The 72,089-nt window shown below is 41.4% G+C and overlaps 5 gene segments (V, D, J or C); 2 read left to right on the top strand and 3 right to left on the bottom strand.

Annotated features, from left to right (window-relative positions):
- The first annotated feature begins 22,727 nt into the window (after positions 1-22,727).
- LOC130682675 (immunoglobulin kappa variable 4-1-like) lies at positions 22,728-23,502 on the top strand. The segment is given in 2 exon segments: positions 22,728-22,882; positions 23,063-23,502. Coding segments are annotated over 2 exon segments (489 nt in total).
- A 3,896-nt stretch (positions 23,503-27,398) lies between these two features.
- On the bottom strand, positions 27,399-33,085 carry LOC118933242 (immunoglobulin kappa variable 2-30-like). The segment is given in 2 exon segments: positions 27,399-27,730; positions 33,034-33,085. Coding segments are annotated over 2 exon segments (381 nt in total).
- Positions 33,086-46,262: 13,177 nt separating this feature from the next.
- Positions 46,263-47,124, bottom strand: LOC118933241 (immunoglobulin kappa variable 2-29-like). The segment is given in 2 exon segments: positions 46,263-46,623; positions 46,999-47,124. Coding segments are annotated over 2 exon segments (381 nt in total).
- An 11,219-nt stretch (positions 47,125-58,343) lies between these two features.
- LOC130682558 (immunoglobulin kappa variable 4-1-like) lies at positions 58,344-59,740 on the top strand. The segment is given in 1 exon segment: positions 58,344-59,740. A coding segment is annotated over 1 exon segment (417 nt).
- Positions 59,741-62,458: 2,718 nt separating this feature from the next.
- Positions 62,459-63,476, bottom strand: LOC130682559 (immunoglobulin kappa variable 2-30-like). The segment is given in 2 exon segments: positions 62,459-62,950; positions 63,336-63,476. Coding segments are annotated over 2 exon segments (381 nt in total).
- Positions 63,477-72,089: the final 8,613 nt, after the last annotated feature.

The following is a 72,089-nucleotide window of genomic DNA, read 5'->3' as shown; positions in this document are numbered from 1 at the left end:
AAATAGACAGATGTGAAGTTACTCAGCATCATTACTCATCAGGGAAATGTAAATTTTTACCACAACACCACTTCAATATCTACCAGTACAAACAAAATGGAAAGTCTGACAATCCCAAGCAGTGCTAAGGATTTGCAGTAACTGGAATTTGTACCCTTGGTTGGTAGAGTGTAACGTCTTGATGGTGTTTGTTAAAGCTAAATCTAAGCCACCCCTATGACTCAACACTTCCATTCCTTGGAATATGCTCAAGAGAAGTGAGAGCCTAAGTCCACAAGAGACATTGCAGGAATCTTTCTAAAATCTTTGTTAATAGCAGCTGCAAATTTAAAACAGCTCATTGATTGAAGAAGGAATAAGTTAATTGTGATATATGCATAGAATAATGAAATATTCTGCAACAGAAAGGAACAATTTATGGTCACAACAACAACATAGATGAAGTTCAAAGAACAAACTGATCAAAACAAGCAGGACATCAAAAAGTGCAAACCATATGATTCCATTTATATGAAGTTCAAGAACAGAGAATAATCAGATCAATATGGATAGAAAATGGAACAGTGGTGGCCTCTGGTGGTGGATGGGGCACCGAATTGATAGGCAAGAAGCATGAGAGAGAATTTGGGATTCCAGAGACACAGATCTAGGTAGTAGTTAGAGGGGTCATGTATGTGTCTACATTCATCCAAGTGTACACTTGAAATGACCTTTATATATAGTAAATGCAGTTTACTGTGCTTACTCATACTATTTTTAAATGAATGAATTAACTAATGAGTAATAATTACAGAGTCAAAAAACCAGACTATTTTTCCATCTTCTTCTTTTACAAGTATTGGTACCTTGAGTAACTCAGGCTCCAAGTACCTCTGATACCTCATTTTTTGTAGAGTATTATGAGATTATTCAATAAGCGAATAAGCCCTTAGTACAGTAGTCAACATGCAGTAAGTCTTCAAGACCTCATCAAATGGTAATTGGCCATGTTGTTGGTCTTATTAGTGTAGCAGGAGCATTACTATTAGCAGTAGCTTTAATTGTCATATTTCCTTGGATAAAGGCTCCTTTTATTTGCCTATTTCCTTGTCTTTGAAACCACTGTTCAGAGAAGAGTTTCTCAGAGAAGGGATTCGAAGATCATGCTATGGGTGAATTCTTTTGGAGGCCTGAACTCATCATTACAATTAATGGGGGTTTGGGAGTTTTTTGTTTTCAAGAAAGGAATATTCTGAAGGACTACAGTTCCTTGCACATCATTACCCATGAGCCTTCGCAAACCCTTCCCCAAAGCTGACCCTGCACCTCTGAACAGACCACAGGGCAGATGACAGCTGCCAGAACCACCCACCGTGCCAGGCAGGGAGGAGGGTTTTTGTTCAGGGCTGTAATGCTGTGCACAGTGATGAAGGCCGGAGACTGGGTCAACACAGAGCTCCCGCTGGAAGCTGAGAAGGAAGCAAGCAGAGCCACCATTATTAACTAGATCCCGCTTCATTTTACTCCAGAAGATCCTAGCTGCCCTGATCCCTAAGCTGAGAGCCCTTGTGTCCCTAAGGCAATGGGAGTCATTGCTTCAGAGAGCCTGGGGAGACCCCACGGTTAGGAGGGAAGAACCCCTGTTATCTCGTGGATAGTCCCTGCATCTCCCTCCTCACCTGGGAGCCAGAGCAGCAGAAGGCAGAAGAGTTGAGTCAGGACACCCATGTTCAATCCAGGCTCTGCCCAAGACTTTTTGCCTAGAATCACTCAGCAGCCTATTCAAGAAGACTCTGAAGAGTAGAAATGGGCTCTGGTGGAAACATGCAAATCAGCGAGGAGGTGAGTACTTGGCAGAATTGCTTGCTTACAGCTGCACAGCCAGGGCCCCTGTGGGCTCAGTGCCTCCTAGGCACTACATCAGATGCAGGCTTCACATTCTGCTCCAGAGAGATTTGCCCCAGGGTTTATATAGAGAGAAAACCATCCCTTTATTTTGTGGTCCTTATTTGTCCCCAGGGTGTAAGAATTCATACTCAGAATAGATATCTTCTTTCTAAGAATGAGGAAATAAAAAGAAGTTAGAGGACAACTTGGGAAGATGGCGGCGTGAGTAGAGCAGCGGAAATCTCCTCCCAAAACCACATATATCTATGAAAATATAACAAAGACAACTCTTCCTAGAATAAAGACCAGAGGACACAGGACAACATTCAGACCACATCCACACCTGCGAGAACCCAGCGCCTCACAAAGGGGGTAAGATACAAGCCCGGGCCCGGCGGGAGCCAAGCGCCCCTCCCCCCAGCTCCCAGCGGGAGAAGAATAGGCAGAGCGGGAGGGAGATGGACCCAGGACAACGGAACACCCAGCCCCAGCCATCCGGGCCAGAGCGCAGACACAGTATATGCCCAGGGGGCCCTGGATGCTAGGGAAACAGGGCAGCAAGAACAGTGAGCGGGCACCAGAGGCCGGGTGTCGGAGGACATAAGAAAAGCGCGCTACCATTTTTTTTTTTTCTGCTTTTTTGCTGTTTTGTTTTGGAGAGTGCTTTTTGGAAGTCTTAAAGGGATAGGGACCCCAATACTAGGGAAAAAGGGCAGCAAGACCGGTGAGCAGAGGCCTGAGGCTGGCACCAGAGAATAAAGAAAAACGAGCGACCACCTTTTTTTTTTTAATTAAAAATTTTTTTTTTTTTTTAATTTAAAAAATTTTTTCTTTTTTTTTTTGGTGGTCGTTTTGTTTTGGCAGGTGCTTTTTGGAAGTCTTAAAGGGGCAGGGCGGGTCACTTAATGCAGAGGTAGGGAATCCGGGGATCTCTGGGCACCCTAACCCCTGGGCTGCAGGCAGCATGGAGGCCCCTTACGGAGAAAAATAGCCTCCCAGCCGCTCCTGCTCCAACGTGACTCCACCATTTTGGAGTAGCTGCCCGAGCCAGGCCACGCCCACAGCAACAGCGGAGATTAACTCCATAGCAGCCGGGCAGGAAGCAGAAGCCCTGTCTGCGCGCAGCTGCGCAGCACAAGCCACTAGAGGTCGCTGTTATCCCAGGAGAGGAGGGCCACAAACCAACAAGAAAGGAAGTCCTTCCAGCCGTCACTCGTCCCAGCTCTGCAAACTATTCCTATCACCATGAAAAGGCAAAGCTACAGGCAGACAAAGATCACAGAGACAACACCAGAGAAGGAGACAGACCTAACCAGTCTTCCTGAAAAAGAATTCAAAACAAGAATCATAAACATGCTGACAGAGATGCAGAGAAATACGCAAGAGAAATGGGATGAAGTCCGGAGGGAGATCACAGATGCCAGAAAGGAGATCGCAGAAATGAAACAAACTCTGGAAGGGTTTATAAGCAGAATGGATAGGATGCAAGAGGCCATTGATGGAATTGAAATCAGAGAACAGGAATGCATAGAAGCTGACATAGAGAGAGACAAAAGGATCTACAGGAATGAAACAATATTAAGAGAACTGTGTGACCAATCCAAAAGGAACAATATCCGTATTATAGGGGTCCCAGAAGAAGAAGAGAGTGGAAAAGAGATGGAAAGTATCTTCGAAGAAATAATTGCTGAAAACTTCCCCAAACTGGGGGAGGAAATAATCCAACAGACCACGGAAATACACAGAACCCCCAACAGAAAGGATCCAAGGAGGACAACACCAAGACACATAATAATTAAAATGGCAAAGATCAAGGACAAGGAAAGAGTGTTAAAGGCAGCTAGAGAGAAAAAGGTCACCTATAAAGGGAAACCCATCAGGCTAACATCAGATTTCTCAACAGAAACCCTACAGGCCAGAAGAGAATGGCATGATATATTTAATACAATGAAACAGAAGGGCCTTGAACAAAGGATACTGTATCTAGCATGACTAACATTCAAATATGATGGTGGGATTAAACAATTCCCAGACAAACAAAAGCTGAGGGAATTTGTTTTCCACAAACCACCTCTACAGAACATCTTACAGGGACTGCTCTAGATGGGAGCACTCCTAGAAAGAGCACAGCACAAAACACCCAACATATGAAGAATCGAGGAGGAGGAACAAGAAAGGAGAGAAGAAAAGAATCTCCAGAAAGTGTATATAACAGCTCAATAAGCAAGCTAAGTTAGGCAGTAAGATACTAAAGAGGCTAACCTTGAACCTTTGGTAACCACGAATTTAAAGCCTGCAATGGCAATAAGTAAGTACATATCTTTCAATAGTCACCCTAAATGTTAATGGGTTGAATGCACCAATCAAAAGACACAGAGTAACAGAATGGATAAAAAAGCAAGACCCATCAATATGCTGCTTACAAGAAACTCACCTCAAACCCAAAGACATGTACAGACTAAAAGTCAAGGGATGGAAAAACATATTTCAAGCAAACAACAGTGAGAAGAAAGCAGGGGTTGCAGTACTAATATCAGACAAAATAGGCTTCAAAACAAAGAAAGTAACAAGAGATAAAGAAGGACACTACATAATGATAAAGGGCTCAGTCAAACAAGAGGACATAACCATTCTAAATATATATGCACCCAACACAGGAGCATCAGCATATGTGAAACAAATAGTAACAGAACTAAAGGGGGATATAGACTGCAATGCATTCATTCTAGGAGACTTCAACACACCACTCACCCCAAAGGATAGATCCACCGGGCAGAAAATAAGTAAGGACACGGAAGCACTGAACAACACAGTAGAGCAGATGGACCTAATAGACATCTATAGAACTCTACATCCAAAAGCAGGGGGATATACATTCTTCTCAAGTGCACATGGAACATTCTCCAGAATAGACCACATACTAGGACACAAAAAGAGCCTCAGAAAATTCCAAAAGATTGAAATCCTACCAACCAACTTTTCAGACCACAAAGGCATAAAACTAGAAATAAACTGTACAAAGAAAGCAAAGAGGCTCACAAACACATGGAGGCTTAACAACATGCTCCTAAATAATCAATGGATCAATGACCAAATCAAAATGGAGATCCAGCAATATATGGAAACAAATGACGACAACAACACTAAGCCCCAACTTCTGTGGGACACAGCAAAAGCAGTCTTAAGAGGAAAGTATATAGCAATCCAAGCGTATTTAAAAAAGGAAGAGCAATCCCAAATGAATGGTCTAATGTCACAATTATCGAAATTGGAAAAAGAACAAATGAGGCCTAAGGTCAGCAGAAGGAGGGACATAAAAAGATCAGAGAAGAAATAAATAAAATTGAGAAGAATAAAACAATAGCAAAAATCAATGAAACCAAGAGCTGGTTCTTTGAGAAAATAAACAAAATAGATAAGCCTCTAGCCAGACTTATTAAGAAGAAAAGAGAGTCAATACAAATCAACAGTATCAGAAACGAGAAAGGAAAAATCATGACGGACCCCACGGAAATGCAAAGAATTATTGGAGACTACTATGAAAACCTATATGCTAATAAGCTGGGAAACCTAGGAGAAATGGACAACTTCCTAGAAAAATACAACCTTCCAAGATTGACCCAGGAAGAAACAGAAAGTCTAAACAGACCAATTACCAGCAACGAAATTGAAGTGGTAATCAAAAAACTACCAAAGAACAAAACCCCCGGGCCAGATGGATTTACCTCAGAATTTTATCAGACATACAGGGAAGCCATAATACCCATTCTTCTTGAAGTTTTCCAAAAAATAGAGGAGGAGGAGATACTCCCAAACTCATTCTATGAAGCTAACATCACCCTAATACCAAAACCAGGCAAAGACCCCACCAAAAAAGAAAACTACAGACCAATATCCCTGATGAATGTAGATGCAAAAATACTCAACAAAATATTAGCAAACCCAATTCAAAAATACATCAAAAGGATCATACACCATGACCAAGTGGGATTCATCCCAGGGATGGAAGGATGGTACAACATTCGAAAGTCCATCAACATCATCCACCACATCAACAAAAAGAAAGACAAAAACCACATGATCATCTCCATAGATGCTGAAAAAGCATTTGACAAAGTTCAACATCCATTCATGTTAAAAACTCTCAGCAAAATGGGAATAGAGGGCAAGTACCTCAACATAATAAAGGCCATCTATGATAAACCAACAGCCAACATTATATTGAACAGTAAGAAGCTGAAAGCATTTCCTCTGAGATCGGGAACTAGACAGGGATGCCCACTCTCTCCACTGTTATTTAACATAGTACTGGAGGTCCTAGCCACGGCAATCAGACAAAATAAAGAAATACAAGGAATCCAGATTGGTAAAGAAGAAGTTAAACTGTCACTATTTGCAAATGACATGATACTGTACATAAAAAAAACTAAAGACTCCACCCCAAAACTACTAGAACTGATATCGGAATACAGCAAAGTTGCAGGATACAAAATCAACACACAGAAATCTGTGGCTTTCCTATATACTAACAATGAACCAACAGAAAGAGAAATCAGGAAAACAACTCCATTCACAATTGCATCAAAAAAAATAAAATACCTAGGAATAAACCTACACAAACAAGTGAAAGACTTATACTCTGAAAACTACAAGTCACTCTTAAGAGAAATTAAAGGGGACACTAACAGATGGAAACTCATCCCATGCTCGTGGCTAGGAAGAATTAATATTGTCAAAATGGCCATCCTGCCCAAAGCAATATACAGATTTGATGCAATCCCTATGAAACTACCAGCAACATTCTTCAATGAACTGGAACAAATAATTCAAAAATTCATATGGAAACACCAAAGACCCCGAATAGCCAAAGGAATCCTGAGAAAGAAGAATAAAGTAGGGGGGATCTCACTCCCCAACTTCAAGCTCTACTATAAAGCCATAGTAATCAAGACAATTTGGTACTGGCACAAGAGCAGAGCCACAGACCAATGGAACAGACTAGACAATCCAGACATTAACCCAGACATATATGGTCAATTAATATTTGATAAAGGAGCCATGGACATACAATGGTGAAATGACAGTCTCTTCAACAGGTGGTGCTGGCAAAACTGGACAGCTACATGTAGGAGAATGAAACTGGACCATTGTCTAACCCCATATACAAAAGTAAACTCAAAATGGATCAAAGACCTGAATGTAAGTCATGAAACCATTAAACTCTTGGAAGAAAACATAGGCAAAAACCTCTTAGACATAAACATGAGTGACCTCTTCTTGAACATATCTCCCCGGGCAAGGAAAACAAGAGCAAAAATGAGTAAGTGGGACTATATTAAGCTGAAAAGCTTCTGTACAGCAAAAGACACCATCAATAGAACAAAAAGGATCCCTACAGTATGGGAGAATATATTTGAAAATGACACATCCGATAAAGGCTTGACGTCCAGAATATATAAAGAGCTCACACGCCTCAACAAACAAAAAACAAATAACCCAATTAAAAAATGGGCAGAGGAACTGAACAGACAGTTCTCCAAAAAAGAAATACAGATGGCCAACAGACACATGAAAAGATGCTCCACATCGCTAATTATCAGAGAAATGCAAATTAAAACTACAATGAGGTATCACCTCACACCAGTAAGGATGGCTGCCATCCAAAAGACAAACAACAACAAATGTTGGCGAGGATGTGGAGAAAGGGGAACCCTCCTACACTGCTGGTGGGAATGTAAGCTAGTTCAACCATTGTGGAAAGCAGTATGGAGGTACATCAAAATGCTCAAAACAGACATACCATTTGACCCAGGAATTGCACTCCTAGGAATTTACCCTAAGAATGCAGCAATCAAGTAGGAGAAAGACCAATGTACCCCTATGTTTATCGCAGCACTATTTACAATAGCCAAGAATTGGAAGCAACCTAAATGTCCATCGATAGATGAATGGATAAAGAATAGGTGGTACATATACACAATGGAATACTACTCAGCCATAAGAAAAGGGCAAATCCAATCATTTGCAGCAACATGGATGGAGCTGGAGGGTATTATGCTCAGTGAAACAAGCCAAGCGGAGAAAGAGAAATACCAAATGATTTCACTTATCTGTGGAATATAAGAACAAAGGAAAAACTGAAGGAACAAAACAGCACCAGAATCACAGAACTCAAGAATGGACTAACAAGTACCAAAGGGAAAGGGACTGGGGAGGATGGGTGGGTAGGGAGGGATAAGAGGGGGGGAGAAGTAGGGGGGTATTAAGATTAACATGCATGGGGGGTAGGAGAAAAGGGAGGTCTGTACAACACAGAGAAGGCAAGTAGTGATTCTACAACATTTTGCTATGCTGATGGACAGTGACTGTAAAGGCGTTTATAGGGGGAACCTGGTATAGGGGAGAGACTAGTAAACATAATATTCGTCATGTAAGTGTAGATTAGTGATACCAAAAACAAAACAAAACAAAACAAAAAAAAAGTGCAGTTCCCGTGTGGTAACCTCCAATGAGTTCTACACAAGGGTATAAAGGGCATATAAAAGTGTAGGCAAAGGGTCTGTTTGCGTTTATACAGAAGATCAAAGCCTAATTGGGCTACCCCGAAAATGAACTAAGATACGATGTGAAAGAGAATTTCCAACATCCGCACTCTCTGGAAGACTCATGACAGAAGATGATCATCAAAAATCCCCAACAAAGATCCACGCACTGCTACAGCTGTAGATGCACTCATCCCACCAGCTCCTGGACTTGCCATGGGAATGAAGGAGATATCTAAGCTGGCCTGTGCATACAGTAAAACAACAAATTTGACTGGATCTATACTGTTGGAACTCAACCAAAAATTAGGAGAAGTGCAAATTGTAGCGCTCCAAAATCTTACAACTACAGACTATTTACTGTTAAAAGAACATAAGGGATGTGAACATTCCCCAGGAATGGGTTGTTTTAATTTGTCTGATTTCTCTCAGACTGTTCAAGTTCAGTTGGACAATATCAACCATATCATAGATAAGTTTTCACAAATGCCTAAGGTGCCTAAACTGGTTTTCTTGGTTTCACTGGAGATGGCTGGTAATTACAGATATGCTTTGGTTATGTAACTATACTCCTATTATGTTAATGTGTGTGTGCAATTTAAGTAGTAGCTTAAAACCTATACATGCTGAAGTTACTCTACAAGAAAATATGTCAAAGAAATAATCAATCTTCCCATGTTTTCTTCCGCCTGCTACTTCTATAGCTTTTCTTCTTCTTTCCTAATTACAACCCTTAAATAGAATTCGTGCCTCATATCAAATTTACCGAGTATCATAATTCTTCCAAGTGGTAAAGATACCTCAAGACAAATGCTGGGCATAGAAGCTACAGGGCATAAATATGCAAAGAAATAAAAAGCTAACCGTTTCAAACAATAAGACTTCTCTCTCACTTACCAACTTTACATTTCCCTGTATGGCCCCGGAAGGTGACTGGTTAGCCAGAGGCGGGTAAGATTCCTCAAGGGAGGAACAACCTAAGACAGGCACAGTCGCAGGTGGGTCATCAGGTGAGAAATTGGGGATCAACAGAGGTGTGGCTTAGAACCTCACCCCCGCATTCTGAAAGAAATCTTCTGTATACGTGGATGTTTTATTGCCCTGGTCTAGCTTGGATTAACACATAGTCTACAGGCACACACCTGATCATCTACATTTGCTCTCTTACAACACTAAACTATGTTTTCTACCTTTATCTTGTATCTACCTACCACTTCAGCATTTTATTAAAAATAATAATAATAAGGAGAGAAATGTGGTATCCACATATAAATCAAGTATAAAAACCAAATGAGTATTCATATTTGAACTGACTGTTCATTGTTCATAATGCATGAGCAAAACCGAAAGTTTCTGTGATGACTGCCCTTGTACTGTTCACTATGTAACTTATTCATTATGTAAGAATTTGTTCTCCATGTAAGAACTTGTTTGTTATGCCTCAGGAGATTGGAGACTGACGAAAATTAGGCTTGGGGTTGATTAATGATTGTGCACTGAGCATTGACTCCCCTATACAGAACTTTATTGTTGTTAACAACCATTTGATCAATAAATATGAGAGATGCCCTCACAAAAAAAAAAAAAAAAAGGACAGACTTCCAATGGTAAAATAAATAAGTAACCGGGATGTAATGTATAGCATAAGGAATATAGTCAAGATATTGTAACAGCTTGGTAGGGTGATAGCTGGAACCTAGAATTATGTATATAAATGTTTTATCACTGTGTTGTACACTTGAAACTAATGTAATGTAATACTGTGCGTCAACTACCCTTCAATAAAAAATAATTATCTCTAAAAAAAAAAAAAAAAAAAGAAGTTAGATGATCCTCTCAAACTTAAACATTAACATGAGTATATCAGAATCATATAACTGAAATACCATCTTCTACCAGTAGAATACTGGTTCTCTCTTGATTCGTTGTCTAGAGTCAAGTAGAAATAAAGAGAGGAAAGAGCTAATGTTTTTGCAGCAAGTCCGTGCATTGCCTCCTTTGGCAATGTGCATAGAGAAGGCTCACCGCTTAATGGAGTATATTTCAGTGGCCTGTATTATTCTTTAGTTTGGAGATTTATGTATTTTCTATACTAACTTTTTCTAATTCTCTGTATTAACCTCATTTCTTTCTCTTTCTCTTATTATATCATCATATCTGAAGGTAATTAGGTCTTTTTTTTTTTTCTTTGCCTCATAATGATGGAAAAGGGGCTTACAGCAACCAGCACTTCAGTCTCAGAGAGCCGCACTTCTGCTAGCTGTGGCCCCCAAGCCAGAGACCCCAGCCAGCGGCTCAGCCCCTCTCAGAGCCAAGCCGGTGATCCAGTCTGGCCAGGGAGCTCAGTCTTCAGTCTGCCTGGTTTGAGATCCCAGCCAACGTGCTCTTTGGGCCTTGGAGCCCGTTCCATGGCCCCGCCTGGGCAGGAAAGCAAATCCACAGCTCCATGTGATGGCTGAACGTTGTCCCCAGCCCCAACACACAGTTTAGAAGCAGATGCCAGGCAGCCAGGCAGCATATTCTATGGCTTGTTCGGGCAGAAAAGCAAGTTTGGTTGAGAATGAAAAGGTTCAACATTATTAATGATTAGGGAAATGCAAATCAAAACCACAATGAGATATCATCGCCCATTTGTTAGCATGGCTATCATCAAAAAGACAAGAGACAGCAAGTGTTAGTGAGAATGTGGAGAAAAGGGAGCCCTTTTGTGGGAACCTAAATGTTAGGCGCAGCCACAATGGAAAACAGTATGGATTGTCCTCCAGTAATTAAAAGTAGAACTACCATATAATCCAGCAATTCCATTTATGGGTACATATCTGAAAGAAATGAAATCACTATCATAAATAAATATCTGCATGACTGTGTTTACTGAAGCAATATTGACAATAGCCAATAATGGAATGAACTTAAAGGTCCAAGTATGGATGAATGGATAAAGAAAAAGAATAAGCTATATACATATATAATTATATATAATAATACATGTATAATAAATATTATTCAGCCATAAAGATGTTGGAAATTCTGCCACTTGCAACAACATGGATGGACCTTATGGGCATTATGGTAAGTGAGGTAAGTCAGACAGAGAAAGACCAATACTGTGTGATGTCACAAATGTGTGGAATCTAAAGTAGCCAAACTCATGAAAGCAGAGTATAGCTCTTACTAGTTGCCAGGGACTGGATGGTGACATAAATGAAAAGATGCTGATCAAAGGATACAAACTTCTATATATAAAGTGAATGATTTCTGATGATCTGCTGTACTGCACAATATATGCAAACAATATTGTACTTATTGGACTTGAGAGTTGCTAAGAGACTTTAAGAGACCTTAAATGTTCTCCACACACACAAGATAATTATGTGAGGTCATGGATATGTTAACCATCCTTATTGTGATAATCATTTCTCAGTATACACATAGATCAAATTACCACATTGTGAAAAACTTAAACTTACACAATGTTGTGTGTCAATTATGTCCTCAACAAAGCTGTGAGAAAATGCTGCATCATTGCCTCTGGCCTCTGTGTTTTCAGAATAGAAATCCTCTGTCATTCAAGTGGTTTTTTCCATATGGGTAAAATGTGGTTTCTCTCCTGCTGCCTTTAAGATTTTCTTCTTTGTCTTTAGTTCTCAGAAATTTAGCTGTGATTTGGTTTGGCGTAGATTTTTTCAAGTTTATCCTATCTGAGGTTTCCTAAGCTACTTAAATCTGTCAATTGAGGTCTTTGCCAAAGGTGGAAGATTTTCAGCCATTGTTTGTCCAAAATCTTTTTCATCGCCACCTTGTTTGTCCCCTCCTTCCAGGATTCCGGATTCCAATGGTATAAATGTTATATCTACTGCCTGGTCCCACATATCCCTGAGGCTCTGTGCTTTTGGTTTTCTTTTTTTGGTTTAGTTTGGGGTAATTTCTTACCTCTGCTTTTCCTTCCTCTTACCTGTTAACCTTCCCAACCAGCGATCCAGCAATCCTTACACACCCTCCCTTCAGGCCCCTTCTCCCTGCACGTTAAGCTGATGGCCGTTTCCACTCCTGAGGACCACTAACCGAGCCTCATACTTTACTTCCATGAAGCAGCTGTCCTGTAGGAGCTGTCCACCTTCACTCGCTTCAACTTATATTGCAAACCTGCACAAGGCCTGCATGTTTTTCTCTGGCATTAGCTGGTTGGGAAGTCCTGTTTCTTTAATCAGAACTGGTAATAATCAAAGACAAGAAAATGGTTATGGTGAGGGAATACATTTTTAGTATACTCATGGTCCCCTAGACACAGGACACAGCCTGCCCACAGGTCACACAGGGCAGCACCGAGGGCAGAGAAGCAGGTGGATGGAGAGGAGCTGCATGTGGTCACCTTTCCTGTGTATCTCCTGAGAGGATGGGGAAGCCAAGTGAGCAAGCTCCTCAGGACCCAGATTGGATAGCAGGAAAGACTGTGGCAGGCTGTAGACTGTAGGCGTGGCCCCTGTTGTCTAGTTCCTGGGTGAGGAGTGCAGGGGGATAGAGTCACGTGGCATTTCCTTCAAGGCCAGAGCACCAAGAATACAGAAGTGAGAAAATACACTTAATATAATAATGCTAATTGGTCAATGATTTAGAAACAAATATATAGAAAGTTTCTCAGGGCACACTGGGTACTATATCTGGTCTTGGATACCAATTTTTGATAAAGAGTAACTGGAGTCACATTAACCCATTAATTCAAAAGATAATTATATATACACATCAAAAAAATATATCCACATGTAGCTATATTTATACATTATGCATTAGTATGTGTACACTTATGTTCATATACATACAATTTTATTTATGAAATTTGGGCTTAATCATTTGGTGCATCTGTATTATGTGTAAAAATTGTCATTGTTATTACTACTCTAAGTACTGCTATATATGGATAACTTCAGTTGTTTCATAAATGAAGGAAAATTTACCTTTTTAATTCAAGTATTTATTTGTAAAACATTTCTTATGTGTTTGAATCTTGCTATGAATGAATTCCTAACTATTCATTTTTATGCCACTGGTTTTAATAACACCTGTCTGTATGTGCAGATGTGTAAACATTGTATTACATTTTACAAAATATTGGTCTGTAATGAGTCACTCAAAAACTCAGTGGCTTCTAACACTTAGCATTTATTTCTGTGCTCGTGGACACTGATATCAACGATGATTTGGATGTTCCAGTCAGGGTTCAGCTGTGTGGCGCTTCTGCAGGCAAATGAGTTGGTCTCCAGCCTGTGTATGGATTGTGCTTGATCTGGGGCCAAGACGAAAGGTGTGACGGTGAGAACCCAAGGCACGTCACTCTCATAGCAAGTTCCAGGAGGGAACAGATTCCCCCTGAGCAAACTGCACAAGCAAGTGTAAGCCAGGTCTTCTCCCACACAATTGCATGTAATTTCAAATATTGTTAGGTCTTCATAATTCATCAGGTTTTTAATAACCACTAATTTATTTAATTTTTAAGGCATTTGATCTTGGCATTTAAAAATATTATGTTTTTCAATGTTTACAATCTTAAAAGAAATTTTACATTTATTTTGTGTTAATTAGAAAATATATTTGAACGTGTTTTCAACATGTGACTTCAGATAGGATTTCCTTAAATGGAAATGGGAAAAAAAAACTCTCTGGCTAAAGTAAATATGACCTAAAACAGATCATCTTAACCTTATAAAGATCTGATATCTTGTTAAAATGAGGACTTTGCAGTATGTGTCAGGGGGAGCCTGTGGCTTTGCATTTGTAACAAGCTTCCAGGGATGTCGATAATGCTCTGGCTTCTGGAAGGATTTTGACCAGCAAGAGATTTTCATATTAAGGAAAAACAATGCTCCATCCACGTTTTTTCTTTTTTTTTTTATTGAAGAAAGGCTCCCATTTTTTGTCAAATTGCTCCTATATATCTACTACAATTCCCTCATTTTTCTGATCACTCAGCCACCTGATGAAGTTTTCTTGTTATGAATCCTGACTTGATAAAGACAGTTGGGAGCACAGCCAAACACATTCTGGGGCCCTCCTCTAACTGGCAGAATTCTGAGATAGGTTATGCTGGTGACTGTGCAGGCTGTGTGCTGTCCCCGTCATCACCATCACTTGTGGAAGCACACCACCCAGAACCCGCGTCCTCCCTGCTTTCCTCTAGGGCTGCTCGGTGAGGGACCCACCCTCCCTGACGGGGAGTCAGAAGAGGCGGCTTCAACACCAGCCATCAGCACCTGCGGGCAGATGTGCGGACAGAGTGGAGGAGTGGATACTCCCCTGGGGAGGTGAGAGAACATCGGTACCTCCACCAGCGGGCCTCCCACACAGGCCTGAGCCCACACAACTGGGAGCCTCTATCTCCAATGGCATATGTTCTCTGGCTTCTGGGGAGCACCAGGGAATCACCCATTTCTAGTATCTGCTTCTCTTATGATTGTATCCCCAGGCCTTTAAAGGAATGCAATTAGACATGAATGCCCTATAGGAAGCAGTTCCTGCTGGAGATATCTACAGTGGCTTCTCTTCCACTGTATGGATGCTGACTGATGACATAACTCATGCTCCTCTCGGGTAATCATCTCTGAACTCACAACATCAGGAGCAGCATTGTCCCGTCTGTGCTGCTGGGGCTGAGGAGGAAGAAAGACAGTTAGGGAGCTGGAGAGCCTCCTTGCCCTCCTACCAAACCCCCCAGTGCCCTTCATAGCCTAGCTGCTTCCGAGAAATGCTCTCAGCGATGGAGGAGCCAGGAGCGCAGCTGGGGCAGCCCAGCCTCTCACCCCTGCTGCCCTGGGGCTTTATGTGCTGGCCTGTGACACCGTGGGAGGCAAACTTCCTTTGTTGACAGTAGTAAGTTGCAAAGTCTTCAGGCTCCAGACCATTGATGGTTAGGGTAAAATCTGTTCCAGACCCACTGCCACTGAACCTCACAGGGACCCCCGAGACGGTCTGGGAAGCATACTTTACAAGGCGCTTCAAAACCTGGTCTGGTTTCTGCTGGTACCAGGGCAGGAAGCTGCTAATGCCCCGGCCGGCCCAGCAACTGACGGTGGCTCTCTGCCCTGGAGTCCCAGGCAGGAAGGCTGGCGGCTCGGTCAGCACAGTCTCACCACTGGAGGTTGAAACACACACGAACCATAAGTGGAACACGACTAGTATATAAGGAAGTCACCATTAAGTCACCTAGTTATGTGGGGGAAGGAATATTATTTACTTTTTATAATTTCAGACTTAATCAGAGAGCTAAATTCATTTGGTGAAGTATTTGCAATGTAGAATGAAAATCACTGATTGAAGTAACAGACCACTTTTCTCTCTGCCCCACTTTCTACCCTGGAACCCGGAGGAGCAGGAGCCCTGGGGGCTGTGGGGGAGTCACCGCCCTGTGGCTGTGACCCCGTCATTTGTTCATGGCACATCTGCAGGGAAAGGCTCTTCTCAGATTCTGAGACAGGATACTTCAGGGATAAGAGGAAGGACATATGCAAATTATGGGGCTTTTGCGTGAGTCTAAATGCACAAAGATTATGTTAGTGAGGACTGTGTTCCCCCTTAGACCTTCTCTGTGCACTGAGTCTCCCTCTCCTGGCCATCTGCTGATGAGAGCTCAGGAGGTCTTGAAAGAACTGCATGCTTGCTACAAGGTCCGCCCGCAGAGTGAGGATACACAGTGCAGGGCAGTCCTCTGTATGGCCGGCACTCACCTGCAGTGAAGAGCAGGTCACAGCCTCCATCTTCATCCAGGGAGAGCTTACGTCTCTTGCTCTCTGTCACATTTCATTCCAGGAAGCATCACACAGCACCACACTTTACTGAACATCACATTAATTAGACATGATGAGCAAGAAAAGGCAAGGACTTAGATGCCTTGGAAAAGCCCAACAGGAGTGGGCTGCAGATCCTACAAACACTATGGGCCCACCTCATTGGTGAATGAGTCAGGGGTCCACATATCTAAGGGATGTAGACACAGCCCCTTCAAGCTAAAGGACAAATAATTGCAGCCTGTCCTCACACTGAGAAGGAAGCACAGTGTTTTTAGGCATCTTGGTGGTGTTGAGACTATACATCCCGCACCTGGACAAACCACACCATTCCATTTATCAGCTAACTTTGATGTCACAGGTTTGGAGTGGGCCCTGAGCCAGGGGGGATCTGATTCATGTTTAGGTGGTGATGCCATGGCTCTGTCACCTGGGCCATATGTCGTCCCCTGGGATAGATGCACCTGTGGCAGGTAAGGACACAGTGTGGTCTCTCTGGCAAGCCAACACAGAGGCACAGCATAGACTTCTGGGGTCCTACAGCCAAATCCAGCCCCTCTCAAACACACCTTCTTTGCTGTTCAAAAAGAAGCCCCCAGAGTAGCACAGGGCCCTGGTAGACATGTCCATGGCACTTTACATAACTGTGTGACTGAGCTGCCCATCATTAAGTGGGAAATGTCAGATACAGCACCTCCTGAGATGGGGTGGGGCTCAGCAACACTCAATTCTGGCAGGAGAGGAGCTCTAGCATTGGACGCAGGCAGATTCACAGGCTCCCTTAATGTACTCGCACAGCAGCAGCATCCCCAAGACACTTGCCACTCCTGCCCAATGCCTCAGCCTCAGCTCACACTTTTGGCCTTATGAAGGTTAATATTCACATGTTTTCTCATTTCTGTATTCTTGGTGCTCTGGCCTTGCCGCTCCCAAGGTTAGCCAGTTCCTGGAGATAGTAAATACTTGCCTGAGAGCAGCCCTTGATAGGCAAAACAGACAATCCTGGTCCAAATCCTCACCTGCATCCTTGTATTGGGACCTGCACTGTGACCCTACCCCCTGCCCTCCTCACTCAGGAACTAGACAACAGGGGCACGCCCACAAGCTGCAGCCTGCCGCAGCCTCTCCAGCTGTCCGATCTGAGGCCTGAGGAGTTTGCTCACTTGGCTTCCCCATCCTCTCAGGAGATACACAGGAAGGGTGACCTCATGCAGCTCCTCTCCGTCCCCCTGCTCCTCTGCCCTCGGTGCCGCCCTGTGTGACCTGTGGGCAGGCTGTGTCCTGTGTCTAGGGGACCATGAGTGAACTAAATCTTATTCCCTCACTGTAATCATTTTCTTGTCTTTTGTTCTTACCAGTTCTGATTAAAGAAACAGGGCTTCCCAACCAGCTAATGCCAGAGAAAAATGTGCAGACCTTGTCCAGGTTTGCACTGCAGGTTGGGGTGAGTGAAGGCAGACAGCTCCCACAGGACAGCTGCCTCATGGAGGACTGTGAAGTACAAGGCTTAGTTAGTGGTCCTCAGGAGTGGAAATGGCCATCAGCTTAACGTGCAGGGAGAAGGGGCCTGAAGGGAGGGTGTGTAAGGATTGCTGGATCGCTGGTTGGGAAGGTTAGCAGGTCCGAGGAGGGGAGAGCAGAGGTACCAAACTATCCCAAACTGAACCAAAAAGAGAAAATAAACCAAAAAGGAAAAATAAAAAATAAAAAAGGACAGAGCCTCAGAGATATGTGGGACCAGAAGGAGGATGCAACATTTGTTGGTTGGGATCCTGGAAGGAGGGGACAAACAGGGTCACAATGAAGATTTTGGACAAACGATGGCTGAAAATCTTCCACCTTTGGCAAAGACCTCATTTGACAGATTTAAGTAGCTTAGGAAACCCACCACAGGATAAACTTAAGAAATCTATGCCAAATCATGTCACAGCTAAATTTCTGAAAACTAAAGACAAAATAAACAATCCTGAAGGCAGCAGGAGATAAATCACACTTTACCCACAGGTGAAAACCACTTGAGTGACAGAGGATTCCTATTCCGAAAACTTGGAGGCCAGAAGGCAATCATGCAACATTTTCCCACAGATTTGTGGAGGACATAATTGACATATCACATCGTGCAAATTTAAGTTTTACACAATGTGATAATTTGATGAATGTGTATACTGAGAAATGATGATCACAATAAGGATGGTTAATATATGCACGATCTCACATGATTATCTTGTATATGTGTGTTATGAGAACATTTAAAATCTAGTCTCTTAGCAACTCTCAAGTGCAATAAATACAATATTGATCACTGTAGTCACCATGCTGTACAGTAGATCATCAGAAATTATTCAGCTTAAATACAGAAGTTTGCATCCTTTTTCAACATATTTCCATTTATCTCATCATCCAGCCACTGGCAACCAGAAACCTCTGTTTGTTTCCTTGTGTGGTACTTTAGATTCAACATTTTCTGTATCATACAATATTGTCTGATATTGTGTCATACATTTTATCTGCTATTGTACAATAATATCATATCATACAATATTGCGTGACTTCACTAATACCAGTATTAATATTAGCACCAGCCTATTGTAATTGACTGAATGGTTTCCCATTGCATATATATACAATGATTTCATTCTTCATTCATCCATTTAAGTAACACTGCATTGAACACTGTGGTGCATGCATCTTTTTAAATTAGTGTTTTGACTTTGTTTGGATAAATACTCGGAAGTGGAATAGCTGGATCATATGGGAGTTCTATTTTTAATTTTTTGAGGAACCTCTACACTGTTTTCCACAGTGGCCTCAGCAGTTTCCATTCCCAACAACAAATACATGAGGATTTCTCTTCCTCCATATGCTCTCCAACTTGCTACTTTGTGTCTATTTGATAACAGCCATTTTAATAGGTATGAGGTGATATCTCACTGAGGTTTGCTTTCCATTTTCCTGATAATTCATGATATTGAAATCTTTTCATGTGCCTATTGGCCATCTATAAGTCTTCTTTGGAAAAATATGTCTTTACATACTGTGCCCATTTCTTTAATTGGATTGTTTGGTTTTTTTCCTATTGAGTTGATTGAGTTCTTTATATGTTTTGGATATCAGTCCCTTTTCAGATACATGATTTGCACATATTTTCACTCATGCAATAGGTTGCCTTTTTAGTTTGCTGATGGTTTCCTTTTCTGTGCAGAAGCTTTTTAGTTTGATGAAGTCCAACTTTTTAATTTTGCTTTTGCATCAGATTCAAAAAGTCAACACCAAGACCCATGTAAATGAGCTTATCATCTAAGCTTTCCTGTAGAAGTTTTATGGTTTCAGGTCCCACATTCAAGTCCGGAATCCAGTTTGAGTTATTTTTGTGTATGATCAAGATAGTTGCCTAGTTTCATTCTTTCATGTATGGCTGTCCAGTTTCCCCAAAATGACTGATTGAGGAAATCATCCTTTCCCCATTGTGTATTCTTGCCTCCTTTTTCATAAAGTAATTGACTTTGGATTTATTTCTGGGCTCTCTATTCTGTTCCACTGATCTGTGTGTCTTTTTCATGCCGCTACCATACTGTTTTGACTACTGTAGTTTTGTAGTATAGTTTGAAGTCAGGAGTATGATGCCCCTGGTTCTTCTTTCTCAAGATTTCTTTGACTATTTGGGGCTGTTCTGTGGTTCTATACACATTTCATGATTTTTGTTCTAAGCCAGTGAACAATGCCATTGGAATTTTGATGGGGATTGCACTGTATCTGTATATGGCTTTGGATAATATGGACATTTTAACAATATTAAATTTTCCAATCAATGAGCTCAAGATATCTTCTCACTTATTAGTTTTTTCTTCAGTTTCTTTCACCACCGCCTTATAATTTTCAGTTTTTAGATTTTTGTTTGGTTACATTTATTCCTATGTATTACTTTCTTTTTGATGCAATTTTACAGGGAATTTTCTTAATTTGTCTTTCTGATAGTTCATTTTTAGTGTATAGAAATACAACTGGTTTTTGTACATTGATTTTTACTCTATAATTTTTCTGAATTCATTAATTAGTTCTAATACTTTTTCATATAGTTTTTAGGGTTTTATAAATATAAAATTTTTCATCTGCAAATAGTGACAGTTTACTTCATCCTCTCTAATTTCCATGGCTTTTATTTCTTTTTCTTGCATAATTATTATGGCTAGGACTTCCAATACTATGTTGAATAAAAATGTCAATAGTGGGCATCCTTGTCTTGTTGCTGATGTTCAAGGAAAAGATTTTACCCTTCCACCATTAAGCATGATGTTAGCTTTGGGCTTTCTATATATTTAATTCCTTGCAGGTATTTTTGAATTTAGTTTGCTAATATTTTTTTGAGGATTTTTGTATGTACGCTTTTTAGGATATTGGCCTACAATTTAATTTTCTTGTGGTAGACTTGTCTGGTTTTGATATCAGGGTAATGTTGGTCTCATAAAGTGAGTTTGAAAGCATCTCTCCTCTTAAGATTTTTGGAAGTTTGAGACGAATAGGAATTAAGTCTTCTTTGAGTGTTTGATGGAATTCAGCAGTAAAGCTCTTTGGTGCTAGACTTTTGTTTTGGGATGTATGGGATTATTGATTGAAGGAGATGTAATTTATCATGAGTAATAGATTGTAGAACACATGTGAACATATACTGCTAGTTCAAGTATATGGACCACTACTGCTATCAATTTTGCTACTATTATTTTTATTCCAAAATGTGGTTGTATGTGTGTGTGTGTGTTTCTGATACGTTCCACCTTCTGAACATATTCTTGATTTTGTCCTCTCTCAGAGTTGTAACTAAGATAAAAAAATAATTGAATTTATGCTTTAGATTTCTTCTACCTCCTCACTTTGACTTCCACTGTGGTAGTTCCTTGCTAAGGGAAGCTTTAGCAAGGATGCCAACAGATCCTCTTGTTAAATGTTCTTTGCACTAGATGGGATTCATTCCTCACATTCTATCAAGAAGTCTGAGATTTTCTCCATATGGTCAAGCTCCAGTAATAAGCATTCTTGGCAGGTCACTGCAGTCTGCTGTTGAAAGCAGTATCTGCTCTGGAAAGGCCCATCTACCGTTCTGCATTTCAGCTGTAGAAATGGCTTGGAATCAGCATCCTCAGTACTGAGGAGTCTACCAAGTAGCAATTGAGAGCTTTGGAAGGATAAAATAAAGAGGTTCTGGAGGAGAGAACACACATGTCCTTTTTTCTCCTGTAAACAACACTCTTAGTTAAGGATTAGATAAAGATAAGCACATAAAGGAGGAGTCACTCTAAATGTGAGGCACATGAAGTATAAATGCTTGTCCCTTGTACCCAAATGAACTTCATTTTTTAAAGAAAAATGGAAAAGGATAAAATGGAAAATGGTTCTTCTTTCTAAAAATTAAAATACAAATGTGCTCTGATAAAACTGTGTCTGGGTGATTTTCATATATAGTGTCCGAGTATAGATCTGTCACTCCCTTGTGTCGCAGGTGGTTTCATGCTCCACGAACATGATGAAATGAACAACCAGTGTCTGTGATCAGGAGATGATTTGACACCTGATAATTAGTGAGACTACAACTGACTTTGTTTTTCTAGAAACATGAGTGATAAGCTGTACTCATTTGTTCTCACTTCCTCTGACTCTGCTCATGCTGAATGCTAAGGATATAGTAAAGGATCTGCACACCAATTACCCTATTTATCCTGAGCAATGACTTCACTCCAGGGAAGGATCTCAGAGGGAGTGGAGTAGGAACAACTGCAGAAATGTTATTTGTTTGTTTTTTGTCTGCTCCTCCCCAAGTGAAAGCTCTATGGGGTCAAGGGTTCTGATGGAGTTCACAATACCCTATGCCTAGGGGAGTTCATGATACTGCTATTTGTGTAATTCTATAAATATGTTTGATTTGGAGCAAGAATAAATTCAAAAGTGTTCTAGCAGTTCTGGGGCTGAAGCTATTTCACTTATTACCTCCCAGGGGGAGCTGTGCCACCTTAGACTGATGGGAGACAGAAAGCTGAGAGGACTTCAAATGACATTGGAGAAACAGGGCTGACTTAGAGATTAGTGACTAGGGTGATTCCTATTAAAGTCTGTATTGGTTGTATTGAGATGCTTATGAGTTGCTCAAGAGAACTTCAAAGAGGGATTTAAACTCAAAAGAGTCTGAGATCAAGACATAAATGTGTGCAGTATATCCTCATTCTGTCCTGGGACATGAATACATTTCATGTACTGGCAGCATCTTTACAGGTTCCAAATGTGCTCTGCATACCTCCTCACAATTACATATAGTCTATTATAAGCTAGGTTTTCATGTTTCCTTAAGCTGGTTTTAAAAAAATAGAGTGGATATTAAAAATATTAAACATTCAGGAATTTTTCTGGACTGTATTGAAAATCATAATGTTAAGTTGCTTTCAGGCCTTGTGTGGGCATACCAGCACATTTCCTGGGTGATGGTATTTTTGTGTCCTTCTTCCCACTATTTGCCTTCTCAGCTCATTGAACAGGCACTGCGCACTCACACTCCCTGCTGCTTTGCATGTGCTCTTGGGGGCCCAGCTGGCTGCTCATCTCTATTAAACCAAGAGGTTTGCTGCAGGTGGGGCCTGAGGGTCAGACGGGTGCACAGCAGCAGGATGGTGCCCCAGCTCCAGCTCCTCATCTTCCTGGCCTTCTGGGCCTCAGGTGAGAGCTGTAGAGGAAAAATGACTCAATAAAATCAGAAAGAGATTATACCATGCAGAATGAATAGAACATTTTATCTAAAACAGTGTCATTGTTCATGATAAATACAAAAACCTACATTGTTTAGATGCCAAAATTTTTGATGTATTATTGATGCAATGTATGGTCACTTGTTTGCAGGCATCTCTGGGGACATCGTGATGACCCAGTCTCCAGGCTCCCTGGCTGTGTCTGTAGGAGAGAGGGTCACCATCAACTGCAAGTCCAGCCAGAGTCTTCTGTCTAGCTCCAACCAGAAGAACTACTTAGCCTGGTACCAGCAGAAGCCTGGGCAGGCTCCTAAACTGCTCATTTACTGGGCATCCACCCGGGAATCTGGGGTCCCCGATCGGTTCAGTGGCAGTGGGTCCGGGACAGATTTCACTCTCACCATCAGCAGCGCACAGGCTGAGGATGTGGCAGCTTATTACTGCCAGCAGCATTATAGCTATCCTCCCACAGTGCTTCAGCCTCGAACACAAACCTCATCCCCAGGGCGTCCCCAGGGCCACAGGCCAGTGCATCTCTGCTACACCAGCTGCTCCCTTTCTGCACAGCCCTGTGTCCCCACAGCTGAATGAGAGGCTCGCATCCATCCTTGATCAGGGAAAAATGTTCTGATTAGCCTGTGTGTCTTGCACAAGGAAGTCATTCTAGGAAGTCTCTGTAATGACATTTGTGTATCCTTTTCTCCATTGTTCTGCTGTTTTTCATTACTTGAAACTGTGCTTTCCCCTTCAGATGGATTTATATTCCTGACCCAGCCATGGCTGCAGCTGCATCTTGTAGAGAAGGGCTTAGTGTACATCATGCTGTGATGGGTCAGCTGCCCTGCCCTGTGCCCGAATGACTCTGAACTTGTCATTTTACTCATTCCTGTGTCCCCAGCTCCCATTCTCACTCCCTGGCCTTGGGAGCTTCCCAGGGTGCAATGCTCAGTCCCTTATTTTCAGGCACTTCCCCATCAGGCCTTAGCCTGCTTCTCTAACTCATCTGCCCCCAGCATGCTGGGCATCTCCTATTCTGAGTCTCCGCATTTCCAACTCATGGTTTCTGTTTCTGAACTGGCTTCTTTACTCCATTCCATTCTTCTGGGTCCTTTTTTTTTGTTTGTTTTTACAAATAACATTCTCATATTCCATTTCTTCCTGGTACTGATTTTACAATTATGAACCATGGTCCTCTATATCCCTGACAGGATGGTAACCACCTCTGTGAACACTAAATGTGGGCCCCCCTCTCTGCAACTTTAGATGCATGAATTATTGATCACCTACTGACTTTGAATAATTAAGTCTAAGGGATAGTTTTCAATCCTTATGTTGTTTGACCACTCTCTCTTATTTGGTACAATTATCAGTATACTCATGTGGAGACAGTATTTTAGGTGATTGACAAATGTTTGAACATATAGTGGGCTGCACTGTGATTTTTGTGTTTATGGGGACAGGGTGAAAAGTGCCTCCAAATGCTTGTTTAATGACCAGTACTTCAGGCCACAGAAGCATACTTTGGGGGTGCTTTAGGATGCAGGTTCCAATATCCCAAGTCTGGAAATGATGCTCTGAATTTCAATTAATATCTGGGGAAAACATATATTACACAATACTCTCAGGATTCCAATGTCTACTCAAGCTTGAGAAACAGTAGTTATGAAAAAATAATGTTGATTGAAAGCAGACAGGTGTACATTCAAGCCGGATTATAGATTTATTGTTGCTAAGAAAAACTCCTTCCTATCTTCTGTGCCTCAAACTACTGATGTCCAAAAGGATATATAAGGCACCATTTACCAAATAATGAAACTCAATAAATGTGATCGTATATGAATATCAAAATGTTTGTGCCACTCAGTGCATTGTTCAAAAGTGAATTTCTTTTCTGTGCTTATTAATGGTCTGCATTTGCAACTCTTTCCTTGGCTTATGTCATAATTTATCCCAATAACTTCTTTAACCTTTCTGATACACTTTTTTTCTTCATTAAACTATTGATATGAGGACATACATGACTTCAAAGAGAGAGGGGGTGATAGGTGCCATGGTTTAATGGCATGATACTCAGATCTGAGCATCCTTAGGGGTGAAGGAGGAGAATGGTCTGGGAGGGGCCGCGGGCAGCAAGGAAGCACACTTATTGGCACCATGTAGTCAGTGGTCTTAGGATGCGGGAGAGGAAACGACCCCATGAGAGGGCGGCAGGGGAATGAGCTTCCTCAGGGAGAGCCAGGTTGTGGAGGTGAGGAGAAACTTCAGAGAAAGGGTTGAGCTTTTTAGGTCTGAGGTAACCAATATACCTCAACTTCTCATCACGTGCGGCTATTCAGATTTAAGTTTAAAATGATTAAAATGTAAAAAAAAAAAAAGATTAAAATGTATAAATAAAAAAATAAGTCCTCGGGTATGCTGGGCACATATCAAATGTTCAATAACCACAGGGAGCTAGTCTCTGGGCTCCAAATGCCGCTGCGCTGCTCAGCACACACGGAGAGCACGTCCTTAGCTGCATGTGTTCTACTGGGCAGTGCTGTTCAAGAGATGTTGTTACAGCAAAGGAGAAATTTCACTGATGTTTCAAATATTGGTAGTGGAAGTTCACGGAGGGGAGAAAGATGGGGAAGAAGGAACTTTATTTTAATGACTGATTTTTAAGAATATACATTCTTTACGTCTCAAGGCACGAATGTCCCAATTCTTGATCGGCAACTTGTTTGATGAGCTTCCCTTACACAAGTCACAATTCTTGATTTTTCTATGGTGCACAGTAACATTTTGCTCCAAACTTGTCTGTACTGAGAGTGCTTGCTATACAAACAGATAACTGGAAAAAGCAAGTTTTCTATCATCATGGTGACTAGGGAAGCCATTGACCTAGCACCTTCTTACTCCTGGGCCAAAGGCTGACATGTGGACCCAAATCTTTTGTACTTCTCTTCAGGGTTCCAAGCTATGCAGCTACAAATACTCAGTGCAGGTGACAGAGCACATCAGTGGGCCCAGAGACACGCGTATGTGTGGGCTGCAGTGAGGAGGGCAGTTGGGAGGGGATGTTGGTCTGCTTGGACTGGCCCATGCTTCATATGGCCGAGACCTACATCCTTGGAGTTCAGCGTGACTTTTCTTTAAAGCTGTGCCAAACATTTTTAACAGACACCTGGATTCCATCTCCACTGTTTGTTTAGGGTCTGCTGGGCCTCAGCTAACATGTCACTGCATTTTCCATCTCCACCAACAGAACCACTTGGCCTCTGCCAGACCACTTCTAAGGGCAGAATAAGTTTTCAGAAGCTTCCTCTGCTGGGTTGCATGAATGCCTCAGATGACCATCGGTTTCCTTACACAGGACTGTTAATAAATCTGTAATCACTGTAAACAAAAAAAAAAAAGGTTCTCACTGGTCTACTCTTCCATGAAACCTGCAGTGGGTCAGAGTTCAAAGAAGGAAGCCAGGCAGGAGTCCCATCCACTCTGTGAGTTTCCCTGGGAAGCATGGCTGGGCTTCTTCCTGCTTTCATATCATCAGCACACAATCTCATTACCATCTGCAGCTTTATCAGTTGTAAGCAAAAGAGCAGAAAAATTGTCCAGTATTTGTTGTCTCCTATATTCCTTTCATGTTCCCATTTCCTGCCATCTGTCCATGGTGTTAAAATTATTATATTCTGAAGAGGAAACAGAAATCTCATATATCTTGTCCCTCGCTGATATACAGTTAAATTCTGTGCTTTCTATTTTCCAGCTTATGTTTTTATTTTAAAACAAAATTTTTGGAATTTTAAAACTCATTTTAACTCTCAGAAAAAGTCATTGAGGAAAATTGAAAACTTTTTTTATTACCATCTTTTGCCTCCTGGGAAGGTACCAAAGTCTATGTGGAAATTCAAAAACCAAGGCTTTACTATTTGTTCTCAGCCACTCGCCCTGAGGTGAACCTGTGTACAATACGTCCCTGGACCAGCTTCATACAGTGGGAGGATAAGTACTGAAAAGGATGAGTAGAAAGTGGGAAACCTGGGAAAATACCAGTTTAAGACCCTGACCAACAACTACCTCTAAAGATGCCCTGGGACCTGCCTGAGCCCAGCAGCTGTGCAGCCTGGGGTCCCAGGAATCTCCCTGTTCTCTGGTGGTTATGGAGATGGACAGACATGATGAGTGTAGGCAAACCAGGAGGGTCAGGATGAGCTTCCACATGAGGTGATGAACTCCCCCTCTCAGCAGGTGTGGCGCTCAGAGGGCAGGTGGGCCCACGCCTCCTGGGGCTTCTGCCATGCCAGGGCTGTGCAGCTGCTGGGCCATCACATGTGGTGGCAGACGTGTAGCCAAGGCCTGTATGGTCCAGGGCCCTCAGCTGCCACCTCTCCCCCTGATTCCCCAACATCCTCCTCTTAAGCAGACTCAGAGAATTGGCCATACCTGCTCCCCAGATAAAACAATGTATTTGGGCAGCTGGGCCACCTGGGCAGGGAGGTTTGTGTTCAGGGCTGTATCACTGTGGGAGGAACTTTTGTACCTTGGTGACAGTAATAAACTCCAGCATCATCAGCCTGCACCCTACTGATCTTGAGCGTGAAATCTGTCCCTGACCCACTGCCACTGAACCTGTCTGGGACCCCAGAGTCACGGTTGGAAACCTTATAGATCAGTCGCCTAGGAGAATGCCCTGGCTTCTGGAGAAACCAATTCAAATATGTGTTTCCATCACTGTGTACAAGGCTCTCACTAGACCTGCAGGAGATGGAGGCTGGCTCTCCAGGGCTGATGGGCAGGGAGAGCGGGGTCTGCGTCAACACAACATCCCCACTGGAGCCTAAAGTGGTGAGAGAAAATCACAGTGAGGTACAAATTTTGCAAGGAATTTTTATAATTTTCTTTGTGTTCTGTATTTCATGTTAAATCACTTCTTTGTGTGATTCAAAATCACATGCCAAAACGATCTAATTTTAAAAAAGAATCCAATATTTGTGAGCTCTAGGGATCTTTCACAGTGTACTGCACCACTGCCCAAAGCACAGCCTGTTGTTCCTTCTGGAATCGTCCTCACACTCCCAGATCTAAGCACCATATGCCCCAGCTAGAGGACAAGTTATACCACTTACCATTCAGACAGAATTCCCATGAAGCGTATTGGTGCCCCCGAGCTCAACCTCCCCACTCCCCTCTCCTTCTCATCCACCCTCTGCCCTTACCAGGGATCCAGAGCATCAGCAGCCCCAAAAGCTGAGCAGGGAACCCCATGTTGAGAAGTCTGTCTGGTGGTTCCTGATAAGTGGGAGCAGGACTAGATCTGGCCTTTTATCTCAGTCCTCCCTCAGGGAAACATGCAAATCTCCTGGTGGGTGCAGCAGGGTAGAAAGAGTCAAAAGGAGACCAGAGGTGGAGCACTTCTTGTTAGCAAAACAAAATAAAATGTATTCTGCATTTGAAGGAAAACTAATAAGGATACAAATGATGACTTTTGTGTTGAAGTAGGGTCAGATCATGAAAATATGAATTCCACTGTGGCAGATAAAGTTTGTGAGTTCCTCTTATTCTTAAGAAATTGTCATTTGATGATCTATCAGAGACCCTGAGGATGTAGAGGTGTGTGTCCAGAGTAAACCCTGGGCGGGCCAAGTGGCTCTCCCGCCTGGCTCTACCCCGCCTGCCCTGGAGAAGCAAGCAGCTCCTCCCTCTGCTGCTGACCCAGGGAGGCTCCCAGGGCAGGAGGGACGTGAGGTGTTCCGGGTGTTTGTCTGTTGGCCGCTGCTCCCAGGCTACCGGCTGTTATGTTAGGCGTCAGAGGCAAGTATCTCTTTCCACCTGTGGACGGGATGGATGGTAAATAGATAAATAGTGTGTCTTTACTGTGTGCTGAGTGAATGAATTCGTAACTTGGTTGGAACACTCAAATTAAGTGAGCTGGACTGGGAGGAAAACCTGATTCTAGGAGCTCAGCTGGTATACAGACCGTTGGGGTTTTTAACACAAAGATAGGCTTTTGTCCTTTGGTTGGCCCCAATGGCACATTTCTCTTATTATAAGATTTAATCAAGAAAATCTCTGTGCATAATGCAGAATTCTAAAAACTTGATCCTTTTCCTAGGAGGTGTTAGAGGAAATAATACACAATATGTACACTGCAAAAAAAAAAAATGTCTCTGACTCCTCCTGTATTTATCAAATTAAGTCTTTGTAATGACTATGGACTGTTGTATGGAAGTAATTTATTACACTTGAAAATAACCTAAATTCTAATGATTGGAATTACTTTGTTTAAATTATTGATAACCACCCATAATACAGCAGTGTGATTTATATTCTCCATTATATGGTTCTCCTGTTATAACTGATATATTTCCGGGTATGGAATGATCAGTGAGGCAGGCGGTAGCTGGTGGGGTGGGTGGAACAGGACACGCTGCCTCGGTAGAGACTGGCCAGGTGGGCCGCTGACACCAGGCATTGCGGTCAGCCGGCCAGGCAGGACTTCTCAGAAACCACCCCCTAGAACGGCCAGCCTGAGAAACAAGGGGGATTTCTGATCCCAGCCCAGCCCTAGTAACAAGTTCTGGGCAACCAGGTGGGCTTCCTCCTTTCCAGTGCCTATAATCCCCTAGACACTGCTGCCTAAATGGCCTTCTTGGGGCCCTGCCTGATTGGCAGGATATCATCTCTTTTCACTCATTAAATGTTTTGCTGGTTGCTCCATATTCTTGTCTTTTTGGTTCGTTCTTCGTCTCCTCCAAGACATGATCCCAGGAAAAACAGCATCTTAGCTGGTTACATTAGTTCAATAACGTAAATATGAATAGATCCCTACAGAATGCTTTCCATCAGTGCTGTAACAGTTTCCCTTTTATGGCAGGGAGTAAGAGTTTTCTGAGTATAGGGATGTCTGAAGGAAGAGGGACCTTAAGGGAAAATAGGGCCAAAATAGGTACTGGAAACATTTGGCGTTATTTTCCAAGGTGGTGTTTAGGGCAGCGTATTCCCTACCACATCTGTCTCACCATGTAGTGACTGATGTTACCCAGGAGCTGGAATTGCCCCAGGCCGCCTTTCCTTACCTGGAACCCAGAGCAGCAGGAAGCTGAGGGACTGAGCGAGCTGACCTGCAAAAAGGGTTATGAGGTAGTTATTAAAGATTCAAAGTGCCAAGGGTTGGCTCTCAGGGACTAAGTGAGGGCAGTTTCAGCTGACTGTGTGCAGCCTGGGTTCCCATCCAAAAGCTGGGTTTCTTCAGTCATTAGTCTGTGGATAATTATATGCATAATTATTTCTTGCATCACCCAAGAAGATATTAAAATACAGATGACTTGTGTTCCCTGGGCTCACATTCTCTGCTCCTTTCAGGGCTAACTGTACAGAACATATCAAGATATGGGTAGGAAGCTTACATATACACTCATTCTTAGAGAATTCTGGGTTTGATTCTAGTTAATTCTGAAATTCATGAAGATATATATTTTAGCAAAATATGTATTGTAGCTTGTTCTAAGCCCACACTGACCTTTTAAAATGAATATTTAGAATCATTGTATTGGAGATCATTGTATCCCACTGTCTGTCTCAGACATGAAATAGGAAAAATATCTACATTGCTCTCAGATTCTAAAGACTTGGTTTTTAAGATATGATGACAGAACCTGAGCTCCACTGATACCTTGAGTGTTCAGTGTTTCCAGAAATACAGTAAACATTGGAATCCTCTACTACACTTTCTTCAAGTACCTGTCTCTCTGAAGGTCCTAAGCCCTGAGCCCTGACTTGAGGCCGTATTAGTGGTGGAAGCTCCCCCAGGGCATTGAGTTTTTGTTGCCAGGGGAACTGGGCTGCCGCCATGTTTGTAGAGGGACACTCATACATTCCTGCTCGTGGGTTACGGCTGATTGCATGTTTGCCAGCAGGTGTCACCCTGGCTGCTTTGCTGTCCCTCACAGATCCTGACAGAGGTTATTGGTCTCAGGGGACCCTATGGGACCAAGAGAGGTCACTGGTCTTGGAGTACATGAACTGGGAGGAACTGGGAAGGCAGATGGCGTCCTGTGCCATTTCTATATTATCAGTTTGAAATAGCATTTTCATTACTACTAGGTATGTAATCTTTAGTTCCCTGTTTACAAGCTATCTTTCTCATATATGTTTTCATGGTCAGGATAAGAATTTTAAGAAGTTTGAAAGGTTTGAATTGTTATTATGTCCTGACAAATTAGTAAAGCACTTTTTCCTTTGACGTTTCCTCCTATGATTTCTTTTGATCATTTCCTCCCCTGCATTCCCCTGTCCTTTCCATGTTTGTACTCACAGAGTGTGGAGTCTTCAGGGCTCACCACCAAGTCCATGGGCTTTTGTTTCCTTTATGTTTTAATTTCCAGTTTGTATTTTATTTTATTCTGGACAGTCCACTGACTTAACGTTCCAGCTCAATAAATGCATCTCCATATCCCTCCATTATTAACCAAAACTTCTAGACTTGCATTTTCTTAATAGTCTGTGTATTTACATAGCTACACTTAATTGTTTGGGGTAACATTCTAATTATTAAAGGTTTCCTTCTGTTTCCTCTGCCACTTTATTAGTTTCCAATTTTCAACATATTTTATGTTTTATTAAGATTGCATTTCCATGAGTATAAAGGTGATTATTAAGTCTTTGTTCATGTATCTTTGTGAGTATTTAATTTTGATATTATTTTATTTTAATTGAGATAAAACACACAGAGTATCTCAAATATTCCAGATACCTTCATCCTTCTCCGTCTTGGTCAATGACTGTCCCCAACTTCAACTAATGTAACTGTTACTCTGAAATCTATCACATAGTCTTGTTTCTTCTTGGTTTGAACTTCATTAGAATTGAAGTCATATTCTTTTGCTTCTACTTTTATCTCTCATCATCATGTCTTTGAGATGCATCTTTTGATGTTTAGCTGAGTGCTCTTATGTATTACTATAAATTTGTTCCATGAATATCCCCCAATTTAGCTATACATTCATAATTGATAGACATTTGGATTGAATCCATTTTGGCTATAAAAATAAAAGCACTATGGATCAACATGTCACTTGGTACATGTAAAATCTGCTTAACTTTGATATGTATTCAATTTGTAGTGCCACAGATTTGCCTCAATTGTCTTACTATGCTTCCCACAAAGTAAGAATGATGAGGATGATCTATCAATTAGCTCTCCCTTCTTTCTGGACTAGTGGGTGACAGCTCTCTGGGCCCTCTCCATTTTTGCTGACGACATGGCTGTTGCACCATAACCAGGTAGCCTGGTGCTGATGGGACTGATGCACCTTCTGCAACCATTTCCCCTGACTTTTCCAATACTTCTTACACAGACTTGGAGAATATATTGTGATTCCTCGCCAGACAAACAACACATGTGGGCAGCTGGGCCACCCCAGGCAGGGAGGTTTGTATTCAGGGCTGTAATCACATGGGAGGATGTTGTATATACATTGCATTTAGTAATAAACCCCAGCATTGTTAGCCTCCACCCTGCCGATTTTAAGTGTGAAATCTATCCCTGAACTGCTGCCACTGAACCTGTCTGGAATTCCAGAGTCCCTTTTGAAGCACAATAGATCAGGAGCTGTGGAACCTGCCCTGCCTTCTGCAAATAGGTGTTTCCATCACTATGTAGGAGGCTCAGACTAGACCATCAGGAGATGGAGGCCGGCTCTCCAGGGCTGACAGGCATGGAGAGTGGGGTCTGCATCAACACAGTGTTCCCACTGGATCCTAATATGGTGAGAGAAAATTAGAAAATCAGGTACAAATATTGCAAGCAATTTTTATTATTTTCTTATTGATATGTATTTCAGTTTAAATCACTTTTTGTGTGTGATTTTGAATCATACCCCAAAACTATGCAATTTCAAAAAAGAACACAGGACTTGTGAGGCCTAGAGATCTTTCACAGTGTACTACACCACTGCCCAAAGCACAGGCTCTTGTTCCTCTTGGAATCTTCCTCACCCTCCCAGATCTAAGCATTGCATGTCCCGACTGGAGGACAAGTCATACCATCTATCATGCAGACAGAATTCACATGCAGGGCAGTGGTGTCCCCCGACCTCAGCCTCCCTACCCGCCTCCCCTCTCATCTGCCCTCTGCCTTACCAGGGATCCAGAGCATCAGCAGCCCCAGGAGCCGAACAGGGAACCCCATTTTGAGAAGTTTGTCTGATGAGAGTCCTGATAATTCAGAGCAAGACTAGAGCTGACCTTTTATCTCAGCCTTGCATGGAAGGTCCTTTGTAAGGAACAGGATGCAAATCTGTTGATGTGGGTAGCAGTGTGGAAAGAGCCGAAGAGAGGGTAGGGGACTCCTGGGTGAGGAAAGTAGCAGAAACTGTTTGCTTAGTTTATTATGAAACCAACAGAGATGAAATCTATGCTACCTAAGAAGGAGAAAAGGTACATTTAAATGTTTCCTTCTGTTTCCTCTACCAGATGTCCAGTTCTTTAGGTTTTTCACAGGCATATTTAAAGAAACTTGATTTATTATTTATTTATATTTATATTTTTAATTAAACTATCATTGACATACAATCTTATAATGGTTTCACAAAAACAACACAATTAGTTTCAACATTCACCCATATTGTCAAGTCCTCACCCCTCTTTTGCAGTCACTATTAGCATAGTAAGATGTTACAGAGTCATTACTTGTGTTCTCCGTGCTGAACTGCCTTCCCCGTGACCTACCTATATTGTGATTGTGAATTATAGTGACCCCGAATCCCCTTGTCTCTTCCTCCCTGCCCTCCCAATTCCTCCCTTTTGGTAACCACTAGTCCCTTCCTGGAATCTGTGAGTCTACTGCTATTTCGTTTCTTCGGTTTTGCTTTTGTTCTTATGCTCTACAAATGAGTGAAATCATTTGGTATTGTCTTTCTCATGCTGGCTTACTTCACTGAGAATAATACCCTCTAGCTCAATCCATGTTGTTGCCACTGGTAGGACTTCTATTCTTTTTATGGCTGAATAATATTCCATTGTGTATATGTACACTTTTTCTTTATCCATTCATCTATTGGTGGACCCTTAGGTTGCTTCTGTATCTTGGCTATTGTAAATAGTGAAGCAATAAGCACTGGGGTGCATATGTCTTTTTGAATCAGGGGTCTTCTTTTCTTTGGGTAAATTCCTAGGAACGGAATTATTGGGTCAAATGGTATTTCTACTTTTAGTTTCTTGAGGAACCTCCATATTGCTTTCACAGCAGTTGTACCAGTTTACATTCCTACCAACAGTGTAGGAAGGTTCCCCTTTCCCTACATCCTTGACAGCATTTGTTGTTTCTTGTTTTTAGGATATTGACCATACTAACCTGTGTGTGGTACTATTGCATTGTGGTTTTAATTTGCATTTTCCTGGTGATTGCGATGTAGAGCATCTTTTCATGTGCCTATAGACCATCCAGATTTCTTATTTGGAGAAGTGTCCGTTCAGATCCTTTGTCTATTTTTTAATCGTGTTATATGTTTTTTGGGTGTTGAATCATGTGAGTTCTTTATATATTTTGGATGTTAACCCCTTTTCATATAAGTCATTTATGAATATATTTTCCCATACAGTAAGATGCCAATTTGTTCTGCTGATGGTGTTTGTTGCTGTACAGAAGCTTTTTATTTTGATGTAGTCTGATTTGCTCATTTTTTATTTTGTTTCCCTTGCCTGAGGAGATGTGTTCAGGAAAAAGTTGCTCATGTTTACATTCAAGAGATTTTTGCCTATGTTTTTTTCTAAGAGTTTTATTGTATCATGAGTTACACTCAGGTCTTTGATCTATTTTGAATTTACATTTGTGCATGGATTTAGACAAAAATTCAGTTTCATTCTCTTACATGCAATTGTCCAGTTTTCTGATAACCAGTGGTTGAAGAGGATGTCTTTTCCCATTCATATATTCATGGCTCCTTTATCGTACATTAATTTACCATATATGTGTGGGCTTATAGGTGGGCTCTCTATTCTTTTCTATTGGTCTATGGGTCTGTTCTTGAGCCAGTACCAAATTGTTTCACTTACCGTCTCACAGGCATAGTTTACACTTCTCTTTAATAATGTTTAGTTGTTTTTGTAAATACGGGGTGTTTCTCATTTTCTCATTCATGTTTGTTTGAGAGTCTGGCTTTGATCTGTTTTATTCTTTTTAATTGGGAGAGAACACACAAAGCATAAAGGAAAGAAATCCGTAATATGCAACTGAATCAAGCTTTATGCACTCTCCAGATGAAAGTAAAGAAGAATCACACTCTTCAGGTCCTCCCTCATGTACCTTCCCAGACAGTCACTGTTCCCCCTGACACAACGAAGGCACTGTCAGCCTGACATCCGTCACAGAAATATGTTTTTTCCTGGATTTGGATGTCATGTCAATGGAAGTAAGCATTTTCTTTGTTTCTGTTCTGGTTTCTAACTTGTTTCTCTGTTATTTTTAAGGCCATCATTCCTTCTTGTGTTTTTAAGTTCCAACCCCCTGTTGTTTCCTGGGATTCTGAATGATTTCCTTGTTAATTTCTTACACAGCATATAGTGTAGTAATACCTTCTCTTCAGTTCTGGTTATTAAGGAATGATAAAGAACCAAGAAAGTTTAGCATATTAATTATGCATTTCTAAGTGTAATTTTGCTCTGTTATTTGACAAAAAGGTCAGAGGACAGATTCAAGAATATTTTAGAATCATGTCACCTGTTGATAAAAGAAATGCTAGTATAATGTTTGTTGGATTGAATGAGAGAGACTAAAATACACTATGAAATGAATGTGATCAAACTTCACAATTGTCCCTCCCTGAGATCCTGATATTATTTGTTGAATTAGACTGAGGGTTGCCCCTTAAGACCCATTTGAAAACAAATGGTATTATCCCTGTTAAATTTTCAGCCATTCATTCTGATTTATGCTTGTTTACTGGCAGTTAGTTGTGCTCTCTATAAATCATAAGGGCTCTGTCCTATGTGATGAGGGTGTCAAATTGATTTCACCATAAAATGAAAAAAAAACTCACAAAGTAATATCTCATACATAGAAGTCATACCATGACTGAGGATTTAGAGATAAAAGGAATTGTATGGGATGCAAAGCTTCAATTTTTTTACAGTCAGAAAACATATTGCCATCATACCATTTGGACCTTCACTTAGAAAGCATAATTTCAGGTGAACACACCAATTGGTGTATGACTTAGAAATAAAGATTATAAAGAAAATTCCTTAAAACAATTGAGGTAGTATATCTCATTCTGGACACCAGTTTCTTTTGCGGAGTAACTGAAGTCCTTTTAACCCATTTCATTCATAAGATAACTGTATGCACGCATCAAAAAATATATATGCCCATGGTATGTATTATACACATATTTACTTATGTACATACATATTTACATGTTCAACTTTATGAAATTTGGATGTGATCATTTATAATAAATCTGTACTATGCATAAAAACTGTCATTACTCTTATTATACTGTAACATACGGATAACTTTTGTCAGATGATTGCACATATGTAGTAGATTTTACTCTTTTTTATTCAAGCATTTATTTTTTTAAAACAATTACCTATGTTTTTATATTTCCCTATGAATGGATTGCTAAGTGTAGGGAAAATAGAAGCTCCATGGCCAGGATCCTCACCTGATCCTCATCTGCTTGCCCACTGTCCACATGCAATGATATAATACTTGGCCTACAACGCAGGTACATCCTTGCACATGTGTTGCAATAATCCTTTATTGTCTGTGTTGCTATACAAAGAGCTCTGCCAAGTGCTCAGGGTAAATCCAGGAGTGGAGGAGGAGCCTGGGGGGACACAGAGTTGAAGATGACTTTGCTACATAAAGAGCTCTGCCCAGTGCTGTGTGCCCTGCAGTAGAGAGGAATGGCTGGTGGAGACAGAGGCTGAGGGGAACTACAGACCTGCCGGATGCAGGCATGACCCTAGTGTTTGACTTGCCATCACAAGAATAAAGCTTGGTATAAACCCTTTAACCTCAAAGCATTCCATTGTCACTTTTCAGTCTCACTGAATCTAGAGTGAACTTCTCCAGAACTGGGAACCCCTACTGGACTGGAGCTACACTAGGAACTCATTTTTATTCCACTGGTTTTAATAAAATCTACCCTCCTCAATGTGTGTATTTGTACATGTTGTATCTGTCAGATTTTATAAAATAACAGTTTGTAGTGTTGGGGAGTAAGAAATTTCCTCTACCCTACAAGGTTCTTTTTTCTACCTGTTCTAAGAATTAAATTGACATGAGACAAATTAACAGGAGAAATAAACCAAAGTTTAATTATGTCAATAGGAGTATTGCATAGACATATATTCCAAAGACAGTCCATAAGAACGAGGTATATATATCATTCTGAACAAAGAAGTAGGTGGTAGGGGTCTGAACCTACCACCTGGAATTCATACTCTTCGAAGGGTATGAATGTTTGGTAAACAAAATTCTTGATGGGGTCCAGAAATAATGGGGCACAGAGAAATTTGAAAAGGCCTTGTCACATTCCTTCATGTCTATCACCCTTAGTTCATGAAATAATATAGCCTATCCACGGTGCTGTCAATCTCCTCCTGGAGCTATTCCTCCATCTCAGTTCCTTGTCTGCAGTTGTGGGGTGGGGGAAGGTCAAAGGATCTTCTTTTGGGCTTTGTTTTTTTCCTCAAAATAATCTGTATGACAAAGTGGCACATCTTAGGGTGGCCTGCACTGTCCCTACCGTAACAAACCATTCAATACTTAATGGCTTATAATACCAAGTGTTTATTTCTTAGAGTAAAGGATGTTCATGTTAACCATAATTTGGATGCTCCAGCCAAGACTCAGCCGGGCGGTTCCTTGGCAGGCAATGCGTTGGTGTCCACCTATGCACTGTGGTTGATCTGGGGCCAAGACTGGAGGTATGGGAATGGTAACAAGCCAAGGAATGTCACATTTATGGAAAGTTACAGACAGGCACAGATTCCCCCTCAACAAACAGCACAAGCAAATGTAAGCCAAATCATCTCCAACACAGTTGCATATAATTTCAATTATTCTTAGGTCTTCATAATTGTACAGGTTTTGATGACCATTAATTCATTTATTGTTTAAGTAATGTAACCTTGGCATTTACAATCTAAAAGAAATTTTAAATTTATTTTGTTTATAATTAGAAAATATATTTAAATGTGTCTCAACATGTGACTTTAAATTGAATTTTCTTAAATGGAAGTGGGGAGAAAAGCCCCTCTAGCTGTAGTAAATATGCTCTAAAACAGATGATCTTGAAACTTATACAGATCTGATATCTTTGTCAAAACAAAGACTTCATAGTTGGCGTCAGGGGGTGGCTTTGCATTTGAAACAAGCTCCCAGGGATGTTGACTGTGGTCTGGATTCTGGAAGGATTTTGAACAACAAGATGTTATCATATTAAGGAAAAGCAGTGCTCCATCCACATTTATTTTTTTTTAATTTTAACCAAGAAAGGCTTTCATTGTCTGTCAAATTGTTCCTATATATTTAATACAATTTCATCATTTTTCTGTTTTACTCAGGAGTTTTCGTGTTATAAAACCTGACATGATGATGACAGTTGGCAGCACATACAAATGAATTCTGGGGCCTTCCACCAGCTGGCGAACCTCTGAGAGATGTGACACTAGGGACCCTGGAGGCTGTGTGCTGTCTGCCCCACCATCACAGTCACTGGTATGAGCACACTGCCCAGAACCCTTGTTCCCCCCTGCTTTCCTCTAGAGGTACAAAGTGAAGGACTCTCCCTGAGACTTGGGAGTCAGAAGAGGCAGCTTCAATGCCATTCATCAGCACCTGCAGGAAGATGTGGGGACAGAGGCGGGGAGTGGAGACTCCCCTGTGGGGTGAGGGAGCCTCAGCACCTCCCCCAGGAGGCCTCCCACACAGGCCTGAGCCCACGTGGTTAGGAGCCTCTAACTCCAAGGTAACATGTTCTCTGGCTTCTGGGGACCACTAGGGGATCATCCATTTCTTGTGTATGCTTCTCTTATTATTAAATCACCAGGTTTCGAAGAAATGCAGTGTAGACATGAATTCCCTATAGGAAGCAGTTCCTGCTTGGAATATATATCATTTGCTTCTCTTGCACTGGGACTTCCAAAACTATGTAGAAGAAAAGCATCAAGACTTTGGAAACATTTTGGAAATATACCTCCTCTTTAAGTTTTTTGGAAATTGGAGTAAAATAGGTATTAAGTCTTCTTTGAAGTTTGGTAGAATTCAGTAGTGAAGCTCTTTGGTCCCAACCTTTTATTTGTTGTGAAGTTTGTGATTACTGACTTGAAGAGATGTAATTTAAGATGAGAAAGGAATTATGAAATGCAATAAACATAGACAGCTAGTTCAAATATATGGACCCCTGCTGCTGTCAATTTTGCTACTATTATTTTTATTACACAATGTGGTTGTATGTGGTTTGTGTGTTTCTGATCCTTTTCATCTTCTGAACACATTCCGAGAGAAGATTTTGTACCCTCTCAGAGTTGTAGCTAAGATAAAAAATAATTAAATTTATGCCTTAGATTGAGGAATTTTCATGTTTTAAAATAAGAAAAAAAATATTTTTGACAACTTGAGAAATCTAGGAACTTTTTCAACAGAAAATGCTTCTATTACTATATTGGCCTACATTTTCATGGTTCTCCAGTTTAAGAACACATTATTTTAAACAATATATTTTCTGTGTTCTTTTACATTTCCTGTGTGGAAACATCAGAGGGTTAAAAATAAATGGTGAAGTTTCCAATTTCATTACTGAGTTAGGTTGGTTAATACTACAAAATCATTAGGCAAATTCTCAGTTGAAATTATCAGAAACCTCAATTGGCACTACATTCGATAGTAAAGGGAATCTGGGTATTTAAGCTACTGAGAAGCCCACAGCAGAACCCATAAGGAAAGGTCTGACCCAGGCACTTGCTTATATCACTAGAACCTAATTTCTTCTACCTCCTCATTTTGACTTCCACTGTTCTAGTTCCATGTTAAGGGAAGCTTTAGTGAGGATGCCAACAGCTTCTTTGGCTAAATGTTCTTTGCAGTAGATGGGATTCATTCCTCATATTCTATCAAGAAGTCTGAGATTTTCTCCATATGGTCAAGCTCCAGTAATGAGCATTCTTGGCCGGTCACTGTGGTCTGCTGCTGAAAGCAGTACCTACAGTGGAAAAGCCCATCTACTGTTCTGCATTTCAGCCATGGAATTGGCTTGGAATCAGCATCCTCAGTACTAAAAAGTCTACCAAGTAGCAATTGAGAGCTTTGGAAGGATAAAATACAGAGGTTCAGGAGGAGAGGACACACATGTCTTTCTGCGATCTGTAGTTAAGGATTACAGTGGATAAAGATAAGCACTTAAAGGAGTCACTATAAATGTGAGGCACATGAAAGATAAATGTTTATCTTTGGTATCAAAATGAAAAATTAATTCAATTTTTTAAAAAATGGAAAAGGATAAATCGGAAGATGGACCTTTCTTCTAATAATGCAATTAAAATACAAAAGTGCTCTGATAAAACTGTGTTCAGGTGATTTTCATGAATAGTGTCCAAGTACAGATCTGTCAATCACTTGTATCGTGGGTGGTTTCGTGCCACAGGAACGTTGTGAAATGAATGACTACTGTCTTTGATCAAGAGATAATTTGTACACCTGACAATTAATGAGCCTACAACTGACTTTATTCTCCAGAAACACAAATCTTAAACTGTACTCATAGTTGGCATTTCCTCTGACTCAGCTGATGCTGAATGTTAAGGATACAGTAAATCATCTGCACACACATCACCCCATTTTTCCTGAGCAATGACATTGCTCCAGGGTAGAGACTTTGAGAAAGTGGCATAGGAGCAACTTCAGAAATGTTATTTGTGTGTTTCTCGTCTGCTCTTCCCAAAATGAAAGCACTATGGGGTCAAAGGTTCTGATGGAATTCAAACGGCCTTTGCTTAGGACAGTTTATAGTAAAGCTATTTGTATAATTCTATAAATACATTTGGTTTCCAAGCAAAAATAAACAAAAAAACTGTTCTAGTGGTGCTGGGGCTGAAGCTATTTCACTTTTACCCCCAGGGGGAGCTGTGCCACCTTAGGTTGGTGGGAGACAGAAAGGAGAGGACTTCAAGTGGTTGGAGAAACTGGTTGACCCAGAGATTCATGACCAGGGTGGTTTCTTGCTATGCGGTGGTTCATTTTCTGATATAGTGTATGTGTTGAAGGAAACATGCAAGGTCTGGTTTGGACTTGTTGAGATGCTTATGAGTTGTCCAAGAGGAACTTTAAAGATGGATTTGAACTCAAAAAAGAATCTGAGATCGAGATAAAAATGTGTACAGTATATCCTCGTTCTGTCCTGGGACAGAACTATGTTTCATGTACTGGCAGCATCTTTGTAGGTTCCCAATGTGTTCTGTATACTTCCTCATAATTATATATATGCAATTATAGACTAGGTTTTCAAGTTTCCTTCAGCTGGTTTGAAAAAATAGAGTCGATACTGAAAGCATTATATATTCGAGAATTTTTCTGGACTGTATTGAGAATCACAGCTTTAAGTTGCCTTTGGGCCTTGTGTGGGCATACCACCACATTTCCTGGGTGATGGCATCTTTGTCTCCTTCTTCCCACTATTTGCCTTCACAGCTCACTGAACAGGCATTGTGCAATCACACTGCCCACTGCTTTGCAGGGGCTCCTGGGGGCCCAGTCTGGCTGCTTGGAGCTCTATCAAAGGGGCTTCCTGCAGGTGGGGCCTGAGGGTCAGACGGGTGAGCAGCAGCAGGATGGTGCCCCAACCCCAGCTCCTCATATTCCTGGTGCTCTGGGCCTCAGGCGATAGTTTAAGTGGAGAAATGACATTATAAAATTGGAAAGAGATTTTCCCATGCAGAACAAATGGAATATTTCATCTAAAACAGTTTCATTGCTTATTATAAGTAAGATAGCTTACATTGTACACATACAAATTTGTGTGTATTAGTGATGGCATGTATAGTCACTCTCCATTTGTGATTGGAAGCATCTCTGGGGACATCGTGATTACCCAGTCTTCAGTTTCCCCGGCTGTGTCTGTAGGAGGGAGGGTCACCATCAACTACAAGTCGAGCAAGAGTCTTCTAACCAGCTCCCACCAGAACAACTACTTAGCCAGGTACCAGCAGACACCAGGACAGGCTCTGAAATTGCACATGTAATGGGCATCCACCCGGATATCTGGGGTGCCCAGCTGGTTCAGAGGGCAGTGGGTCTGGGACAGATTACACTCTCACCATCAGCAGCTCCTAGGTTGAAGATACAACAACTCACTACCGTCAGCAGGATTACAGCTATCAGCTATCCTCCCATACTGCTTCAGCCTCAAACACAACCCTCATCTACAGCATGTCCCAATAGTCTTAGGCCAGTGCATCTCTGCTGCACCGGCTGCACCCTTCCTGCTCAGCCCTCTGTCCCCTTCGCTGGATGAGATTGCAGCCTCCTGTCACTATTTTGGAACAACTGACAGATTAGCCTATCTTGTGTCTCCGGCACAAGGAGGTCATTATAAAAGTCCCTATAATGACCTGTTGTGGATACTTCTCTCTGCTGTCCAGGATATTTTACATCTGTTGAACCTGTGTTACTTCAAAAGATGAATTTATATTCTTGACACAGCAATGTCTTCAACTGCATCTTGTGAAAGACTTAGTGTCCATCACACCCTGATGGATCAGCTGTCCCTGCTCTGTGCCTGATGACTCTGAACTTCCCATTTTATTCATTTCTGTGTCCCCCATTCTCATTCTCACTCCTTGGCCTTGGGAGCTTCCCAGGGTGCAATGCTCAGTCCCTTATTTTCAAGTGCTTCCCCATCAGACCTTAGTCTGCTTCTCTAACTCATCTGCCCCCAGTATGCTAGGCATCTCCTATCCTGAGTCTCTGCATTTCCACCTCATAGTTTCTGTGTCGGAACTGGCTTCTTTACTCCATTCCATTACTCTGGGTCCTTCTTATTTTATAATTAAAATTCTCATACTCCATTTCGTCCTTGGACTGTTTTAAAATTTCAGATCATGGTGCTCTATATCCTTGACAGATGACAGCCACTAATGTGAAGTCTAAATATGTGCCACCATCTCTGTGACTTTGATGTATGAATCATTGATAACCTACTGACTTTGAAAAATTAAATCTAAGCCATAGTTTTTAAATCCTTATATTGCCGCACCTCACTCTCCTGTTACATACCATTATCAGTATACTCAGTCATACCACCTGTAGGTACTGTTCTAGGTAATTGACAAGTGTTAGAACATTTAGTGGGCTGCACTGTGATTCTTGTGTTTATGGGGACATGGTGAGAAAGTGGTCTCCAAATGCTGGCTTAATGACCAGTCTTCAGGCAATAGAAGAATAATTTAGGGGTGCTGTTAAGATGCAGGATCCCATATGTCATGTCTGAAAATGATGCTGTTTACAAACAATTTCTATCTGGAGAAAACATTTTTTTCACAATTCTCTCAGTAATGCAATGTTTACTCAAGCTTGAGTTACTAGTTACTAGTTACTAAAAAAAGTAATGTTGCTTGAAAGAACATAGGTGTACATTCAAATAGGATACTAGACTTTTACTGGTGGTAAGAAAAGTTCCAATCTGTTATCTGCGCCTCAGATTACTTATGTCCATAAGGCACCATTTAGCAAATGATGGAACTCATTTAATGTGATTTCATATGATTATTGTTTGCAAAATGTCTGTTCCACGTAGTACATAGTTACCAAAGTGAATTTCTTTTCTGAGATTATTAATAATTTACATTTGCATCTCTTTCCTTGGCTTATGACATAATTTATTCCACTATTTTCTTTTACCTTTCTGATACTCCTTTTCTTCTCATTATACTTTGGTTATGAGGACACACATGACTTCAGAGAGAGAGGGGGTGATAGGTGCCATGGTTTAATGGCATGATACTCAGATCTGAGATTCCTTAGGGGTGAAGGAGGAGAATGGTCTGGGAGGGGCAGCGGACAGCAAGGAAGCACACTTATTGGCACCGTGTAGTCAGTGGTCTTAGGATGCGGGAGAGGAAACGACCCCATGAGAGGGCGGCAGGTGAATGAGCTTCGTCAGGGAGAGCCAGGTTGTGGAGGTGAGGAGAAATTTCAGAGAAAGGGTTGAGCTTTTTAGGTCTGAGGTAACCAATATACCTCAACTTCTCATCACGTGTGGCTATTCAAATTTAATTTTAAATGGATTAAAATGTATATTTAAAAACATGAGTCCTCAGGTATGCTGCGCACATGTCAAATGCTCAGTAGCTTCAGGGGGCTGGTCTCTGGGCTCCAGCAGCTGCTGTGCTGCTCAGCACACATGGAGAGCATGTTCATCGCTGCATACTTTCTACTGGGCTGTGCTGTTCAAGAGATGCTAGGAGAGCAAAGGAGATATTTTGTAGATTTTTCAAATATTACTGAGGGTCAGGGAGGTGAGAAAGATGGAGAAGTAGGAATTTTATTTCAACTACTAGTTTTTAAGAATATGATTATTTATCTCTCAAGGCATGAGTGTCCTAATTCTTGATAGTCAACACATTTGATGAGCCTCTTTTATGCAAGTCACAATTCTTGATTTTTCTACATTACACAGTAACCTCTTGCTCCATACCATTTCTGTGCTGAGAGTCCTTGTTGTGCAAAAAGATAACTGGAAAAAGCAAGTTTTCTATCACTGTGGTGACTACAGTAGCCATTGACCTCGGATCTTCTTACTCCTGGGTCAAAGACGGACAAGTGTACTCAGATCTTTTGTACTTCTCTTCAGGGTTCAAAGCTTTGGAGCTGCAAATGCTCAGTGCAGGTGACAGAGCACATCAGTGGGCCGAGACATCCAGGTGTGTCTGAGCTGCAGTGAGTAGGTGAATTGGGAGGCAATGTTGGTCTGCTTGGACTGGCCCATGCCTGCACATGGACTAGACCCGCATCCTGGAGTTCAGGGTGATTTTTCTTGTGCCATACATTTTTAATAGACACCTGCATCATGAGCATTGGAGTCCATCTCCACTGTTTGTTTAGGGTGTGCTAGGCTTCCTGGCTAACACATCACTGTGTTTTACATCAACCAAAACAATCACTTTGCGTCTGCCAGGCCACTTCTTAGGAAAGAATAAGTTGTCGTAAGATCTCCTCTGCTAGGTTGCATGAATGCTTCAGATGGCCACAGATCTTCTTACACAGGAATGTTAATAAACTGTTAATCATTGCAAGCAGAAAACCACTCTCACTGCTCTACTTTTCCATGAAACCTGCAGTGTTCAGGGTTCAACGAAGGAAGCCAGGCAGGAGTCTCATCCATTCTGTGAGTTTCCCTGGGAAGCATGGCTGGGCTTCTTCCTGCTTTCATATCATCACCACAATCTCATTACCATCTGCAGCTTTGTCAGTAATAAGCAAAAGAGCAGAAAAATTGTCCAAATGTTGATGTCTCCTATTTTCTCTTTATGTTCCCATTTCCTGACATCTGTCCATGGTATTAAAATTATTACATTCTGAAGAAGAAAAAGAAATCTCATATAGTTCGGTGGCCCCCCATGATAAACAGCTAATTCTGTGCCCTCTGTCTCCCAGCTTATGCTTTTATTTTAAAACCCAACTTTTGGAATTTAAAAACTCACTTTAACTCGCAAGAAAATGTTATTGAGGAACATTGAAGACTTTACCCATTAGCATCTTTTGTGTGTTGTGAAGATTCAAAAGTTTATGTGGATGCTCAAAAATCACAGCTTTATTATTTGTTCTCAGCCACTCACCCTGAGGTGAGCCTGTGTACAGTACGTACTCAAACCAGCTTCATGGGCTGCGGCAGTAAGTACTGAAAAAGATGAGTAGTAAGTGGGAAACCTGGGAAAATACCAGTTTCTGATCCTGGCCAAGAACTACACCCTAAAGATGCCCTGGGACCTGCCTGAGCCCAGCAGCTGTGCAGCCTGGGGTCCCAGGAATCTCCCTGTTCTCTGGTGGTTAAGGAGACTGACAGACATGGTGAGTGTAGGCAAACCAGGAGGGTCAGGATGAGCTTCCACATGAGGTGATGAACTCCCCCTCTCAGCAAGTGAGGTGCTCTGAGGACAGGTGGAACCATGCCTCCTGGGGCTTCTGCCAAGCCAGGGCTGTGCCGCTGCTGGGCCACAACGTGTGGTGGCAGACGTGTAGCCAAGGCCTTTAAGGTCCAGGGCCCTCAGCTGCCACCTCTCCCCCTGCTTCCCCAACATCCTCCTCTTAAGCAGACTCAGAGAATTGGCCATGCCTGCTCCCCAGATAAAACAATGTATTTGTGCAGCTGGGCCACACGGGCAGGGAGGTTTGTGTTCAGGGCAGTATCACTGTGTGAGGACGTTTTGTACCTTGGTGGCAGTAATAAACTCCAGCATCGTCAGCCTGCACCCTGCTGATCTTGAGGGTGAAATCTGTCCCTGACCCACTGCCACTGAACCTGTCTGGGACCCCAGATGCCCAGTTGGAAACCCTATAGATCAGGAGCTGAGGAGCCTGGCCTGGCTTCTGGAGGTACCAATGCAAATATGTGTTTCCATCACTGTGCAGGAGGCTCTCACTGGACCTGCAGGAGATGGAGGCCGGCTCTCCAGGGCTGACGGGCAGGGAGAGCGGGGTCTGCGTCAACACAACATCCCCACTGGAGCCTAAAGTAGTGAGAAAAAATCACAGTCAGGTAGAAATAATGCACGCAAATTTATAATTTTCTTTTTGCCTTGTATATCACGTCAAATCATGTTTTTGTGTGATTTTAAATCATATCTCACAAGTTGGATTTCAAAAAGAACCCAAGGTTTGCAAGGCCTAGGGATCTTTCACAGTGTGGTACACCACTGCCCAAAGCAGAGGCTCTTGCATCTTCTGGAACCCTCTCCACCCTCCCTGATCAAAGCATTGCATGCCCCACCTCAAGGACACATCATATTATCAATCATGCAGACAGAATTCACATGCAGGGCGGTGGTGTCCCCAAGCTCAGCCTCCCCGCACTCCTCTCCTTCTCATCCACCCTCTGCCCTTACCAGGGATCCAGAGCATCAGCAGCCCCAGGAGCTGAGCAGGGATCCCCATTTTGAGAAGTCTGTCTGATCAGTCCAGATAAGTCAGAGCAAGCCTAAAGCTGACCTTTTATCTGAGTCCTCCCTTAGGGAAACATGCAAATCTCCTGGTGGGTGCAGCAGGGTGGAAAGAGTCAAAAAGAGAGTGGAGGAGGAGGGTCTCGTGTGAGCCAAATGAAAAATCATGTATTCTGTGTTTGAAAGAAAACTAATAAGGAAACAGTGTTGATTTTGTGTGAAGTTAGGTTCAGATTGTGAAAAAATATGAATTTCCATGTGGCAGAGACAATGAGTGTGTCCAGGAGGTAGAGGTGTGTGTCCAGAGTAAACCCTGGGCGGGCCAAGTGGCTCTCCCGCCTGGCTCTACCCCGCCTGCCCTGGAGAAGCAAGCAGCTCCTCCCTCTGCTGCTGACCCAGGGAGGCTCCCAGGTGTTTGTCTGTTGGCCGCTGCTCCCAGGCTACCGGCTGTTATGTTAGGTGTTAGATGAAAGTAAGTATCTCTTTCCACTGGTGGACGGGAAGAGTAGTAAACATATAGATAGCTAGTCTTTACTGTGTGCTGAGTGAATAAATTCATAATTTGTCAGAACACTCAAACTGAGTGAGCTGGACAGAAGAAATACCTGATTTTTGGAGAAATGCTGGTATACAGACACTATTGCTTTTTTTAACACAAAAATAGTCTTTTGTTCTTTGGTTGAACCCAATGGTTCCTTTTTCTTCTTCTAAGAGTTCCTCAGGAAAATCTCTAGGGAGAATACATTCTATTAACAACTTGACCCTCTTCCTAGGAGGTTTTCAGAGGAAATAATACACACTATGTTCACCTAAAAGAAGCCTTCTATGACTACTCCTGCGTTTATAAAATTCAGTCTTTCTACTCTATATATAGACTATTGTTTCAAAGGAATATATTACATTTGAAAATAACCCCAATTATACAGATGGGAATTTACTTTGTTTAAAATTGTTGATTACTGCTGTTAATTTAGCAGTGTGTTTTTATATTCTCCATCAAATGGTACTTCTATTATCATGGATAAATTTCCAGGTATGGGATTATCTATTGCAAAACATAAATACAAATAGATTCTGACAGAATGCTTTCTGTAAGTCTTGCAACATTCCTGTTGTAGCAATGAAGAGGAGTTTTCCTTCTCAGTGTAGGGGTGTCTGAAGAAAGATGGGGTCTTCCGGGAACATGGGGCCAAAATAAGTATTGAAAACATTTTGCATTATATTTCAGGGCGGTGATTAGAGCAGCTCATTCACTACCACAGCTTGCTCACCACGTAATGATTGCTGGTAACCAGGGCCTGGAACTGCCTGGACCCCCTTGTCTTACCTGGGACCAGAGCAGCAGGGGGCTGAGGGACTGAGCTGGTTGACTGGAGAGAGAGGGATGTGGGCTGGTTATTAAAGATTCCGAGTGCCTGGGGTTGGCTCCAAGGGACTAAGTGAGGCAGTTTCAGCTAATTCAGTGCAGTTCTGGGCTCCCATCTGAAAGCTGGGTTGTCTTCAGTGATCAGTCTGCATTTAATTATATGCAAAATTGTTTCTTCCATCGCCCAAGAGGACCTTATAAAATAGATGGCTTTTGTTCCCTGGCTCACATTATCTTCTCCTTTCAGGGCTAACTGTACAGAACATATCAAGATATGGGTAGGAAGCTTATACATATATACTCATTCTTAAAAATTCTGGATTTGATTTTAGTTAATTCTGAAATTCATGATGACAAATAGGTCAGTAAAATATATAATGTAGTTTGTTCTAAGACCACATTGACATTTTAAAATGAGTATCACACTGTTGCATTTGAGATCATTGCATTCCCTTGTCTGACTCAGACATGAACTCCAAAAAAAATCTACTTTGCTTTCAGATTGTACATATTTGTTTTTTATAATATGATGACAGAACCTGATCTCCATTGATATCTTGAGTATTCAGTGCTTCTAGAAACATGACAAGCTTATAAAACACTGGAAAGCATTGGAATCCTCCACTACATTTTCTTCAAGAACCTGTTTCTCTGAAGGTCCTGAATCCTGAGCCCTGATTTGAGGCCGTATTAGCAGTGGAAGCTCCCCCAGGGCTGGGTATTTATGACCCTGGGCTGCTGCGATGTTTTAGAGGGACACCCACATGTTCATGCCCCTGGGTTACAGCTGATTGTGTGTTTGCCCCCAGGAATTGCTAGTCTGTCTCTCTGCCTGTTTTGCCGTCCCTCACATATCCTGACAGAAGTTAATGATTACAGGGGACCCTGTGGGGCCAAGAGAGATCACTGGCTCAAGACTACATCAAGTGGACAGCCTAGGAAGGCAGATACTGTCATGTGTCATTTTTAGATAATCAGTTTGTAATAGCATTTTCACTACTATTAAGTATGTGATCTCTAGTTCCTTGTTTACAAGCTATCTTTGTCAGATGTTCTTTTGTCATGGTTAGGGTAAGAGTATTTAAGAAGTTTGGAAGGTTTAATTATTTTATGTCCTGCCAACAGCATCTTCAATAATTGGTGTTTTCAATACTGAACCTACATATACGTGAATGAAGCTGGATTATTGCCTAACTCCATACAGAGAAGTAAACTCCAAATGGATCATAGACCTAAATATAAGTCATGAAACCATAAAACTCTTAAAAGAAAACACAGGCAAAAATCTTTTGAATATAAATATAAGCAACATTTTCCTGTACACATCTCCTTGCATAAGGGATACAAAAGGTACAAAAGGAACAAAAAGGTACCCTACAGTATGGGAGAATATAGTCATGAATGATTTATCCAACAAAGGGTTAACATACATAATATATAAAGAACTGACACAACTCAACACCACAAAAACAAATGACCTAATTTTAAAATTTGCAGAGGATCTGAACAGTCACTTCTCCAAAGAAGAAATTCAGATGGCCAACAAGCATAAGAAAAGATGCTCCACATCCCTAATCATCATGGAAATGTAAATTAAAACAACAATGAGATATCATCTCACACCAGTTAGGATGGCCAATATACAAAAGACAAAAAACAACAAATGCTGTCTAGGATGTGGAGAAAGGGGAACCCTCCCACATTGTTGGTGGAAGTGTAAACTGGTACAACAATTGTGGAAAGCAATATCGAGGTTCCTGATAAAACTAAAAACAGACATACCATTTGACCCAGTATTTCTACTCCTAGGAATTTACCTGAAGAAAACAAGATTCATGATTCAAATATACATATGCACCTGTATGTTTATCACTGCAGTATTTACAATCACCAAAATACGGAAGCAACCCAAGTGTCCATAAATAGATGAATGGATAAAAGAGATATGGTATATATACACAATAGAATATTATTCAGCTATAAAAAGAAAGGAAATTCTCCCATTTTCAACAATATAGATTGAGCTAGAGAGTACTATATTCAGTGAAATATGCCAGGTGGAGAAACACAAGTACCAAATGATTTCACTTATTTGTGGAGTATAACAATAAAGGCAAAATTGAAGGAACAAAATAGCAGTGGAGTGACAAACACAGAGAAGGGACTAGTGGTTTCCAAAGTGGAGGGGTTGGGTAAGGTGGTTGGTGAGGCAGAAGGGGATTAAGGGACACTATAATTTGCAGTCACAATATAGGTAAGTCACAGGGAAGACAGTATAGCATGGAGAAGACAATTAATGACTCTATAACATCTTACTATCCTGATAGACAGTGATTGCAATAGAGGGGATGGGGACTTAACAATTTGGGTGAATGTTGAAACTAGTGTGTTGTTTAATTGAAACCATTATAAGATCATATATTAATGATAATTTAATAAATTATAAAAAAGAATGCATAATTTCAGGAAAACACATCAATTGGTGTGTGACTATTAAGAAAATTCTGCAAACCAGATAAGGTAGTATATCTGGTCCTAGACACCAATTTTTCTTGGGGAGTAACTTGAATCATTTTAACCCATTTCATTCACAAGATAATTGTATGCACATTAAAAATATGTATGCACATATATGTGTATATATATATATCATACACATATTTACTTATGTACATATATATTTATATATTGAATTTTATGAAATTTGAATGTGATCATTTATAATAAGTCTGCATTATGTATAAAAACTTTACTGTTAAATATGGATAGCATTAGTTAGATGATTTCACATATGTAGTAAATTTTACTCTTTTCATTCAAACATTTATTTTTCAAAAACATTTTTCTATGTTTTTATATTTCTTTACAAATGGATTGCTAACTGTAGGGAAAATGGAATTTTCAAGGCCAGGATCCACACTTGATCCTAATCTACTTCCCACTGTGTACATGCAATGAAGTCACATGAAGCCTACTTACTGCACAGGCACATGCTTCCACATGTGTCTGCAATAACCCATTGCAGCTCCAGAGGAAGCGTGTTCCCAGGTGAGGTGAATAAATTAGTCAAACTGGTGAAGCCAAACGAAGTCAAGGAAAAAGCTAGATGGGAGAAGCTCTTTCCTGTTTGTAAAATGCCTTGCTGTGTTCATCTCTCTCCTGCAGCTACTCCAGCTTGCCTGTTCCTCTCCCCACCCCTGTGTGCCCCGACCTCTCTCCCTGCCCCTCCTGGGAGAAACTCCACAGGAGGAGCCCCAGTGACCGACAGGTGCCAGACCAATTGCACAGCAGAGGGGACGAGAGAACAGCTTCTCTCCATCCCTTGTCCTTGGCGTATGTGAGGGGCTGTAGCAGTGAACACCTATTGTTATGTAACAGACTGAGGCCAGGCCAGAGGTTCTGGACATATTGCAGTTTTTACCCACACCCATTATTGTCTGTGTTTCTATATAAAGAACTCTGCCCAGTGTGCTGCATCGTGGTGGAGAGGCCTGGCTGGCAGAGACGGAGGCTGAGGGGAATTGCAGATTTGCCAGATGCAGACATGATTCTATTGCTTGAACTGCCACCAGGATAACAAACCTTGGTGTAAACCTTTTTACCCCTAAACATTCCATTGTCATTTTTGGTCTCAGAGAATCCAGAATGAAGTTGCCCAGACCTGGGAATCCTTTCTGGCCTGGACCAACACTAGGTATTCATTTTATGCCATTGGTTTTAATAAAATCTATGAATCTCAAAGTGTGGATGTGTACATGTTGTATCAGTCAGATTTTACACAATATTAGTTTGTATTGTTGCAGATAAGGAAATTTCCTCTACCCTCAAGGTTTTTCTTTTTACCTGGTCTAAGAACGTCATTGACATGAGACAGATAAAAAGGAGAAAAAAACCAAAGTTTAATTATATCCATATGGTGAATCAACAGACATAGATTCCAAAGATCTGGGAAAATAAGGTACATATGTCAGCCTGTACCAAGGGGAAACGGGTAGTTGTCTGAGACTTCAAAGGAAAGGGGACAAAATTCATAGGAATATTAGAAAAAACAATAAATGCTTGGTAAACAAAATACTTGATGGGCCCCCACAGAAATAATGGCACACAGAAAGAAATTTTAAAAGGCTTTGCACATTCCTTCTTGCCATTCACCCTTAGCTTACATCAAAATTAAGTTCTCTGTGATGATACCTATCCCCTCCTGGGGCAGTTCCTCCACCTCAATTTTTTGTATGCAGCTGTGGGGGTGGGGGAGTTTCAGAGGATCTTCCTGAGTATTTTTGGCTTTTGTTTTCAGCTCAGAATTATCTGCATGTCACAGTGGCACATCTTAGGGTGGCCTGCCCTTGGTCCCTACAGTAACTAACCATTCAACAGTTCTTGGCTTATAATACTAAACGCTTATTCCTATAATCAAGGATGTTCATGTTAACCATTATGTGGATGTTCCAGTCAGGGCTCCGCTGTGTGTTTCTTCTGCAGGCAAATGAGTTTGTCTCCAGCCTATGGACTGTGGTTGATCTGGGGCCAAAACTGAAGGTGTGGTGATGGTGACTAACCAAGGCACTTCAACTCACGGCAAGTTACACGAGGCAACAGATTTTCCTGAATCCGACCAAGCAAAAGTAAGCCAAATCATCTTCAACACGATTGCATGTAATTTGAATTTATTCTTACATCTTCATAATTCATCAGGATCTTGATGACCATTAATTCATTTAACTTTTAAGGTATTTCATCATGGCATTTACTATATTTTCCAATGTTTATAATCTCAAAAGAAATTTTAAACTTATTTTGTGTTGATTAGAAAATACATTTGTAAGTGTTTCAATATGTGACTTTAAATAGAATTTTCTTCAATGGAAATGGGGAAAAAAGCCCCTCTAGCTAACGTAAATTTGCTCTAAAACAGATGATCTTGAAACATACACAGATCTGATATCTCATCAAAATGAAGACTTCACAGTTGGTGTCAGGAGAAGCCTGTGGCTTTGCGGTTGTAACAAGCTCCCAGGGACGTTGACTGTGGTCTGGCTTCTGGAAGGACTTTGACCAGCAAGATATTTTCATATTAAGAAAAAAAAATTTTCCATCCGCATTTATTTTATTATTTATTTTAACCAGAAAGGCTTTCAGTGTTTGTCAAACTGTTCCCATATATTTTACACAATTCCCTCCATTTCTATTTACTGATCATCCTAATAGAGTTTTCATGTTATGAAACCCAACTTGATGATGACAGTTGGGAGCACATACAGACATACTCTGGGGCCTTCTACCAGCTGGCAAACTTCTGAGAGAAATGATGCTAGTGACCATGCAAGCTGCATGCTGTCCCTCCATCATCACCATCACTTGCATGAGCACACTGCCCAGAATGCTTGTTCCTTTCTGGTTTCCCCAAGAGCTACTCAGTGAGGGACCCTGTCACAAGAGGTGCCTTCAATACCATCCATCAGTACCTGCAGTAAGTTACAGGGACGGAGGTGGGGAGTGGAGACTCCCCTGTGGAGGCATTTGGCAGGAAAATAGATATGAGTGGGGTGGAGAGAGAACTAAGGCCAGTAAAGCCCACTACAAGGGACTCATAAAGTTAACCAGTTAAAACTAGAAACCCAGTGTTACTTAATTAGTCACTTAAAGCTCAAAAGGCCAGGAGTAACTTGGCCTGGAAATGTTTGAATATTCCCCAGATAAAGGAGGGTATCTCAGCATAGCCCATGTCTTTACGGTGTTAGTCATGCAGGCTCAGCTTATTTTTTAACTTTACCTATATGCTGTTTTTCTCCTTTCAACCCTAATCAAGTAATTTGCAACCTGGGCAACTAATTTAGCAAGCAGGCCCAACCGTAAACAATATAGTAAAAGGCAGGAAGGATTCCATCTTAAAAATAAGATTGCATTTTAAAATATAGGAAGTTAAGAAGTATGATTCTTAACTTACTCATTAACAAACAGACAATAACTCAGCCCACCTTGGGGGCCAGGCACGCGATCTTGTTTGATATGCTCCCAGACCAAGAAGCCAGTATCTCAGGGAGAAATCAGAGCAGTAAATTTCTTGTGTTAATTTTAAATATTCGGGGACCAATTAATAAGCCTGCGCCCCCAGCCCTTTGTCACATTCCTGAAAAATCCTTAGAAGGGGGAACCTGCAACCTTTCAGCATGCTCCTCTCTCTGAGGTTGCCCATACTTTCTATGTGTGTAACCATAAACTTTCTCTTTTCAACCCTTCAGGGTGTGTCTCTCTCTGAGGTTGCCTGCACTTTTTAAGTGTGTAACTTTGACTTCCTCTCCAATATTTTAGAGCATCTCTCTCTCTCTATGAAGTAGCCCACACACTCCCCTTTCTCTGAGTATGCACTTTCTCTCTCCAGCCTTTCAGTGCACCTCTCCTCCCTGAGGTCACCTGTACTTTTTCACTCTAAGTAACTGTAAATAAAACTTTTACTCTGCTTCACTACTGTGTCTCTGCCCTTCAATTCTTTGTTTTAGTGCAACAAGACCGAGGAAAATACACAACACCCCCCTAACAGAGGTGAGGGAGCCTCAGCACCTCCACCAGCGAGGCCCCCCAAAGACCAGAGCCCACATGGCTAGGAGCCTCTATCTCCAACGTAACATGTTATTTGGCTTCTGGGGAACACTAGGGAATTGTCCATTCCTACTATATGCTTCTCTTATTAGATCACCAGGCTTTGAAGAAATGCAGTGTAGACAAGAATTCCCTATAGGAAGCAGTTTCTGCTTGGAATATATCATTTGCTTCTCTTCCACTGGACTTACAACACTATGTTGAAGAAAAGTGTCAAGAGTGGGCATCCTTGTCCGGTTCCTGATCTTTGAGGAAAATCTGTGGGCTTCTCATATATTTAATTCTTTGGATGTATTTTTGAATTTAGTTTGCTAATATTTTGTTTGGGATTTTCCCATGAATGCTCTTCAGGTTATTTGCCTATAATTTTATTTTCTTGTGTTAGCATTGTCTGATTTTGTTATCAGGATAATGTTGGTCTCAGAAAGTGAGTTTGGAAGCATCCCTTCTCTTAAGTTTTTTGGAAGTTGGACTAAAATAGGTATTAAGACTTCTTTGAATGCTTGGTAGAAGTCAGCAGTGAAGCACATTGGTCTCAGACTTTTGATTGTTGGGATCTTTGTGATTACTGACTAGAAGAGATGCAATTTATGATGAGAAAGAGCTTGTGAAACGCAATGAACATAGACAGCTAGTTCAAACATATGGACCACCAGTGCTATCAATTTTGCCACTATTATTTTTATTACAAAATGTGGTTGTACATGGTTTGTGTGTTTCTGATCCTTTTCATCTTGTGAATACATTCCTGGAAGAGGTTTTATCCCCTCTCAGAGTTGTAGCTAAGATAAAATATAATTGCATTTATGCCTTAGATTGAGGATTTTTAATATTTTAAAATAAAAAAGAACATTTTTGACAACCACAGGAAAATAGTTAACTTTCCCACAGAAAATTCTGCTATTACCAAATTTTCATACATTTTCATGGTTCTCCAAGTTAAGAACACACTGTTTTTAAACAATATATTTCCTGGGTTGTTTAACATTTCCTGTGAGGAGATTTCAGAAGGTAAAAAAGAAATATATGGTGATGTTTCCAATTTCAATACTGAGTTAGGTTGGTGAAAATTACAAAATCATTAGGCAAATTCTCAGTTGAAAGTAGCAGAAACCTCAATGTGCCCTGCATTTGATAATAAAAGGAATACAGGTATTTAAGCTAATGAGAAGGCCACAGCAGAACACATAGGAAAGGTCTGATCCAGGCACTTGTTTATATCACTAGAATCTAATTTCTTCTTCACTTTGACTTCCACTGTGCTAGTTCCATGGTAAGGGAAGCTTTAGTGAGGATGCCAACAGCTCCTGTTGCTAAATGTTCTTTGTACTAGATGGGATTCATTCCTCAAATTCTATCAAAAAGTCTGAGATATTCTCCTTACGGTCAAGCTCCAGTAATAAGCATTCTTGGCAGGTCACTGGGGTCTGCTGCTGAAAGCAGTTATCTACAGTGGAAAAGCCCATCTACTGTTCTGCATTACAACCACGGAAATGGTTTGGAATCAGCATTCTCAGTACTAAAGATTCTACCAATAGTAACTGAGAGCTTTGGAAGGATAAAACAGTGAGGTCCTGGAGGAGGGAACACACATGTCCTTCTTCCATCTGTGAACATCACTCCTAGTTAAGAATTAGATAAAGATAAGCACTTAAATGAGGAGTCACTATAAGTGTGAGACATTTATAGTGATAAATGCTTGTCTCTTTTATCAAAATGGTAAATGCTTGTCCCTTTTATCAAAACGAATTCCACTTGTTAAGAAAAAATGGAAAAGGATAAAATGGAAATAGTTTTCTTTTCTAGTAATGAAAATTAAAATACAATTGTGCTCTGAAAAAACTGTGACCAGATGATTTTTGTATACAGTGTCCAAGTACAGATCTGTCACTCACTTGTGCCTTGGCGGTTTCCTGCTGCAGGGATGTGATGAAAGGAACCACCACTGTCTGGGAGCAGATGATGTGGACACCTGACAGTTAAGTGAGATTACCATTGGCTTCATTTTTCCAGAAACTCGTGTTAAACCACACTCACTCATTCTCTCTTCATCTGACTCTGCTCATGCTGTGTGCTAAGGATACACTAAATCATCTGCTCACCCATTACCCCATTTTTCCTGAGCAATCGCATTGCTCTAGGAAAGAGACTTCAGAGGGAGTGGATTAGGAGCAACTGCAGAAATGTTACTTGTTTGTTTCTTGTCTGCTCCTCCCCAAATGAAAGTTCTATGGGGTGAAAGGTTCCAATGGAGTTCACAACGCCCTATGCCTAGGAGAATTTTTGATTCTGCTATTTGTGTAATTCTGTAGCTATATTTGATTTGGAGCAAGAATAAATAAAAAACTGTTCTAGAGGTGCTTGGGGCTGAAGCTATTTTTCTTTTTACCCCCATGGGGAGCTGTTCCACCTTAGGTTGGTTGGAGACAGAAGGCTTAGAGGACTTCAAATGATGTTGGAGAAACTGGTTGACCCAGAGATTAGTGAACAGGGTGGTTCCCTGCTATGCGGGGGTTCATTTTCTTATACAGTGTGTGTCTTGAAGGAAACATGAAACAATTCGTTGGCCTTGTTGAGATGCTTATGAGTTGTCCAAGAGGAACTTCAAAGATGGATTTAAATTCAAAAAGAATCTGAGATCAAGACATAAGTGTGTGCAGTGTATCTTCATTCTGTCCTGGGAAATGGCTGTGTTTCATGTACTGGCACCTACTTTATAGGTTCCAAATGTGTCTTGCATACCTCCTCACAATTACATATATTCTGTTACAGTTTGGGTTTTCAAATTTTTCAGCTGGTTTGAAAAAAATACATTTCATACTGAAAACATATTTAGGAATTTTTCTGGAGTGTTTAAGAATTGCAGCTTTAAGTTGCCTTTGGGACTTCTGTAGGCATACCAACAGATTTCCTGGGCAATGGTATTTTTGTCTCCTTCTTCCCACTATTCTCCTTCACAGCTCACTGAACAGGCACTGTGCAATCACACCCCCAGCTGCTTTGCATGGGCCACTGGGGGCCCAGCTGGCTGCTGAAGCCCTATTAAAGGGGCCTGCTGCCAGTGCGGCCCGAGGGTCAGATGGGTGAGCAGTAGCAGGATGGTGCCCCAGCCTTAGCTCCTCGTCTTCCTGCTGCTCTGGGCCTCAGGTTAGATCTTAGTGGAGAAAGATTTTTAATATTGGAAAGAGATTTTCCCGTGCAGAACAAATAGAATATTTCATCTAAAACAGTCTCATTGCTTATGATAAATAAGAAAACCTACACACATAAATTTGTATGTATTAGTGATGGCATGTATAGTCACTGTCCATTTGTGATTTCAGGCATCTCTGGGGACATCGTGATGACTCAGCCTCCAGGCTCCCTGGCTGTGTCTGCAGGAGAGAGGGTCACCATCAACTGCAAGTCCAGCCAGAGTGTTCTGCAGAGCTCCAACCAGAAGAACTACTTAGGCTGGTACCAGCAGAAGCCTGGACAGGCTCTGAAACTGCTCATCTCCTGGGCATCCACCTGGGCATCTGGGATCCATGACAGGTTCAGTGGCAGTGGGTCTGGGACAGACTTCACTCTCACCATCAGCAGCGCACAGGCTGAGGATGTGGCAGCTTATTACTGCCAGCAGCATTATAGCTATCCTCCCACAGTGCTTCAGCCTCCAACACAAACCTCATCTCCAGGGCATCCCCAGGGCCACAGGCCAGTGCATCTCTGCTGTCCCAGCTGCACCCTTCCTGCTCAGCCCTGTGTCCCCACAGCTTGATGAGAGGCTGGCCTGGTGGCTCTATCTTGCAACAATAAAGATTAGCCTGTCCTGTGTCTCTTGCACAGGGAAGTCATTCTAGGAAGTCTCTATAATGACCTGCTGTGGATCCTTCTCTCCACTGTCCCAGATGTTTTGCATCACTTGAAATTGTGCTGTCTCTACAGATGAATTTATATTCTTGACACAGCAATGATTTCAACTGCATCTTGTGAAGAAGGGCTTAGTGTTCATCACCCTGATGGATCAACTGTCCCTGCTCTGTGCCTGATGACTCTGAACTTCCCATTTTATTCATTTCTGTGTCCCACATTCTCATTATCCCTTCTTGGCCTTGGGAGCTTCCCAGGGTGCAATGCTCAGTCCCTTATTGTCAAGTGCTTCCCCATCAGACCTTTGTCTACTTCTCTAACTCATCTGTCCCCAGCATGCTAAGCATTTCCTTTTCTGAGTCTCCACATTTTCACCTGATGGTTTCTGTTTCTGAACTAGCTTCTTTACTCCATTCCATTCTTCTTGGTCCTTCATATTTTAAAAATAACATTCTCATATTCCATTTCTTCCTTGTGCTGTTTTTACAATTATAGATCCCAGTGCTCTATATCCTTGACAGCACGGCAGCCATAGCTGTGAACTCTATATGTGTGCCACCATCTCTGTGACTTTGATGTATGAATCATTGATAACCTACTGACTTTGAAAAATTAAATCTAAGCCATAGTTTTTAAAATCTTATGTTGCCCAACCTCACTCTCTTGTTAGATACCATTATCAGTATGCTTATGTCATACCACCTGTAGGTAGTGTTCTAGATGACCAACAAGTGATAGAACATTTAGTGGGCTGCACTGTGACTCTTGTGTCTATGGGGACATGCTGAGAAAGTGGTCTCCAAATGCTGGCTTAATGACCAGTATTCAGGCAATAAAAGAGTAATTTAGGGATGCTGTTAAGATGCAGGATCCCATATGTCATGTCTGAAAATGATGCTCTTTAAGAACAATTTACATCTGTAGAAAACTATTTTTGCACAATACTCTCAGGATTGCACTGTTTATTCAATCTTGAGAAACAGTAGTTACTAAAAAAGTAATGCTGTTTGAAAGAAGATAGATGTACATTCAAATAGGATTCTAGATTTTACAGGTGCTAAGAAAAATTCCAAGCTATAATCTGTGCCTCAGATTACTTATATGTAAAAGAGTATATAAGACTCCATTTATGAAATGATGATTATTAAATGTGATTTTGTATGACTATAGTTTTCAAAATGTCTGTGCCACATAGTGCATAATTACCAAAAGTGAATTTCTTTTCTGTGTTTAATAATACTCTATATTTGTAACTCTTTTCTTGGCTTATGACATAACTTATCCCACTATCTTCTTTTACCTTTCTGATACTCTTTTTTTCTTCATTAAATTATTGATATGAGGACATACATGACTTCAAAGAGAGAGGGGGTGATAGGTGCCATGGTTTAATGGCATGATACTCAGAGCTGAGCATCCTTAGGGGTGAAGGAGGAGAATGGTCTGGGAGGGGCCGCGGGCAGCAAGGAAGCACACTTATTGGCACCGTGTAGTCAGTGGTCTTAGGATGCGGGAGAGGAAACGACCCCATGAGAGGGCGGCAGGTGAATGAGCTTCGTCAGGGAGAGCCAGGTTGTGGAGGTGAGGAGAAACTTCAGAGAAAGGGTTGAGCTCTTCAGGGGTGAGGTAACCAATATTCCTCAACTTCTTGTCATATTTGGTTATTCAAATTTAAGTTTAAATTGATTAAACTTTATATTTAAAAAACATGAGTCCTTAGGTATGCTGGGCACATGTCAAATGCTCCATTGCCACAGGGAGCTGGGCTCCAACAGCTGCGATGTTGCTCCGCACACACCGAGAGTACATCTATCCTTGCATACGTTCTACTGGGCAGTGCTATTCCTGGGATGGTGTGACAGCAAAGGAGAGATTTCATAGATGTGTCAAATATAAGTCGTGGAGGTTCAGGGGTGGGAGAAAGATGGGGACGTAGGAACTTAATTTTAATAACTGATTTTTAAGAATATACATTCTTTATCTGTCAAGGCAGAAATGTCACAATTCTTTCTTGATCGGCAACTTGTTTGATGAGCTTCTCCTATGCAAGGCACAATTCTTGGTTTTTCTATGGTGCACAGAAATGTCATGCTCCAAACCATGTCTGTGCTGAGAGTCCTGGCAGTGCAGAAAGATAACTCAAAAAAGCAAGTTTTCTTTCACATTTTATTCCTGGGCCAAAGGCTGACATGTGGACACAAAGGCTCTCATCACGGTTCAAAGCTACGGAGCTGCAAATGCTCAGTGCAGGTGACAGAGCACATCAGCAGAACCAAAGGTCCAGGTGTGTCTGAGCAGCAGTGAGGAGGGCAATTGGGAGGGAAAGTTGGTCTGCTTGGACTGGCCCATGCCTGCACATGGACTAGACCTGCATCCTGGAGTTCAGGGTGATTTCTCTTAAAAGCTGTGCCAAACATTTTTAATAGACACCTGCATCATGAGCATTGGACTCCATCTCCACTGTTGGTTTAGGATGTGCTGGGCCTCCTGGCTAACACGTCACTGCTTTTTGCATCTCCCCCAACACAACCACTTGGTCTCTACTGGATCACTTCTTAGGCAAGACTAAGTTTTCAGAAGCTCTCTTCTCCCCAGTGGCGTGAATGCTTCAGATGACCACAGATCTCCTTACACACAAATGTTAATACACTTTTAATGACTGCAAACAAAAACCACTCTCACTGCTCTACTCTTCCATGAAACCTGCAGTGGGTCAGGGTTCAATGAAGGAAGCCAGGCAGGAGTCCCATAAACTCTGTGAGTTTCCCTGGGAAGCATGGCTGGGCTTCTTCCTGCTTTCATATCATCAACCCACAATCTCATTACCATCTGCAGCTTTGTCAATCATAAGCAAAAGAGCAGAAAAATTGTCCAGCAGGTGATGTCTCCTATATTCCCTTCACATTCCCATCTCCTGACATCTGTTCACAGTATTAAAATTATTACATTCTGAAGAAGAAAAAGAAGTCTCATATACTTCTGTGTCCCTCCATGTTATATAGCTAATTCTGTGCCTTCTGTCTTTCAGCTTATACTTTTTATTTTTAAAACCCAACTTTTGGAATTTTAAAACTTAATTTAACTCTCAGGAAAATGTTATTGAGGAAAATCAAAGACCTTTTCCATTTGCATCTTTTGTCCCCTATGAAGGTACAAAAACCAAGGCTTTAATAATTCTTCTGTGCCACTATCCCTGCCCAGACTGTGTACAATAAGTACACGGAACAGCTTCATGGGGAGAGGGGATAAGTACTGAAAAAGAAGAATAGTAAGTGGGAAACCTGGGAAAATACCTGTTTCAGACCCTGACCAACAACTACCCCTAAAGATGCCCTGGGACCTGCCTGAGCCCAGCAGCTGTGCAGCCTGGGGTCCCAGGACTCTCCCTGTTCTCTGGTGGTTAAGGAGACTGACAGACATGGTGAGTGTAGGCAAACCAGGAGCGTCAGGATGAGCTTCCACACGAGGGGATGAACTCCCCCTCTCAGCAAGTGTCATGCTCACAGCATAGGTGGACCCACGCCTCCTGGGGCTTCTGCCACGCCAGGGCTGTGCAGCTGCTGGGCCTCAACATGTGGGGGCAGACGTGTAGCCAAGGCCTTTATGGTCCAGGGCCCTCAGCTGCCACCTCTCCCCCTGATTCCCCAACATCCTCCTCTTAAGCAAACTCAGAGAATTGGCCATGCCTGCTCCCCAGATAAAACAACATATTTGTGCAGCTGGGCCACCCAGGCAGGGAGGTTTGTGTTCAGGGCTGTATCACTATGTGAGGACGTTTTGTACCTTGGTGGCAGTAATAAACTCCAGCATCGTCAGCCTGCACCCTGCTGATATTGAGGGTGAAATCTGTCCCTGACCCACTGCCACTGAACCTGTCTGGGACCCCAGAGTCACGGTTGGAAACCCTATAGATCAGGCGCCGAGGAGCCTGGCCTCGCTTCTGGAGGAAACAATGCAAATATGTGTTTCCATTACTGTGCAGGAGGCTCTCACTGGACCTGCAGGAGATGGAGGCCAGCTCTCCAGGGCTGACGGACAGGGAGAGTGGGGTTTGCGTCAACGCAACATCCCCACTGGATCCTAAAGTGGTGAGAGAAAGTCACAAAATTAGGTACAAATATTGCAAGAAATTTTTATCATTTCCTCTCTGTTCTGTATTTCATGTTAAATCACTTACTTCATTATGTGATTCTAAATCACATGCCAAAACTATCTAATTTTGAAAAAGAATCCACTATTTGTGAGCTCTAGGGATCTTTCACGGTGTACTGCACCACTGCCCAAAGCACAGCCTGTTGTTCCTTCTGGAATCGTCCTCACACTCCCAGATCTAAACATCGCATGCCCAAGCTAGAGGACAAGTTATACCACTTATCATTCAGACAGAATTCCCATGGAGGGTATTGGTGCCCCCGAACTCAGCCTCCCCACTCCCCTCTCCTTCTCATCCAGCCTCTGCCCTTACCAGGGATCCAGAGCATCAGCAGCCCCAGGAGCTGAGCAGGGAACCCCATGTTGAGAATTCTGTCAGGTGGTTCCCGATAAGTGGGAGCAGGACTAGATCTGACCTTTTATCTCTGTCCTCCCTTAGGGAAACATGCAAATCTCCTGGTGGGTGCAGCAGGGTGGAAAGAGTCAAAAGGAGACCAGAGGTGGAGCATTTCACATGAGCAAAACAAAATAAAATGTATTCTGTGTTTGAAGGAAAACTAGTAAGGATACAAATGATGACTTTTGTGTTGAAGTAGGGTCAGATTATGAAAATATGAATTCCACTGTGGCAGATATAGTTTGTGAGTTCCTCTTATTCTTAAGAAATTGTCTATTGATGATCTATCGGAGACCCTGAGGATGTAGAGGTGTGTGTCCAGAGTAAACCCTGGGCGGGCCAAGTGGCTCTCCTGCCTGGCTCTACCCCGCCTGCCCTGGAGAAGGAAGCAGCTCCTCCCTCTGGTGCTGACCCAGGGAGGCTCCCAGGGCAGGAGGGACGTGAGGTGTTCCGGGTGTTTGTCTGTTGGCCGCTGCTCCCAGGCTACCGGCTCTTATGTTAGGCGTCAGAGGCAAGTATCTCTTTATACCCGTGGATGGGAAGAATGGTAAACAGATAAATAGCTTGTCTTCATCGTGTGCTGAGTGAATGAATTCGTAACTTGGTTGGAACACTCAAATTAAGTGAGCTGGACAGGGAAGAAAACCTGATTCTAGGAGCTCAGCTGATATACAGACCCTGGAGTTTTTAACACAAAGATAGGCTTTTGTCCTTTGGTTGTCCCCAATGGCACCTGTCTCTTCGTATAAGATTTAATCAGGAAAAGCTCTATGCATAATAGAGAATTCTAAAAACTTGATCCTTTTCCTAGGAGGTGTTAGAGGAAATAATACACAATATGTACACCTCAAAAAAAAGTGTGTGAGTACTCCTGTATTTATCAAATTAAGTCTTTGTAATGACTATGGACTGTTGTTTGGAAGTAATATATTACACTTGAAAATAACCTAAATTCTAATGATTGGAATTACTTTGTTTAAAATTATTGATGACCACCCATAATACAGCAGTGTGATTTATATTCTCCATTATATGGTTCTCCTGTTATAACTGATATATTTCCGGGTATGGAATGATCAGTGAGGCAGGCGGTAGCTGGTGGGGTGGGTGGAACAGGACACGCTGCCTCGGTAGAGACTGGCCAGGTGGGCCGCTGACACCAGGCATTGCGGTCAGCCGGCCAGGCAGGACTTCTCAGAAACCACCCCCTAGAACGGCCAGCCTGAGAAACAAGGGGGATTTCTGATCCCAGTCCAGCCCTAGTAACAAGTTCTGGGCAACCAGGTGGGCTTCCTCCTTTCCGGTGCCTATAATCCCCTAGACACTGCAGCCTAAATGGCCTTCTTGGGGCCCTGCCTGATTGGCAGGATATCTTCTCTTTTCACTCATTAAAAGCTTTGCTGGTTGCTCCGTATTCTTGTCTTTTTGGTTCATTCTTCGTTTCCTCCAAGACATGATCCCAGGAAAAACAGCATCTTAGCTGGTTACATTAGTTCAATAACGTAAATAGATCCCTACAGAATGCTTTCCATCGGTGCTGTAACAGTTTCCCTTTTATGGCAGGGAGTAAGTTTTCTGAGTATAGGGATGTCTGAAGGAAGAGGGACCGTAAGGGAAAATGGGGCCAAAATAGGTACTGAAAACATTTGGCGTTATTTTCCAAGGTGGTGTTTAGGGCAGCGTATTCCCTACCACATCTGTCTCACCATGTAGTGACTGATGTTACCCAGGAGCTGGAATTGCCCCAGGCCGCCTTTCCTTACCTGGAACCCAGAGCAGCAGGAAGCTGAGGGACTGAGCGAGCTGACCTGCAAAAAGGGTTATGAGGTAGTTATTAAAGATTCAAAGTGCCAAGGGTTGGCTCTCAGGGACTAAGTGAGGGCAGTTTCAGCTGACTGTGTGCAGTCTGGGTTCCCATCCAAAAGCTGGGTTTCTTCAGTCATTAGTCTGTGGATAATTATATGCATAATTATTTCTTGCATCACCCAAAAAGATATTAAAATACAGATGACTTGTGTTCCCTGGGCTCACATTCTCTGCTCCTTTCAGGGCTAACTGTACAGAACATATCAAGATATGGGTAGGAAGCTTACATATATACTCATTCTTAGAGAATTCTGGGTTTGATTCTAGTTAATTCTGAAATTCATGAAGATATATATTTTAGCAAAATATGTATTGTAGCTTGTTCTAAGACCACAGTGAACTTTTAAAATGAATATTCAGAATCATCGTATTGGAGATCATTGTATGCCACTGTCTGTCTCAGACATGAAATAGGAAAAATATCTACATTGCTCTCAGATTCTAAAGACTTGGTTTTTAAGGTATGATGACAGAACCTGAGCTCCACTGATACCTTGAGTGTTCAGTGTTTCCAGAAATACAGTAAACATTGGAATCCTCTACTACACTTTCTTCAAGTACCTGTCTCTCTGAAGGTCCTAAGTCCTGAGCCCTGACTTGAGGCCATATTAGTGGTGGAAGCTCCCCCAGGGCATTGAGTTTTTGTTGCCAGGGGAACTGGGCTGCCGCCATGTTTGTAGAGGGACACTCATACATTCCTGCTCATGGGTTACGGCTGATTGCATGTTTGCCAGCAGGTGTCACCCTGGCTGCTTTGCTGTTCCTCACAGATCCTGACAGAGGTTATTGGTCTCAGGGGACCCTATGGGGCCAAGAGAGGTCACTGGTCTTGGAGTACATGAACTGGGAGGAACTGGGAAGGCAGATGGTGTCATGTGCCATTTCTGTATTATCAGTTTGAAATAGCATTTTCATTACTATTAAGTATATAATCTTTAGTTCCCTGTTTACAAGCTATCTTTGTCATATATTTTTTCATGTTCAGATTAAGAATTTTAAGGAGTTTGGAAGTTTTGAATTGTTATTATGTCCTGACAAATTAGTGAAGCATTTTTTCTTTTGACGTTTCCTCCTATGATTTCTTTTGATCATTTCCTCCCCCGCGTTCCCCTGTCCTTTCCATGTTTGTGCTCACGGAGTGTGGAATCTTCAGTGCTCACCACCAAGTCCGTGGGCTTTTGTTTCCTTTATGTTTTAATTTCCAATTTGTATTTTATTTTATTCTGGACAGTCCACTGACTTAATGTTCCAGCTCATTAAATGCAACTCCTTCTCCCTCCATTATTAACCAAAACTTCTAAACTTGCATATTCTTAATAGTCTGTGTATTTACATAGCTACACTTAATTGTTTGGGATAACATTCTAATTATTAAAGGTTTCCTTCTGTTTCCTCTGCCACTTTTTTAGTTTCCAGTTTTCAACATATTTTATGTGTTATTAAGATTACATTTCCACAAGTATAAACGTGAGTATTAATTCTTTGTTCATGTATCTTTGTGAGTATTTAATTTTGACCTTAATTTATTTTAATTGAGATAAAACACACACAGAGTATCTCAAATATTCCAGATACCTTCACCCTGCTCCATCCTGGTCAATGACTGTCCCCAACTTCAATTAATGTAACTGTTACTCTGAAATCTATCACATATTCTTGTTTTTCCTTGGTTTGAACTTCTTTTCCAATACTTCTTATGCAGACTCGGAGAATATATTGTGATTCCTCCCCAGACAAACAACACTTGTGGGCAGCTGGGCCACACCAGGCAGGGAGAAAGGGTACATTTAAATCTTTCCTTCTGTTTACCCTACCAGATATCCTGTTCTTTAGGTTTCTCACAGGCATATTTAAAGAAATTCGATTTATTATTATTTATTTATTTATTTTTAATTAAACTATTATTGACATACAATATTATGATGGTTTCACATAAACAACACATTGGTTTCAACATTCACCCATATTGCAAGTCCTCACCCCTCTTTTGCAATCACTGTTAGCATAGTAAGTTGTTATAGAGTCATTACTTGTGTTCTCTGTGCTGAACTGCCTTCCCCATGACCTACCTACATTGTGATTGTGAATTATAGTGCCCCTGAATCCTCTTCTCTCTTCCTCCCTGCCCTCCCAATCCCTCCCCTTTGGTAACCACTTGTCCCTTCTTGGAGTCTGTGAGTCCACTGCTATTTCATTCCTTCAGTTTTGCTTTTGTTGTTTTGCTCTACAAATGAGTGAAATCATTTGGTAGTTGTCTTTCTCATGCTGGCTTACTTCACTGAGAATAATACCTTCTAGCTCAGTCCATGTTGTTGCAAATGGTAGGACTGCTTTTCTTTCTTTTTTTTTTTTTAGAGGGCATATCCTATATTTATTGACCAAGTGCTTGTTAACAACAATAAAATTCTATATAGGGGACTCAATGCACAATCATTAATCAACCCCAAGCCTAATTCTCAACAGTCCAATCTTCTAAAGTATAATGAACAAGTTCTTACATGGTGAACAAATTCTTACATAGTGAATAAGTTCTTACATGGTGAACAGTGCAAGGGCAGTCATCACAGAAACTTTTCATTTTGATCACACATTACGAACCATAAACAATCAGGTCAAATATGAATATTCGTTTGATTTTTATACTTGACTTATATGTGGATACCACATTTCACCCTTTATTATTATTATTATTATTTTTAATAAAATGCTGAAGTGGTAGGTAGATGTAAGATAAAGGTAGAAAACTTAGTTTAGTGTTGTAAGAGAGCAAATGTAGATCATCAGGTGTGTGCCTGTAGACCATGTGTTAATCCAAGCTAGACAAGGGCAATAAAACATCCACGGATGCAGAAGATTTCTCTCAAAACAGGGGGGGAGAGGTTCTAAGCCTCATCTCTGTTGATCCCCAATTTCTCACCTGATGGCCCCCCTGCAACTGTGCCTGCCTTAGGTTGTTCCTCCCTTGAGGAATCTTACCCGTCTCTGGCTAACCAGTCATCTTCCGGGGCCATACAGGGAGATGTAAAGTTGGTAAGTGAGAGAGAAGCCATATTGTTTGAAAAGGTTAGCTTTTTACTTCTATGCAGATTTATGCCCTGTGGCTTCTATGCCCAGCATTTGTCTTGAGGTATCTTTAGCACTTGAAGGAATTATGATACTCGGTAAATTCTATATGAAGCACGAATTCTATTTAAGGGTTGTAATTATGAAGGAAGAAGAAAAGCAATAGAGGTAGCAGATGGAAGAAAACATGGGGAGATTGATTATTTCTTTGACATATCTTCTTGTAGAGTAATTTAAGCATGTATAGGTTTTAAACTACTAATTAAATTGCACACACACATCAACATAATAGGAATACAGTTACATAACCAAACAGATCTATAATTACCAGCCATCTCCAGTGAGGCCAAGAAAACCAGTTAGGCATTCTAGGCATTTGTGAAAATTTGTCTATGATATGATGGATATTGTCCAACTGTACCTTGAACAGTCTGAGAGAAATCAGACAAATTAAAACAGCCCATTCCTGGGAATTGCTCACATCCCATATGTTCTTTTAACAGTAGATAGTCTGTGGTTGTAAGATTTTGGAGCACTACAACTTGCACTTCTCCTAATTCTTGGTTGAGTTCCAACAGTGTAGATCCAGTCAAATTTGTTGTTTTACTGTATGCACAGGCCAGCTTAGATATCTCCTTCTTCATTCCAATGGCAAGTCCAGGAACCGGTGGGATGAATGCAGCTACAACTGCAGCATCGCCTGGATCTTTGTTGAGGTTTTTTGATGATCATCTTCTGGTATGACTCTTCCAGAGAGTGCTGATGTTGTAAGTTCTTCTTCATATCATATCTTAGTTCATTTTCTGGGTAGCCAAATTAGGCTTTGATCCTCTGTATAAATACAAACAGACCATTTGTCCACACTTTGACCTGCCCTTTATACCTTTGTGCAGAACTCATTGGAAGTCACCACACAGGAACTGCTTTTTTTTCTTTAAGAGAAAATAATATTATCAGAAAAGTGTACCTCCATAGCCGATCATCTGACACCCTTTAAGTGATCAAAGTTAAGGATATTTAAAGCATGCATTAATCGCTGATTTACAGTTAGTTTATCCTATCATGGAGTAATCCCACTTTCTTTCTTTTTTTTTGTTATCACTAATCTACACTTACATGATGAATTTTATGTTTACTAGGCTCTCCCCTATACCAGGTCTCCCCTATAAACCCCTTTACAGTCACTGTCCATCAGCACAGCTAAATGTTGTAGAATCACTACTTGTCTTCTCTGTGTTGTACAGCCCTCCCTTTTCTCCTACCCCCCCATGCATGCTGATCTTAATACCCCCCTTCTTCCTCCCCCCCTTATCCTTCCCTACCCACCCATCCTCCCCAGTCCCTTTTCCTTTGGTTCCTGTTAGTCCATTCTTGGGTGCTGTGATTCCGCTGCTGTTTTGTTCCTTCAGTTTTTCCTTTGTTCTTATACTTCACAGATGAGTGAAATCATTTGGTATTTCTCTTTCTCAGCTTGGCTTATTTCACTGAGCATAATACCCTTCAGCTCCATTGATGTTGCTGCAAATGGTAGGATTTTCCCTCTTCTCATGGCTGAGTAGTATTCCATTGTGTATATGTACCACCTATTCTTTATCCATTCATCTACCAATGGACATTTAGGTTGTTTCCAATTCTTGGCTATTGTAAATAGTGCTGCAATAAACATAGGGGTGCATTGGTCTTTCTCATACTTGATTGCTGCATTCTTAGGGTAAATTCCTAGGAGTGCAATTCCTGGGTCAAATGGTAAGTCTGTTTTGAGTATTTTGATGAACCTCCATACTGCTTTCCACAATGGTTGAACTAGTTTACATTCCCACCAGCAGTGTAGGAGGGTTCCCCTTTCTCCACAGCCTCGCCAACATTTGTAGTTGTTTGTCTTTTGGATGGCAGCCATCCTTACTGGTGTGAGGTGATACCTCATTGTAGTTTTAATTTGCATTTCTCTGATAATTAGTGATGTGGAGAATCTTTTCATGTGTCTGTTGTCCATCTGTATTTCTTTTTTGGAGAACCGTCTGTTCAGTTCCTCTGCCCATTTTTTAATTGGATTATTTGGTTTTTGTTTGTTGAGGCATGTGAGCTCTTTATATATTCTGGACATCAAGCCTTTATCAGATCTGTCATTTACAAATATATTCTCCCATTCTGTAGGGTTCCTTTTTGTTCTATTGATGGTGTCTTTTGCTGTACAGAAGCTTTTCAGATTAATATAGTCCCACTTATTCATTTTTGCTGTTGTTTTCCTTGCCCGGGGAGATATGTTCAAGAAGAGGTCACTCATGTTCATGTCTAAGAGGTTTTTGCCTATGTTTTTTTCCACGAGTTTAATGGTTTCATGACTTACATTCAGGTCTTTGATTCATTTTGAATTTACTTTTGTATATGGGGTTAGACAATGGTCCAGTTTCATTCTCCTACATGTAGGTCTCCAGTTTTGCCAGCATCATCTGTTGAAGAGACTGTCATTTTGCCATTGTATGTCCATGGCTATGGCTCCTTTATCAAATATTAATTGACCATATATGTCTGGGATAATGTCTGGAGTCTCTAGTCTGTTCCACTGGTCTGTGGCTCTGTTCTTGTGCCAGTACCAAATTGTCTTGATTACTATGGCTTTATAGTAGAGCTTGAAGTTGGGGAGGGAGATCCCCCCTACTTTATTCTTCTTTCTTAGGATTGCTTTGGCTATTCGGGGTCTTTGGTGTTTCCATATGAATTTTTGAATTATTTGTTCCAGTTTATTGAAGAATGTTGCTGGTAATTTGATAGAGATTGCATCAAATCTGTATATTGCTTTGGGCAGGATGGCCATTTTGACGATATTAATTCTTCCTAGCCATGAGCATGGGATGAGCTTCCATTTGTTAGTATCCCCTTTAATTTATCTTAAAAGTGACTTGTAGTTGTCAGGGTATAGGTCATTCACTTCTTTGGTTAGATTTATTCCTAGGTATTTTATTCTTTTTGATGCAATTGTGAATGGAATTGTTTTCCTGATTTCTCTTTCTATTTGTTCATTGTTAGTGTATAGGAAAGCTACAGATTTCTGTGTGTTAATTTTGTATCCTGCAAGTTTGCTGTATTCCGATATCAGTTCTAGTAGTTTTGGGGTGGAGACTTTAGGGTTTTTTATGTACAATATCATGTCATCTGCAAATAGTGACAGTTTAACTTCTTCTTTACCAATCTGTATTCCTTGTATTTCTTTGTTTTGTCTGATTGCTGTGGCTAGGACCTCCAGTAGTATGTTAAATAGCAGTGGGGAGAGTGGGCATCCCTGTCTAGTTCCTGATCTCAGAGGAAAAGCTTTCAGCTTCTCGCTGTTCAATATAATGTTGGCTGTGGGTTTATGATATATGGCCTTTATTATGTTGAGGTACTTGCCCTCTATTCCCATTTTGCTGAGAGTTTTTATCATGAATGGATGCTGAATTTTGTCAAATGATTTTTCAGCATCTATGGAGATGATTATGTCGTTTTGTCTTTCTTTTTGTTGATGTGGTGGATGATGTTGATGGATTTTTGAATGTTGTACCATCCTTGCATCCCTGGCATGAATCCCACTTGGTCATGGTGTATGATCCTTTTGATATACTTTTGTATTCGGTTTGCTAATATTTTATTAAGTATTTTTGCATCTACATTCATCAGGCATATTGGTCTGTAATTTTCTTTTTTGTTGGGGTCTTTGCCTGGTTTTGGTATTACGGTGATGTTGGCTTCATAGAATGAGTTTGG

The sequence above is a fragment of the Manis pentadactyla genome, chromosome 2 (assembly GCF_030020395.1).
Source record: "Manis pentadactyla isolate mManPen7 chromosome 2, mManPen7.hap1, whole genome shotgun sequence".
NCBI classification, from domain to species: Eukaryota; Metazoa; Chordata; class Mammalia; order Pholidota; family Manidae; genus Manis; species Manis pentadactyla.
Note: the sequence above shows the minus strand (reverse complement) of the source record. Positions and strands in the feature narration are given on the sequence as shown.